The sequence below is a fragment of the Acinonyx jubatus genome, chromosome F2 (assembly GCF_027475565.1).
Source record: "Acinonyx jubatus isolate Ajub_Pintada_27869175 chromosome F2, VMU_Ajub_asm_v1.0, whole genome shotgun sequence".
NCBI lineage: Eukaryota > Metazoa > Chordata > Mammalia > Carnivora > Felidae > Acinonyx > Acinonyx jubatus.
Genome location: NC_069394.1, coordinates 12695664 through 12767752, shown reverse-complemented (window position 1 = coordinate 12767752; position 72089 = coordinate 12695664). Strand labels below are relative to the sequence as shown.

The following is a 72089-nucleotide window of genomic DNA, read 5'->3' as shown; positions in this document are numbered from 1 at the left end:
AAAAAATAGCCAGAACACTGGTATCTGCTTTTTGCATGAAAAGAAATGTTACCGTCAATAATCTTTACAGCAGATACGATGTTATAAGCAGGAAATCTTACTCATCTGGACTGCTAAAATGAACAATATTGCCTCTGCTTGGTTGAATTGTGGGTTAATATCTCTTTTGATTTTGCAAGTATTTTCATGGAATAGGTATTGATTTTCTAATCCCTCACTAAACATGTAATAAAATAGGAACTAGTTAAGAAAGAAGATGTTATTAGAGGGGAAGAGGCAATTGGGTAGGTGAGAAATTGAGAATTTAGAGATGGGCACGTAGAACTCGTCAGTAATCTGTGTGATTATTGATAAATTGCTTCTGGGATCTGCCTTCACTTCTGAATTTTTGCCTTGTTGTGCATTTTGAAGTCAGACATTTAAGTTAGTGTTCTGTTTGTCGGCTGTGTAAACTAGGGGAAAATCCTCCATACTTTTGAATTATAGTTACTTTATCGCAAAAAGAAAAACTAGATCCTTACATTAGATGGGTTCTGCTCAGTACATGTTCATTTACAGCAATAGTACTGGTAGTTAAATACCAGGTCCCAGCAAACCTTCCACCTATGCACGGATTCGACCCTCTTCACTAAATGCTTAAAATGCATTTATACCCATTATTTTCATTATGAGAGTGATAACATAACAATCGATTGGAAAACAGTTAAAAAGAAAAAAGCCTTTTAATCCCACAATTCTAGCATAATCACTGATGGATGCTTCGTATAATGAAGGTCAGCAAGGTTAGAGAAAAACTTCAAGTTTCAGGTTGGAGGTAGGATAGGAAGGCTCTTAATTTTTCTTCAGCTCTGAATTCCTTAATTCCAAGGACCTAGAAAACTCAACATGGAGATACCCTATTTCTCATGTATTTTTGAGGTTTAAGTGTGAAAAAAATAATGAAATACTACTTAAGACATTGAACCTTAGCATTGATTTTTATGAGAAACCATTGGAGATAGAGCAACTTGATTCATTCCACAATTGAACAAATATGTAATGACTCACATTCATTTGGAACTAAGTACTGGGGGATACAGTGGTGCACAACAACAAAACACAGTCTCTGCCCTGGTGGACATTACAAGCCGATTCAGGAGACAGAGTCTAAACAAGCCATCACATACATAAACACAGAATTTGAAACTATCATAAGGATTCGTGGACACGAGTAGAAAGTTCTAAGGGAGGGTGTAACTGGGAGCCTAACTTAATCGGGGAGTCAGAGAGCATCTTTTGAGTGATATTTGTGATGCAGGTGGGGTAGAAATTGATCGGCTTAAGGGATGGGCTTGGCGGGGCTTGAGGTGTATGAGAATAAAGGTTTTGAAGTGAGAAATAACTTGGGTTTATTTGAGAATGTGAAAGAGCAGTACTGTAGTTAGAGCACAGGGAAGGAGAGGGAGCATGGTGAAAGATGATGCTGGGCAAGTCAGCTGGGCCACACATGGAGGGATTTGTTGCATACGGCAAACTATTTGGATTATCTGAAGTGCAAAAGGGGACACTGGGGGGTTTGGAGCAGGCAAGTGGCCTAATCTCTCCCTGCTGTGTGAAAATCGTATTAAGGATTGGCAAATGGAGAAGCAGGGAGGGCAGCCAGAAGCCCCTGGGATGGTCTAGAAAAAAAGATGATGTCTTGACTTAGGATAGAGTCAACGAAGAGTTGAAAAGTAGGTGATTTGAGTATTTTCAAAGTCGACTTCATAGGAACTGGTGAAAAATTGCTCGTGAGGGTTAGGGAGAAGGCGAGTCAGGAACAGCTCTCACATTTCTGGCCAGGGAAACTCGACAGATGGCAGTCCTTATCCCGGAGAGACAGGGAGCAAAGGGAATACTGGGGGTCAGACTTTAGGTTTGAAACAGGTTGATTTTGAGATTCAGTGAGACTCAAGTGAAGATGCTAAGCAGGCACATGAATATACAGATTTGGCAATTGCATATAGCTTGTTTCTTTTGGTGATTCTAAGAACCAAAGAGCTTCTCTACTGCTTTAGTTTTCAGTTATTGTACATCTATGAGGCATCTATGAGGCAATACGAGGCCATTTCCATGTATTATCTTACTTAGCCCCGTTACTCAGTGAATTGTTCTTCTGTTCTCTCTAGCCATCTCTGTCATCATATTTATTACCTTCTATCATCTGCCTATGTAATTCATTTTCTGCCATCCACCCATCCATCCATCCATCCATCCATTTCCCTAGAAAGAGACATCTGCCCACGATAAGAAGGACACTTAAAAGATCATTATTCACTGTATAGATGAGAAAACTGAGGTCCAGCGGAGAGAAACCTCTAGTCTAAAAGTACTTGGTGCTGGTTAAAATTCCATTTCTGCTGGTTGCATCTACCCTCTTTCCTTAACCAGTAGTTTCCATCGCTGTGGCCCCTTGGGGAATGGCTCTGCCAGAAGCTGAGAGAGAACACTGCCAGGCTTCACTCGGTAGAACGTGCACCTCTTTCCAGCATTTCTCCCCCATGGTGTTTCAATGTGCGGGGCTCCCCTTTGAAGTCCTGCAGCGTGAAAGCACCAGCAGGCGGCCTCTTCCAAGGAATCTGCAGTCCGTCTGCTAACAGGCAGCTTGTCTCCCCTGCTGCTGGGGCAAGACAGAGAACGGGTGTATAACAGGGGACAAGATAATGATCAAAGGAAAACTTAGAGTGATGGCTTCAGAAAATCTTGTCTGATTGATTTAGAGGTGGAGACGGAGGGGGCTGCTGGCCTCTCAAGGCTGCAGTTTTGGAACTTGCCAGGAGTTAACTCTTTGGGAGCTGCTGTGCCTCAGACCCTCAGCCCAGAAGGAACGAAGCTTCAACAGGGAGGGTATCAAAGGCTACCTCCCTTTAACCAGCTCCGCCCCTCCCTGACTCATCTCTACTTCGAATTCACCCCAACCTTCAGTGACATGGCATGAAATAAAAATGAAGGCAAGGAAAAGAAGAGAAATCCACTGCGTATTTCTATGCCGACTACGTTAACCCAGCGGTCAGATTGATACTCATCAGCTCAATGGTTACGTTTCTTGGCTGATGACTCTAGTACGTATTCATCAAGTGCCTGCCAAGTGCGAGGCATCACCGGGACACTAGGGGCTCACAGTGAAGAAGACAGGTTTCTCTGGGTTGTGGCTCTGGGCTCTGCATCTAGTCCCCTGCTCCCTCCATTCTCCCCGTCATGAGACCACAGGCTAGTCTCCCCCTGGCCCCGCTCCCTCTGACCACAGGCCATGGCACGTGCTCTCGCCACAGCTGACAGGGTCCTGCTTGCCCCTGGTCTGCCCTTGGAACATCTCTTTACCCTTCAAGTTTCATCTCAAGGGATCCGTACCCAGGCTTCAGGGTATGACTGGCTGTCTACCGACCGGGCGTGAAGCCTGGCACCGTGGAAGCCACCTGGAGACATCCCCTCGGAAAGGTGACAAGAGCGGTCCAGCATTAAACACTGTTGCTAGGGTGATATAATCAGGTTCTAAAGCAAAGAGCGCTCAGTGGATGCCCCTCTCTGCACAGCCTCTGTCAGTTTGGCTTCTCTGAAAAGCGGCTACCAAGACAGGAGTCAACGGGCAAGAGGCTTGTTGGGGGAAATGCCGGTGCGGAACCAAAAGGAGACTGAGTCGGGGAGGTGGAGAGAGGCTTGTAGGGTGATGTGGGCCTGGCCCCTGCAAAGCAGAGGGGAGGGAGGAGGACGCAAGAAGAGCCTCAGGTCACACTCCCCCTCTGATGCAGTCTCAGCCAACAGGAGAAGCCCGAGCGGAACTGTCGCCTAGAGGCATCCAGCCCTGGGGCATGAAATGGCCTGGTACTCAGTCTCCCTGCTGTTCTCAGGGAGAGCCCTGACAACAACGCCCCGGTCCTTGGTGTGAGCACCTGCCATATCCTCACCACATGGTGCTCCAGGTTCCCTGAGCTCCTTCCAGCAGGTTCTCTGCAGAGGGACCCCTGGGCGGCAGACCACCACAGCTGCCGCACAGCCCTCTCTCTTCCTCCCTTGTCTGTGCAACGGGGCTGAAAATGTCTATCGCTTATTGTAGTGGCCTGCCCGGACTGCCGTTGGCAAACACCACAGATTCAGCGGCTCAAACAACCCAGAGATGGACTTTCTCACGGCGCTGGAGGCTCTCTCCCTCTGTCCCTCTTTCTCTCCCTCCCTCTCTCAGTCTTCAAATTAAGAGCCTGTCGTATTCCACCCAGTGTGCCAGGGACGGTGGGTGAAGGACGCAGTCCCCTCCCTCAAGGAGATGGCCATCTGTTGGGAAGGAGCTAGTTGGGACCGCCGGGTGCTACGGTGACAGGAACCCCGCAGGTTGGAAAGACACAAAGGAGAGATCCCTGATCCAACCTAGGCTTGCTGGGGGTAGTCAAAGAATGCTTCCTGGAGGAGGTGGCATCCAAATGAGTGTTCAAGAATGGGTAGAATTTAGCCAGGCGAAGGAGTATGTGCAAATGCACGGGCTCGTGAGAGATCACAGCTTGTTCGGCCAAGCACTGTTAGCCCGGCATGCCCGGGGCAAAGGGTAAGTGCTGGGGAAGTGTGCCAGCCACGAACAGAGAGGCGGTGCGGGTGCTGGCGATGGGGGAGCACGGGCCACACAAGTTCTGATACCCCGCTCGGAGTATCCCGAAGGCTGTGACAGCATCTCTCTTCCCTCCTTCCTTCCTTCCGGTGGTCAAAGGTATTAACAGGCCAGCTCCCCAACATTTCGGCGTGCCTCGACTTGATGTGAGGCTCACGACTCTTCTTCTTCTGTCTTCACGAAAGCACAGTTGCAAACGATGTTCACGCGGAAAGGGCGCCCTGTTCCCCCCTCCCGTGCCTTCCTTCCCCCACCCGCCCACGCCGAAGCCGAACCTGCAGAGATGCAGCCGTCCCCGTGCTAGGAGCGGTGACACCTGCCACCCCCACCCCCCTGTTACCAGCGTAGCTGCTGAGCACATCAAGGAAAACGTCTTCCGCTCAGGCGCGGCATGTGACATGGCCCAGAAACGTCATATTAAGACCTGAAAGACGAAATTTACATCTTCTGGGGCTGTGGAGATACCACCACCACGGCGATGACCTGTGTTGAGCCAGTGCAGTGCCGCGGGGTGCCCCGTAACTGGGGATCCCGGACTGTGGGCTGTAGATGGGGGTGAAGGCCTGGTGAAAGGGGCTTGCACGGCTGGGCTGGGCTTGGGTGTGGCAGGTGGATGCCACAGGTTCTTGGGATTCTTCATCTCAGAGGCAGAAGGGGAAGAGCAAGCCCCGGGTCCAGAGAACCTGTCACTGCTGCTGAAGAAGGTCAGGCTCAGGAGGTTTGGTGTAAGGCCACGGTCGCCCAGCAGGTGAGCGGCAGAGTCAGAACAAGCATTAGGGACACCTCATCCCACTCGCTTGCTCATGAAGCGTATTCTCACTGCTTAGAAGGTTCCAGCCTCCGTCTGAGGTAACTGGGACACACAGGGAATAAGAAAAAGGAATCTCCCACCTAGGATTTTACAGTCTATGTTCTAGAAGCATCCTGGTATTTAAAAAAAAAAAAATAGCAGAGCCTGGTCCCAGCCCCGGACATTTTGACTTCCTGGGACACTGGAGGGGCCCAGTGTTTTCTCAGGCTCCTCGCGATGTAGCACTGTTGGTCCAAAGTCATGCCGTCCAACATGTGGCTACTGAACACACGCAATGTGCTATGAGACCTGGTCTGAGCGAAAGAATCAAAAATATCTCAGGAATAACTTTTTACGTTGCTTCTATGTTGAAATGATAATACTTTGGGTCTGTTGGGTTAAATAAAATATACCGTTAAAACTAGCCTCACCTCTTTCTTTCTACTGTTTAAAAATGTGGCTGCCAGAGGGGCACCTGGGTGGCTCAGTCGGTTAAGCATCCGAATTCAGCTCAGTTCAACGATCTTACGGTACGTGAGTTCGAGCCCCACATGAGGCTGCTGTCAGTGTGGAGCCCGCTTTAGAGCCTCTGTCCCTTCCCCACTCATTCTCTCTCTCTAAATAAATGACCTTTAAAAAATGTGGCTGCTTAAAAGTTGAAAATATAAATGTGCCTCATAGTATAATTCCATCGGCCAGCGCCGGTCTAGAGACATTTTTCCTCAGTGACCATACAGTCCCTCTTTGGTTCATACACACAAGGACACGAAATGGTAGACAGAGCATGGCCCCTCATCCTATTTGGGCAGAAGTAGAAAGAAACTACCCTCAAGTCATGCTGCGTGGGTTCTAATCTCAGCTTCAATGATTATTTGTTGGATGACTTTGAGTAAGTCAACTCCCTGTGCCTCTGTTTCTCCATCTGTAAAATGAGAAGAATGAGGCTGTTTAAGTTTTCATTAAGGTAGTTTTAGCTATTATTATTATTCTCCCCTCTCTGGGTCTTTTCTGTCGAGATTTGGTTCTCAAACCTGCTTCTGGGACCACCTGCCACTGAGCGCAAACCTTGTCTTAGTCACTTACGGAATGCATGATTATGCCTAGCTAATTGCAACCCACAAGCATCAATTTAATTTCATTTCATGACCCATTGTCATAACTCACGAAATGTAGCCCCTTCCCCCTCCGACTGCCTTTTTGTAAACTTCCAAGGAAAAGAGAAGTTCGATGAAAAATATGATGGAATCACTGCCCCTGGCTTTCTCCTCCTGGGTTCTCCACCAGCTTCAAGTGACACTTTGAGCTGGGGAGAGCTCATCAGTGGCAGCCAAGCCAAAATATTCAGGCAGATTTCTCCCTGAATAAGTTTCATTGACACTGAGGAGTTCATCTTTGGCGGCAGGGATGTCTGGATGAGGACTAAGCACTGGGTGGAATAGATAGATATTTGTCCAACCTGTGGGGGCATTTCTTCCGTCTTCAGGCTTTTGGGCTCACAGGAGAGATAGGCCAGTCCTTTAAGAGCCTTCACTGTCTGCTTTGCTCCACACTAACAGAAGTCTTGACACAGCCCCGTCCTCTGAATATTGCCAGTTCCTGTAGAAGACTGAAGCATTGCAAACATTTTCGGATTTGGGGGAAAGTGGGGTGCAGTAGGAATGAAAAGGAGTTATTATTTCCCCAGAATCTTCAGAAGCTTTGGCCTGGGACTCATCCTGGGAGGAAGGGGACAGACGGCTACATACTTGGGGAATGAGCTTGGAAAGAAGAATTCTCTTGAGTGATTTGACCAGAAGAGAGCACACTTTGTATCGTGGCTATTGTTGGCATCTTCAGAGCTAGCTAGTGTTTGACACCTCAAAATAAGCAATCCACCTTTGAGGATCAGTGGAACCACTGAGGAAAGTCTTGTGACCACCTATCGACTGGGCAACAGCTGGAGGAATTGAGAAGAGACACATCTGAGACTTGAGTCTCGCACTAAATATGTGCACGCGGGAAAACTGTTTGCTTCTCTTAGTCTCCTTTCCTTATCTGTAAAATGAGAGTAATCATCTCAATTTACAGGGTTGTTATAAAGGTAAGATGAGAGGATGAGCATAAAAATGTCTAATGAAAAGACTGAAATAAGGGCTGCAAAGACCAAAGGGTGCTGGTAGTTCTGGGTAAGCAGAGGGTAATATGAGGGGGTGTCACCAGAGATTCCGGCAGAGGAGCCGTGCCAGACCCAATGGATTTGTTGGGTTTTTGATGATTTACAATTTTTGGTCTTACTCCAATAGCAAAGAATCTGGGGGGAAAGCATAAAAAATTCACATAATTTCTGACTAATAATACTTGTTAGTATTTATGGGAAATCTTCAACACATATAACTTAGTCTGGTGAAAGAACAGAGAAACACCATTCTAGCCATTTAATATGATTTGAACACAGAGGCATGGCTTGAGCAAGGAGGACGTCTGGGTCAGGGTGGGGAAAGGTAGTGGAAGGTAAGGCTGGGGACAAACCAGACGGATTTTGTGCTGAGGCACCAATAATCTTCCCATCGTATTTTCTTCTTTGAAGGAAAGTCATACAACCTTAACTTTCTCTGCTTCCTCTTCCTGTTCCCGTACCTTCTGATTTTCATCCGTTCCTTCAAACACGTTGACCTGTTTTGCCATGGGAAATGCATACTCTTGCCTAACCAAGAGAATAGAGGGCAGGAGAGAAAAATTGTGTGTGTGTGTGTGTGTGTGTGTGTGAAAGAGAGAGAGAGAGAGAGAGGAAACTGAGCAGAGAAGTATGAAGGATAAAGAAAAGAAGATGGAGAGAGAAACAGGACATCAAAGGTGTGATGAACAACAGACAGGGAAGAAGGCAGAAGAGAGAGAGAAGGAGGAAGGGAGACAGAAATACACGCTTGAATGACAGAGACAGAGTGAGTGCAGGGGAGACAGAGACAGTCATTACCACTTAATGATTAATACAGGATTTAAATGAAATATTCATGAAAGGAAATTGGAGCTTTAGACAAATCCAAAGGCCCCTTCCCCGATCCCGCCTCCCCCTTCCTATGCGTGCTCTCTACTGGAGATATGCGCTCTCTGCTGTCATAACACGGAAACAACTGATGGCCGTAACCGGGAAGGGTAGCTTTTTCCTTTGATGGTATTTGCCTCCATTAAAAACTTGTCCGCTGATCTGTCTGAGTGGATCCTGAGCTTCTCTGCAAGGGTGAGACCCTTTAGAGAAGGCTCCTGGCACCCTGCAGGTGATCCACACAGCTTCCCTTTCTTCTGAACTCCATCTGTGGTCAGGCTCCAAGAGTTCCCTGAGTCAAGGCCTTCCTCTCCTGCAGGAGATAGCTGGAAACATCCTCGAGGATGGTGACTGCCCTGCATACAGCCCTGCAGAGCCCTGTGCTGGTAAGTAACAGAAACTCAATAAATCCACATACACTGCCATTGGCCATCTCCCCAGCCCAATGCAAGTAAGAAAATTGCCTCATCACTCTGAGCCACCGTGTTCTCATCTCTGGGTGTAGACGAATACCTGTCCTGCTGGTAGTGTTACCCATGGACGCTGTCAGGAAGGAGGTGAGGGCGCTCTCCAAGGGCTTGGCATAGGATGGATGATTTGATTTCCCCATTCACTGCCTCCCTCCCTCCCTATCAGCAGGGAATGAAACTCAGACCCCTACTACATCTTGCTCCCTGAGGAGTGATACTAAAGCCCGTTATTGGTAATTGGGTTCCTTTACTGTTCGCGCCCCACAGTCGGGGATGCACTAGGGAGGTTTGGCCTGGGGAGGTTGGGTGGGTTTGCTGATTCTCACACTCCTCCCCCCACATCAACCTGCCTGGGGAATGTACTGTTTCTACGCTAAGTTATGTACAGGTGAAATTTCTTCTTTTGCCTGTTTTTTTTCCCCTTTCTTTCTTTCTTTTTTTTTTTTAAGAATTTTTAAAATTTTAATACAGTTCCAATTAGTGTGCCGGGTTCATTTCAGCTCCTTTACTGCCAAACCTGGGGGCAGGGACCGCTTCAGTTTCTCTGCCTTCTCTTTGTCTGTGATGACTGAAGTGGAAAGGTATCTGCTGCATCGGACTGTAAGCTTCGCATTATCCTTATTTTTCCTTGGTCTTGATGGACTTGGCATCCTTTCGCCTGGTCGTGAGCAGAAAGTCCTTGATTTCTTCAATTTTTTGTGAGGCATGGTTACGAGGGGCGCAGGCAAGCGTGTGATAGGCACCACCCAAGAGACACTCACCTGCCTGGTTTCTGAAGTGCCATATTGCCTCAGCTCGAGAGGAGCTGGGAGGTCAGTCCTTTTATTATAAAAATACCTTGAGCTGTCAATTTCCCATTATAATGGTCTTAGGTGGTCTCCTTCCCTTCTGACTTTCCTTATTTAGTCTCGGATGTCAGTTTCTTCATTTAAGGTGGAGATGATGATATTTATTTCCATGGGGCCAAATGAGGCTCAACGGAGGGCTTTCTGAAGGGTTCAACCTGTTCAGCCGTTGAATATGGTTGTGACAGTGTGTGTGCCATCTTGCTTTCGTCTGAAAGCTCCGGGAAGCTAGGCGACACCTCTGTCTTTTCATTTTGCCCTTGCAAAATGCCAGGTGGACAGAAGGTGCTCAGTTAGTGTTTTCCGAACAAATGCCTGACCTCGGGTCTTCAGAGGTTAATCTTCATTGTCTCATACCTATTCTCGTCACTATTTAAATATCTCTTACTAGAGCTCAGGGCTGCTGACATCCCCACTCCATCCCTTCACCCCACCATTCCCAGCCCCCGTCTTGCATTCTGGGGGAGAGTTGATGGGTAGCTCTGCAGTTCAGAGCATACTCTGGGCCAGCCGACACTGGACCACAGGGACTGCAAGAGGCAAATACAACACGACTGGACCACTGCAGGCTGATTCAGCACAGATGAAATACCTGTGTTGCCCTCAGAAATAGGAGGCTTCTGTCCGGCTTCAGAGGAAAAAATAAGAGGTGATCCCCAAAGAACACAGTAGTCTAAAAGGGGCAACTGTATCTACAGGGACATGGAAGAGGGACAGGCCAAGGATTGCTGGACAGTTCCACCTTTCTGGGCACAACCTCAGGTGACTCAAACAATATTGGGCCCGTGTTACAAATAGGAGGTGTACATATTTCCCATATCGTCTTATTTCACCTAACGCAGAGATATATTTCTGTTTACGAGACCGGGACAGGCCTGACCGTCTACGGGTGATCAGTAGAGTTGACTGATGATAACATGATGGCATGCAGGAGATATCTTGCAACATCTTTTCTCTGTGGTCCTTAACACTCTCTGACACGCCCCCCATGTCCCTTATTTATCTTGCTTATTGTGTGTTTCTCTCCAACTTTGTATGCTTCGTGAGAACAGAGATGTGTATCTTTCTGTTTGTTTTTTAGTTTTGTTTTCTCCCCCAGCTATACGCCCAGGCTCAGAGCACCGCCTGGCACATATTAAGCATGTCCTAATTATTATTTGTTTATTCAGTCAAACAACTAATTTCCTACCTAAGCAGTGCTTATTCCTTTACATAACGCAAAACCAAACAAGGATATTTAAATGTATCTTTTTTTTTTCTGATGGAAATGCCTTAGAATATATTACTCAATCCCCTGACTTCCTAAAAAGAGCTTAAACAATCGTAGGTGATGCTTTTGGTACGTTCACTTCGTAACAAGTGCTTTATTTGATTGATTCATTTAATCCTCGTGGTGAGCTTTTTCTGTGGATGAGGGAAATGAAGCACAGAGAGGGTAAGTGATTTGCCCCAAATCACACAGTATTTAAATTCAGACCCAGCATTCGAACCCAGGCAGTATGGTCTGAGAGCCTGAGGGCTTAACCACCAGACTAGACTACGTCTGAATATGAGTTAGGGTGTTTGAAAAGAGTCAGCGTGTCCACGCCCCCTCTGAAAGCCAAATCTCCTATCACAGCGACTCCCCGAAGGGATCCTGAGATGGGAGTGCCTTCTTGCCACACAGACCGTAGAGTAGTGTAATTTTCTGATGTTCCTTCTCCTTCATCGTTAGCTGTTACTGGGTGATGTCGTCAGGACTTTTCTAAGAAGTCCAGCTGTGATGATGCTTCTGTTTTGCTAAATCTGAGAGGAAACCAGATGGCGAGGAGCCTGTTTTATGCCCCAAGGGGTTTAACCTACGAATGTCTTCTCTGCAGCCTTTGAGGACAGGGGTGTCCTGTGTCTGGAGGCTAGTAACCCCATTGAGCGCTGATGTCTGTGTTGCTCACGGCCCTTTATCCTGCAGCTGTGATTGTGTCGATGTGTACTTGGTTCACATTCACTGTGGGTGTGTGGGTGTGTGGGTGTGTGGGTGTGTGGGTGTGTGTGTCTTTGTGTCTTAACCGGCATTGCTTTTCTATTCTCATCGTGTTCCAAAAGGGAAGTGATAGCTCAAGGCAAATCAATGTGACGCCTGCCTCTTATTTATGAGGCACAAAGCCCTCCCCTTCGCCCTTGGTGACCTAGAGGAACTTTTCATCTTGGAACCTTGTCATGTCCTAGGAATGCTGTAGGTAGGACTTGTTCTGTACTGAAGCTGTAATACAGGCCCTGAAGTGCTCACGGAGTTTGTTGGCACGAATTAAAGAGCAACGCGCCTGAGCTCTGTGACAGCCAAAGAGTGTTTGCCCTTGCCCCTGAGTTTATGGCTGGGGGTGGAAGAAGCTTGTCATCTACATAGGCTACGCACGTTTCTATGGACCAGCTCACTGCCTCGACCTTATAAAGGCCATTTGCCAACCCAGGAGGAAAGCACTTACGACAGTATTTGTTAAGCTCTAGGTCACAACAGATAGAAGGCCACTCACTCCTTTCCTAAGCTTATTTTTTTTTCTTCTGAAATAAACATTGACAAGTATGGCAAAAAATTCAGTGATCATCGATGTCTTTGTTAGTCAGAATCAGAGATCGGTCCTACAGGTAACACGTTAACCACATTTCACACTGGGTACAGTACTAAGTGCTTTATTGGGTGAACTTCTTTAACCCTTACAGTATAAACGCAAAGCGCGGATACAAAGGATGTGGAAAGCGTTTAAGACCAACTTCTTCCTTACTCGTTATCAGGGAGGCCAGCCTCGGGGAAATCTGTAAGTATTCTGGCTGAGGAGGAGTCTCACTCCCGATTCCCACTTTCAAACGTCTAGTTCATCCAATACTCCCTCCTCCATGAAGTCGTTCTGACTTCCCCTAAAACATGGGATTTTTCTCTCCCTCCTCATTTACATCCCTCATTGACAACCTGGCTGTACTTTTGTCTGGCTCTGATCCTTTTCTGCCAGGCACCGTGTTTCTCTGAGGGTGTGGGATGGGCTCTAAGCAAGGGATTTGGAGTCAAAAGACATCTGTTTGACTTTTCCCAGGCTCCCTGGGTGAGTGCTACTAATCGTGGCATTATCTTCCCTCGGGGAACTTCTGAGACCTAGTGAAATAACACATAGATAGTGCTTTGCTAACTGGAAGCCTAGGTTACAGCCTGTGTTACTATGACCAGTGCGTAAATACACCGACAGGAATGCTGGCCTGAGCCATCTCTGTGTGTTCTCTGACACCCTGAGCACTGCCTGGGAGCCAGCAGACTTGCCTGATGTCTTATCAAAGGGATATTTTTAGGAGACAACCAAACGCCTTCTTTGCAGCCAGTCACACGAAATATCTCAAGAGCACCTTCCCCCAGACCCAGAAGCGGGCTGAACAGACCCTTAGCTGGGGCTGGATTCTTTAAGGCCAACGAGGCACCATGCATCCGCTCGCTAGCCGAGAGGAGGAAAGACTCCTGGAGGCTCTTTGTCAGTAAAGGGGAAACTACCCTTTAACCGTATCACGCTAATGCGGCCAAATCCTTCATCGTGAGGTCAGAAGACAAAGTGAGAGATGCGAGAGGTGTGCCCTGCGTGGGGCAGAACGATAGCCTTCAAGTTTGATCCCCGAATGCAGACGTGCTAGGCCGTTCTGCACTTCTGGAAGGGAGGCTGTATTTGTGAAGTGATGGAACAATTTCCATGGCAACAGACTGTCTGGTGTCAGAAGAACCGACATGAAAGCTCCACGTGCCAAGTCTGTATTTATGTGATGCTTATCTCCCTGCCTCCTACAACGCGGAGAGGGCTTGATCTCTCAGCAGACGTCCTTTTCCATCCAAACGATGCCCATGTAAAAATCATGCCATTTCTCTCAGACTTCCACATCGAAAGGTTGAGTGTACTATTTTTGTCTTGTAAAATTTTTGGTAGCCTGAATGGAGCTGTCAGGGTCTTTGTAAACAGATCTGGCTGGACCCTCAGGAGGTGACCCTGGGGTGATGGTGGGGGGGGGCAGCTAGGACCAGAGTCTTGGTCTCCTAGAGAATGTGGCATTGCTCTCTGCCCAGCACCTTGCTGCAGGATGTTGGGAGTGGAGGAGTGTAGTCAGAGGACCAGGATGGACCCTGAATCCAGAAGCCTGGCCAGGCAGGGTGGGACTGAGCCGGGAGGCTGCTCCCTGCTGCTGTAGGCATCTTCCTGTAATTGACAACCCCCTTGGAGAAACTCTGCTTTTATACCTGGGTCCTAATCTCTGATGCTTCCCAACCCGTTCTCACCTAATCTGTGCACTGGAGACCTCAAACCAGAGACTTCACTCTTGGCTCCTTTCCTGACCTCAGGCTTCTCCACAAACCACAAAGCCCTATATTGTTGCTCCTTAGGACTTAACCTTTCCTCACCCATATCCATCTTCCCAAACAGTAGGCCACATACATCAGGAGGAGCCCAACTACCCCTGTCTTGCTCTGTACCCCAAAGACTGGGTGTCAAGCAGTGTCCAAAAGGGAGGTACCTTCTATCATTGCTGGTCAGCAAGATGCCCGCGGGGAGCGGGTAGATAAACATTTTTAAGTGCTTAGTACTGATTAGAATGTTCTCAGCTGGCCTGTGGTAATGGTCGCACATATCTAGGAATATGCTAAAAGCCATTCAGTTGTGCACCTTCGATGGGCGAATTGTATGGCACATGAATCGCATTCCCATAAAGCCATTTTAAAAAGTGAATTGGTAGGAAAGAATACAGTCTCATAAAACTAGCGAGGTCAAAGCTTAAAAAGAAACGTATTTAGATTAAAGCTGATTTAGAGAACCAATATGGTATACATCGTAGAACAGGTGGTATGTAGGTATGGTAATGAAAGTTTTGGGAAAAGTCTCCCCTCTGGTAAATCTTTCGTATAGTCCTGGTTAGAGTGTGTGTCATATCCAAGTGTTCTGTGTACATTGTGGACCCACCCTTCCAAAGTCAAGTATCATATCCTGACCCTGAAAATATCCTCTGGGGGCAAAATCACTCCCATTTGAGAGCCACTGCTCTAAGTCAATAATCATTGAACACTTGATAGATATTTATGGTCACCTTTGATGAGCCAGGCACTATCCTAGGCGGTGGGGACAGAGCAGTGACCAAGATGGCCAAAGTTCCTGCTCGAAAGAAGTTTATATTCTAACGAGGGGGATAGAAACCAAGTGAGCAAACTCATAAGCATGCCTATTCAGATAAACACTAAGAAAAAAGTCAGACAAGGTGGTGGAATTGAGAGTGGTTGGTGGTCAAAGACAGCCTTTCCGAGGAGGTAACATGCAAGAGAGATGTGAGAGTCAAGGATGGGCCATTCATAAGAAAGGAAAGGGGCAGCCTTGTAAAGCAGAGAGGCTGCTGGAAGGAGAGTCCCAAAAGAGGGAATGAAGTTGGTGAGTTTGGGGAGCAGAAAGGAGGTCAGTGTGACAGAACCTAGGGAAAGAGGACATGTTAGGCTTTCAGAGTCCAGGGCAAGATGCTTAGGTTATGTTCTGAGGGAGATGGGAAGCTGCTGGGGGGCTTTAAGTTGACGTGGAGTAATTTACGCTTTTACAAGTTCATTCATTCAGGCTGCTGGATGCAAATGGTCTATAGGGGTGCACAGAAGGAAGAGTAAAATCAGTGAGGGGACAGCAGCTGTCATCCAGGGAAGACTGAGGAGGTGCCGAACTAGGACAGCGGTAGTGGAAACGAGAGCAGTAAAGACAGATGGTAGTGACTGAGGGAGGGTAATCCTAGTTGTCATAGAAAAGATGAGTGAATGCCCGGAGAGGGCATGAGAGCCAGAAAAAGAGAGACGTTGGGTTTCTCCCTGAAATTAGGAGTCCATGGTCTGAACTTGGCCAGGGTTTATTGAGAGGAGAAACATGACTGGCTAATCAAATTAACTCCATTCTCTTAAGATTTTCCAGCCTGTGGTTCAAGTTGGGTTTCTTTCATGGAAAGACCATTGTTTTTTTCCTATAAAGAGGGTTAATAGACTGTAACACCCGCTTAATTATAACCTGCTTCCTTGACCACTTTCTTTGGTTTAATATTTACTCAGCTTAGCATTTATCATGGATCTCAGCATAGGGTGAGGTCACTGAAAAAACTCCTTGAATGCAAACCTTCAGTAGTTCGAAAACTGCATTAAAAATAGTCCAGTCTTTCATAACATATCTTGAGGGGGAAAAAGCAAAACAGAACAAAAGCAGAGTCTTGAAGCCTTCTTGGGTCTCTGATTATTGCTTCCCTTCAAGTTTTGTGAAATAGATAGTATTAATAACAGCAGCGTAATAACCACAACTACCATTTATTGAGCACCTACTAAGCACCAGGCTGTCTGAATCATGTTAGGTTTAATCCCCATTACACCCCTACAGGTAGGTGTTACTGTCCTTACCTAACAGATGAGGCGAAAATGGCTCAGGAAGGTGACATAATCGTGTCAAGACCACACAGCTGGTGTGTTAGCTTCCTAGGGCTTCCGTGACAAATTACGACAATCTGTATTTCCGTTCTGGATGCCAGAAGTCTGAAATCAGGGCTTGCCTCAAAGGCTCTACGGAAGGACCCTTCCGTGGTGCCTCCAGATTCTGGGGGCTCCGGGTGCTCACTGGCTGTGGCCTGCTTAATTCTAGCCCCTGCCTCTGTTTTCATATGCCTTCTCCTCTTCCCCCTGTGTCTGCCCAATGGATGTCTCTTATAGGGACACATGTCGTTGACTATAAGGCCCATCCAGATAGTCCAGGATGATCTCAACTTGTGATATTTAAGACCCCTTTTTCCAGAGAAAGTCACATTCATACATTCCAGGGGTTAAGACATGGGCACTTCTTTTGGGGAGGTACCATTCAACCCACTACAGCTGGTTACTTGTAAGTAGCAGAGCCTCGAATACACTTAAATTTGCATCATCAAAGAATGTGGGGCGCCCAGGCTTTTCTTCTTTCGTCTTCATTGCCTCCTACGTTCTTTGTTTCCAGTGACCATGACCAAAGAGCCAAAGGATTTTTTTTCATCTAAAATAAACTTAGCAGCATAATACAGTAAAAGTTGTAATTATAGGTTTCCCATCCAAAATGGTGGCAGGTTTTCAAAGAACACCCTCATGTTAAAAGATGCCGGTCTTGCTAACTCTAATTACAAAGGAGGGTAAATAATGTCAAAATACATCTTGGGAGTTTTTGGTGCAGTAAAAAGTAAGTGTTCACAGCTAAATGGCAACTGACATCTGGATGGATTGATGATACAGCTTTTTTTCTTTCCTTTTTCCCCTCTGCTGTTAATTAAAAGTTAGTTGTATCAATAGAAATTAAGGCCAGATTTTTTAACCCCTAACAGCCACTCAACCTTTCCCCTCATTCACATTAAATCTTAAGTCTAAAGAAAACCCACAGCAACTGGGCCTGAGCATCACAGAGGGAGGCAGAGAGCAAATGATAAAAATGTAACATGAGGGGTGCCTGGGTGGCTCAGTGTCCGACTTCGGCTCAGGTCATGATCTCACGGTCTGTGAGTTCGAGCCCTGTGTCGGGCTCTGTGCTGACAGCTCAGAGCCTGGAGCCTGTTTCAGATTCTGTGTCTCCCTCTCTCTCTGCCCCGCCTACCCCCCGCCTGATGTTCTGTCTCTCTCTCTCTCTCTCTGTCAAAAATAAATAAACATTAAAAAAATTTTTTTAAATGTAACATGATAGTATGTGGAACATTTGGAATCATCACACGCTGCTGGTGGGAATGTAAAACAGTATAGTCATTTTGGGACAAAGCTTTGCAAGTGTTCAAATGGTGACACAGAGAGTTACCATGTGACCCAATAATTTCACTTCCAGACATACACCCAAGAGAAATGAAAGCATATGTCCACAGAAAAGCTTATACAGGAATGTTGATAACAGCATTGTTCATGATAGCCAAAAGAGTGGGAACAACCCAAATGTTTGTCAAATGAAGTCTATGGGTTAATAAGCTATATCTACACAATGGAATATTATTCAGCAATAAAAAAAGAAATGGGGGATCCATGCTAAAACTGGGATGGACCTCGAAAACATAATGCTAAGTAAAAAAGCCACATACAAAAGGTCACATATTGCATTATTCCACTTTTATGAAATGTTCAAAGTGGGTAAATCCATAGAAATAGAAAAAAAAATGAGTGTTTCCTGGGCCTTAGGGATTAGGAAAAATGGGAATTGTCTGCTGGTGAGTAAGGTAAGGCATTTTGGGGGGAGGGTTTGTATAGGTTCTAAAAACTGGTTGTGGTGAGCTTGTACAATTCTGCGAGTATACTAAAATCGTGGAATTTGACACCTTAAAGCGTGACTTGTATTGCATGTGAACTTTATCTCAGCAAAGCTGTTACAATGATTTTAAAAAAATAAAATAAAAATGTAACATGATAAGCCTCTTTTTAAAAATGTTGCGGTAAATCCTCAGATGCATCATTTAAATCGCTCTCCACTATGCTGCAGAGGAGATCTACCACAATTTCACCTCCCTCAGCAAAATATGTTGGTAATTTGGATTGTTTGCTCTTTTGATTAATGCCAACAAGAACATCTTCATGCCTAAAGCCTTGAAAAAACCTCTCTCTATCTCTCTCTCTATCTATCTACCTACTTATCTAATCTTCCATCCATCCATTTCTTATCTACTTCTCTTATCTATCTGTCTATCTATCTATCTATCTATCTGTCTGTCTACCTATCTATCTATCATCATCATCATCATCTATCATCTTTTTTATCTATCATTTATCTACCTACCTATCTAAACTTCTAACCACCCATCCATCCACCCATCTCCTTCTCTCTCTCTCTCTCTCTCTCTCTCTCTTCCTCTCATCTATATCATCTAGCTATCATCTTTGTATCTCCTCCCCCCAGTTGATTCCCAGGTCAAAAGGGACAAACTGACCTTACAGGACCAACTGGATAGAACTAGAGTCTCCATTCCCCTCTCACACCCCCTTCTTCTCTTCCTCTTTTCTTCCTTCTCTCCTTCTTTCCCTTATTCCTTCCTTTTTTCTCACTTTCTAAACTTACCGAGACCGTCTCTCCCTAGTCATTCTGGAGTTTTGACTGCTATGAACAGTCTAAGAGAGGAGTATGAAAGGCATGAGAACTATTTTTCTCTCTGGATTGACATCCAAGAATTTACACAGACAAGGAATTCAAAGAGTCTTAGGGGTGGATCTAGCAAGATCTTTGCTCATGTTGCCTGTGCAGAGCCCAGCACATTTCCTCTCCGGAGCTCTCCTCCTTTTCTTTAGCTCCTCAGTTCCCATGTGATTTTAGGACCCGCTAAGTCATGTTCTTGTCGTCAGGGCTTGCCTGTTCTTGCCCACTCCCAGCCAGTCAGATTCATTTGTTCAGCAGATGATGTGGGGCACCCCCTGTGGGCCAGACACTGTGGTTGGTTCAAGGCTCAGCGGGGGGGCGAGGCAGGCCCGGTTCCTGCCATGTAGACCTTGCGTCTTTCTGGACTCCTGTGATGGGCACGGCCTGCTCCGTGCTCGGGAGGTGCCCTCTGCTTCGGGTTGTGCTTGCTGCAGCAGTGAGTGCAGGAGGAATATAGGATGTGCTCACCACCTCACAGGGGGTAGGGTCTTCTTTGGAGGAAATAGGACATCACACTTGGACGAACACTTGGAACAATACCAAAGTCAAGCCGGGGCCAGAGATACTAGCAATTGCACGGACGGTGTCATCCACAGAAGCTTGGCTTCAATTTTCTCACTAAAGCTCCGGATGACCCTGGTATCAGGCTGCAGAGGCAAGAAGGGAGGCTCCGAGGGCCCTGGCAGCATGTATTCACGGGAGCTCTCTCCGGTTCTAAAAGGAGGACCCTTCTTTCTTCATCCATGTCATTTAATCTAGAGTCTTTTTTCAAGTCTGTTTGTTTGTTTGTTTGTTTCATTTTCTTGGTCTGTTTTAGGTTTTTGGAGGAACTAGCATACGTACACGTGCCAAGGAGTGTGCTGACACCTGCGAATACAGAGATGAACGAAAAAAAATGTGCCCGATGTCATGCAACTTACGTTCTAAGAGGGAAGACAGACAATAAACAGATGGACAAATAAATGTATAATTTTACAAGGAAAACTAAAGCAAGTAGGTGCCGGAGAGCAAGGAACAGGGAGAGAAGGACTCCTTTAATGCAAGTGACGTCATGCAGGAGCATCCGGAGACGATGCTGGTCAAGGGAGGTGTGCTGGGTGTTCTCAGATCCTGAGATCCACGGATGAGTAAAATTGTGGAAACAATGGACGGGCAGACATAGGGATGCACCACTTTAGTTTAGCGATTAGAGAATATATAACAACATTAAAAAAAAAAAAAACCCGAGCAACTGCTATATCTTATCATCGCGAATTCATAAAGGGCACCTTGACGCCAGATTCTGTTGCAGATTGGTGAGTTGCTCGATCACGGACTGGCATTTGACAGCCATGAGTTTTGCCAGTAGGTGTTCTGTGTTCAGAGGAAAGACTGGACCTGCGTCCTAGCAGTCTGATGACAGTGGTATTAGTAATAGCTAATACTTTATGAGTTCTTTCAACGTGCAAGGCGTCATGCTGAAAGCCCTTCATGTGTTATTGACTCGAATCCTCACAGTGGCCCTGGACGCTAGGTAGACAGGTGGTACCAGACTTTTTTTTTTGTTATTATTGGTGGAGAAACTGGGACTTTAAGAGGTGTAGTAAATTTCCAAAGACACATAGCTAATGAATGGGAGAACACAATTTGAACCAAATCAAGCCAGAACCAACCCTACTCAAGAAAGGAAAGATCGACTTCGGGCTTTGCTGAGCCTGGTGAGGGGTTGGAAATCTGGGCATTATGTGGGCACCATAGCTTCTCGTAGATTGGGGATTTGCACTGTGCTGCAACCACACATCCCTTGTTTCGCCTCTCCAAGTCCAGTCCCCCTCTTTCTAGCGATAGCACCCTTATTCTTCTTTGGGGGCTACCTCATCCCGCTGACTACAGTTTTGGTGGGGCTACCCTCATAGTGGCCCTCTCTTCTGGCCAAGGAGCAGACAGGGGTTGTGAGTGAGGCTGGAGGCTTGGCATGGAATTTGATTCTGGAGCAGAGCAACACGAATGCTGAAAACAGATGCCTCTTGGTCCCAGAGCCCTCCCCAAAGAAAAGGCTGTTTGTTAGTTTTTCCTTCCTGGGCTCGAAAGAGCTGCTTTGATCCCTGCCTGCTCCTTTTTAGTTCTCTGTGATTTTTTTCCCCTTACACTCATCTTCAATCCTTCTTTTATATATATATATATATATATATATATATATATATATTTTTTTTTTTTTTTTTTTTTTTTTTTTTTTTTTTTGCTTAGGTGAGCTGGAGTTTGTCCGTTGCTTGCAACCGGGTAGCAGAGCCTGGAGATTAAAACTCAGGTTTTAAATCAGATGAACCTCTGTTCTTATCCCAAGTGTACTGTTTACTAAGTATGTGACATTGGACAAATCGCTTAATCTCTCTAATTATGTTTTCTTACCTATGAAATGGGGATAATAGGGTGTTGAAAAAGTGAGCCACTGCATGTAATTTGCTTAGCAGAGAGCCTGGACTTAATCATGCAATTTGCTTAGCAGAATGTTCTTTCTTATCAACTCCTTAATAAATATTAGTTGCTCTGATCTGCCTTGGCAAATCAAAGAGAAGTATGTTCTTCCCCACCTCAAACCAGGACCAGATAGTTTACACAACACAAAATATAGATAGATATGGGGGTGGGGGGAATCACAGGAATGGAATTTTACAAAATTGGAGCCAAAGATAAACTGGAAAACACCAAAGCAGAAAAATCTGGAGGATTAATTGGACCAGAGATTTTAGACTTCAGAGCGTAAAGAACTCACAAAATTGTATGATTCGGTATCTTGATTTCAAGTCTTTAAAAGATTCTTATTCCCATTTACAGTTGAGGTAAGTGCTGATTTTTCAGTCAACAAATATATATTCCATGCTTACTGGGGAGTATGGCAAGAGGCTGAATCTTGGGATACAGAGGAGGAAGATACAACCAGGGTATCAGTATGGGTATTCCTAGTTAGGGGTGGGTGTTTTCCACTTGATGATTCAGTGACACAGGCTTTTTGTGTCTTGTGGAATCACCATCCTCAAGGGCCTCGGAATCCTCTGTCTCCAGTCAGAAAATGGGGGAAGGGAGACTGGAGAAGGCACAGCTGCTTCTTAATCCAAGATGGTGGAGGCGACGCTCAGGGCTTGTCCTCTCTGTTGATCGATGTGATCACATAGCCTCACCTGGATGCACCAAGAATGTGCAGCCCCTTGCAGCAATGGCTCTGTAGTACAAAGAGGAGCAGAAACCACTGCTGAAGTCCAGTGTCTTCCACTCTGAAGACAGAGCTCTTTGGGCCTCAGTTCTCTATTATTAAAAGGGATGGCTTTGTTTGTTCTATGGTTCTATAGTCTCTGAAAATGGAGAGGTATGAGATTTTTATTCAACTCACCAAATAGAAGGTTCCATTTATCCATCAGCTTAGACACACACACACACACACACACACAGCATTGAAAACAGAGAGAGTATTGAGTCATCATATCATATTCTATTACTTTGGTTTTTCTTTGTAGTCTTTATCTAGAGCATGTCTATATACCCAGTTCAATATTACACACACCCAACCTTGAAAGAAGCATATTTTATGTTTACACATATTTGCTTCTGTCGGAGGATGTGTGGTTTGTTGTACTTAAGGAGATTTTGGCCTTCTTAGTCTTGAGGGAAGGACAAAAGATTCAGATGTGTTGGCTATCATTAAAACTGTAAGCTTTAATTCTGAGGTTAATCTTTCTCTCTCTTTTTCCCCTTCCCTTTCTCTCCTATTCTTCTCCTTTTTCGTTGTCTTCAGTAGCTGAAGAGATAAATAAATCAGCTGACCTGGTGAAGATCAGTTCACACAACGTACATCAGGAAATGTGAATTTCAAGCATGGGTCTTTGTGTATGCAAATCGGACTGGGCTTCCTATAACTCAACTGTCTATCAAGGAAATTAAAGGGAAATTAGACACTACTTTCAAAATCTTACTCCCAACATTTCCTTATATTTGTCCTTTTGTGCACTGGAACTGCACATTTTTGTTTTTACTGGTGTTTTCTGTGCTCTGTGGACTTGACCTCTGTATCCTGCCAGTATTTTCAACCACAGTTTGTATAAACATTGCATTGTCCCGTGTGTCAGTCCAAATCAAACTTGAACACAGAATTGTGATGGTGAGTAGTCATTTTCTCTCAACCAGTTCCCTCAATTATTGACCCAAAGGTTGGAGATAGAGCTGAAAATACTGCCTCTGGGTCCCTAGATCTCAATCCCTATCTCTGCCTTTATCTATCTCTGCTTATCTCTCTCTCTCTGTCTCTCTCCACATTTGGCTAGGATTGCTTTAAACAATATATAATAAAACAATGAGCCATGAGCTATCAAAAAATCTACAAAACGAATTTCCTCTTCCTTTCACGGCCATGCCTCCTATGCACGAGTCTGCTGTAGGCACTAGGCAACTAAACAGCAACCCCTCCACCTTTCTGTAGGGGAGCCAGAGAGGCAAAACAGATGTACCAGGAAGTTCAGTAACATCCAAGATCGCGTTACCAGAAGTCACAAAGCCGGGATGTCAGAGTCTGAGTTACTAATGACTACGTTGACATCGGTGTTGAAATAGAAATGATAACGAGGCACATACCATCGACAGGCAGAGGGACAGTGAGTGCGAGTTCCTGAGGTGGTGCTGTTCTGTTCGAATCACGGAGCACAAACACCTAATGCTAGGAGGGCATCTGGATCTACCGCATCCCCTGCGCTTAGTTACTAGGTTGGGTGAGTGAGGGGTGTCAAGGGGCAGGTCATCCAGATGGACACTAGAATTCTGGTTTCCCGGCCCACAAAGCAGCGCACACTTCCTCTATTATTCCAGAATCAACCAAAGCCATCGGAGGTAAGAAGCTCTTCCGTGTTCTAGGTTTTATTTGGTCTCAAACTATTTTTTATCCCTGCTCAGTTCTTGGCTTACTCCCTGGGGTAGAGCCATTTGTTCATTCAGGTTTCACTGAACACCCGTGGGCCTTGTACCCTGAGCCTGGGGCAGGCGATGGGTCTCTAGCATGCAGGTACCAGAGCTGACTCTATTACTTGCTAGATATCTGGTTATGGGAGAATCATTTCGTGTGGCTTCCCCCACCCCCCGCCTTTTGTTTCTCCTGCCTTTAAAATGGGTCTGAGATGACTTACTTCACGGGGTTGTTGCAATCGTTGAGTTCTGTATGGAAAGAGAGTTATCCTTATTTGAGGTGGGCTGCTCCTTTAGAAGCAGAGTGCGGGGTGGGGAGGGGGGCAGGAGTTGGATGAGCCAGGAGAAACACATGGAGGTCAGATCACATGGGGCCCGTGCGTCATGCTAAGGAGTTCAGACTTGTCTCTCAAGCCAAGTCAAATTGTTTGCCAAATCACTCAAAACAACTGTTCTGTGATGGGAGCATGGGAAAGAGACTCAATAGTCAGTGAATGCTGGCTATGCCCTAAGTGCTTTATCTCAATTCTCTGACTTAATCCTCATGACAGCCCCGCATAGGAAGCATTATACACTGAGGCTCAGAAAGATCAACTTCCGGGAGGTTACATAATTGGTGGCAGAGCTGTGATTTGTATTATTCTGTCAGACTGTGAAACTTTCTTCTGTCATGCATAATACATTAATTCCCCCCTCCCCCCAAAAAAACCCATATGAAAGCTGAATGCCTAGAACTGAAGAAACCCAAAACTTTGCATGTGATATGGAGGAGTCATATTCCATGGAATCCCAAAAAAAAAATGACGAAAATTCTTGATGATGCAATGATTATTTAAAACATTAAAATTGGCTTCAACATTAAATGCAAATAGTTCTACTCTTATGTAATTTCCTGCCTCAAAACCCTGATTTTTTTTTTCAGATTATTTTAAGTGACATTCAGTAAGGAGAAAAAAATTCGCTTTAAAATGTAGGGAAATGACTGGCTTAGTGGTAATTTTGCAAGAGACTGGGTAGGAAACTCAGTGTGAGGCTTTGAGGATGGCTTTCATAGGATTTTACAAGATTTCTTTAAATATTTGTGATATGAGACTTGACTATAGAACTATTTCTCCTCTTGACAAGGGAGCACAAAGCATACCCATCCCTGAGAAGTTCTCTCCAGTTCCATGAACTTCCCTGCCTTTGGAATTCTGGAATGGTTTTTGGTGCCAATTTTTATCACTTCCATGCTTTTTAAGACTCTCTCCACATCCTTCAGTAAGGCTCATCTTGCGAGTAGTCTTATGATCTATTTCCAGAGTTCCCTGTATGTTATTTAATTCGGTACCTGTTCCTCACGACTGAACAGCTTGAATCCATCAGGCATTCCGACACAACCAGGGATTCCCTGCATTTAGCACAGCAAGTGGTTTTTATCTGGGTTCCAGCGGTTTAACTGCTAGTGTCAGTGGCTTTCATTTTTCCATTTCTCACTCATCTTTATAAAACATTAGAGAACATTTCGGTAAAACATGAAACGATTGCACAAACATGGTTGCAAAAGCTGCTGATGCTGTTTAATCTGAATTCTGATTATGAGCTTGGTGTAAGGGTGTCCATGTGAAAAGCAAATATGTGGAGATCGAGACTTGCTTTGATGAATTTATTCAACAAATGCGCTATCTTTGGGAAGCTTATCTACAGGAAGATTCTAACACAAGGGTTTGTATGAAAATGACTGGGAAAACTTTCAGGGGATTGAGGAGGTGAGACAGGAAATGAAAGGAAGTCAGCCAATCATCATTACAATGCATCAACCATGGGCCCAATGAAGAAAATAAGCAAGAAAGGTCCCACAGAGGAAAATTTTGCTCACTTCTGCAGGTCAGCACTGTAGACAGTGTAAATCATACCTCAGAGTTGTCCTGATCAGAGGAAAGGGAGCTGGAGTATTCATACCCACCATCCCACTCCTTGGTCATTGGCCAAGGCTATACAAATTCCCAGTCTTTAGTTCTCTGCGTTTTGGTGCAGACAACTCCAGCTGGACTTCAGCAGCCTGGGGGGCAGCTCTCCCCAAAGAGCAGCACGTACTGGCTGCTTTGAGTATGAGCACTTTGGGCAGAAGTGTGGACAAAAATGGCGACGGAATCCACAGGAATGTGAGTAAGACTCTGCCGGCCACCCTCCTAGGATGCAATGGAGAAGAGGACGAATATTGTCCCCACCCACTCTCATGGAGCTTCCATTTGGGTGTCAGGGAACTAGGCATTAACAAACTAGTTGCAGATTCATATACATGCAATGAAAAAAAAATAGGCAGGAGGCTGATACAGAAAATAAGAAATCTGTATTTAGATAGGCAGTAAAGAGTTCTCTCTGGAGATGACTTTGGAGCCGAGGCCTGAATGATGCAAAGGAGTGAATTATTTGCCAAGTCAGGAGCAGGGAGCTTTCCCAGCGTAGGGTACACATAGTCAAAGTCCTTTAGATGGAAGAGAGAGTGGCATGTTCCATGAACTGAGCAAACACCAGGGGGGCTGGAGCCCAAGCCTGGATGGTGAAGAGGTGTCTTCGTTATCTGTTGCTGCCTCAAAAATCACCCCCAAATTCAGATCTTACAAAACAAGCCTTGCAGCTTTGCTCATACTGGCGGCTGGAGTGGGGATGGATGGTCAGGGCTGACCTCGTTCTGGCAGTTGCTACTGGGTCTTGGCTTGATCATGTTTCTTATAGGCTCATCTGTGCTTCTCCAATGGGAGATGGTATTTGAGGGAGTGAAGGCAGGGAGCTGCAAGCCCCTTGAGGCTGTGTTTCAGGAGGCACACAATATCACTTCCACCAAATTCTACTGCGCAAAGCGAGTTACAAGGCAGATTCAAGGGATCGGGAAAATGACTTCATCTCTCGATAGGAGGCACTGCAATGCATTGGTGGCCATGTTCTAATCTACCAAAGGAAAAGGCTATGATTTGAGACGCACCAGTAGTCAGACTAAGCCTGGCATGGTGGGCCACATTAAGGTGTTTGGATGTTGAGATCTGAGTGTCCAATAACCAGTATCCAGTGTCATCCTTGATCAAGATCTGAACCAATACAGAAACAAAATGAAGGTTTAAGATGCACGGACATCAAGTTGTTCTTTTATCTTTTAGGATGCAGTTTATATTTGGGGACAGGTGGAGTATTTAATGGAGAACCAAAGAAGCAAGAAGAATTACCCACCCAGTCATTGACCAAGCTCTTCAGTTATTAGATGCATGGTCTTGAGCATTATAACTAAACTTCCTTGATTTACTGAGAATAAAATGAAACAATGTTTGCCAAGTGTTTAGCCCATGGCAGGGAATGAGTGCTCCCTGAAGTTTGCAATTGTTATTAATAAGGGCAAGTAGCTCTGGGTGACTGATTTGCATAAAGTTCATAGAGGATGTCTGGTTTTTCTTCCCTTATTTCCATTTGTAAAGACCCTATTCACCCTTTTATCAAAACTTTTCCTTCCCTTTCCTCCAACCTGCTTGGGTGTTGCCCCACATAGATCCTTCAGGCTAAGAAGGAAAGGAATCTGCAGATCTTGACAAGGAGACCTTCAGGGTTTATTATCTTAGGGAAGTTGCAGGTGAATTTTAATAACAATAACCAACAAATCTCTTTTATTCCATTATGAAGATAAAACCGATGAGAAGTGGTGCTTGGTGTCATCTGGTGTGACCGTTTCTAAGGAGATAGACAATGAAATATTTCCTTTCTAGAAGGTTCCATTAAAGCACACATATACATATGAGGGCAGGCTCTCACACTCACACATCCAAACAACCAATTGTTTCTGTCTTTGACACTTTGCATAGAATTGCAGGCAACTCACAAATTCCATAATTTATTGAATGTCACTGCTCATTCAGAAAGGATGGTCATTATCTCAGACATATTTATGGACCTGGTTAATGCCGAGTATTAAAAACGTTATTGGGGATTTAAATCCAGGCAAGTGACTTCCCTCCAGCGCCGAGAGAGCCACAATTTGCCGGCTCCCCTTCTGGAGGGAGCTTGCCAGATATGGAAATATTATTACATGGTTGAATGAAAAGGAAACTGAATTGCAGAAAGAGCCTCCATCCCTAAAGAGCAATGACCTATGAAACAGCTAAAGGGAATAAGGAAATGAATTTTCTCAATTAAAAGAAAAGAAGGAGAAAGAGAGCACACAAAGAGAGGTAGGTGGCAGACCTAGGCACCGGGAGACTGGAAGTCCATCAAGAAACTATAGCACTCTTGGAATTCAGCTTCCAGTGGATCCCTGTTGCATTTGTGTCTCTTGCCTAATTTCCTCTACTTGCTTCCTGTGCGAATGATAGCTTCTTTTAGAACATCCTTTTATACCATACATAACACTTTTATATTATTTGATTGGATTTTCACAGTCTTGGGAGTTTTACTTATTTCCAGCTCCAGCTTGCACCTGGGGATACCGACTAGGTGAGCAACTTGCCTCTGCTCGGGGACTGGTCACGGACCAAGCTAGGAACTGCTTTCAGGGTAGCCAGCTTGGGACTTGGCATGCTTCTTACTGTGCCAAAGTGTCTCCGACATCAGTTCCTCCCCTCCAACCGTAGATCAGATGATCCTTGGCAGAAAAATTATGTTTTATACTTTCACTGGTATTCTCTAAAGAATCTTTTACCTTATGAGCCCACGGATGGAACTCAGTATGTGTTGATTAATGGAAAGTTGTGTCGCCTTTGCTTTCCTGCGCCTAGCCCCCCAGTTTTTGTTACCCACATCTTAATTTTAGAAAGTTTCTTCTTAACAAAAAGATGTGTTTACAGCTGATGGCGCAGGCGGGCTGGGCACAAAGCCCATGCTCTCACCACGCCGTTCATGCTCTGTGCCCTTGTTCAGTGGTGAAACCTCTCTGAGCCCCCAGGATTTGTCATCTTTCACTTGGGGCTACTTTGCTTACCTCAGAGAGCTGTTGGAAGCTTGGAATCCAGTTATAATCTAGCCCCTTAGTAAAGTTCCCAGAATTTAGTGGGTACCAGCTACATGCTAGGTACTCTTATTATCATTGGCATTGTTTGCCCCTTGCTTTCAACTTCCTCAGAAGCCATCTCGCTTGGGAATTTCGCAAAATAATGTCTTACGGCTTCCGTCTTGGACTCCATCTTTCATCTGTCTTGTTCATCGGTCCACTTATTCATGATCCTGTCAGCCATGCTTTCACCATCTTTCCCCACTTCTCGTCCCGGGTTACCCTCACATTTTTGGGCTGGCCAGACAACACCGAGGGTTGGTTCAGCCACACATTTTGTCATGTCACTCTGGAGATTCCGGATGTTAGGGCCATCTGGGGCAATCCAGCTCATGTCATCAACCTACCCGCAATCCCTTGCAGGACTTGGAACTCATAGATTTGCTCCTTTATATTTCCATACTGATTCCTTGTGGGAAGCACACTGCCTGTCAACCTGAAGGATGCCTTTCAGGAAAAAAAAAAAAAAAACACTACAAAATCAATAAAAAAATAAAATATATAAACAAAACAAGATACAATGCACAAAACAGAATTCCTAGCTATTTCCTCTGGGAAATCTTATGTCACTAACTCCTTTGAGCCTTTCTACACAAAGTTTGTTGTCTTTTATATCCAGGGTGGGAGGCAGTGCTATAGCCTTACCGGTCACTCACACGTTGCAATATGTTTATGCTGTTTGGTCAATGGCTGCTGGTTTGAGCATCCCACCTGCCCACCACCGGCACCCTGACTGCTCTTGGATCTCTCACTACCCAGCGGCGGAAGAACTGATATCTAGCCCAACACAATGACCAGGATCCATCATAACTGGTTGATACGCATGCTAGGGAACCCCTCAAAACCTGGTTTCACAAGCATTGCCATGGGCTTTCCTGTGTTCTTGGGAGAATCAGTCTTACCCCAGAGTTTCTCTATAGGCCTAGGAGCCCCATACAGGCAACACCAGGAGGGAAATCCTGTTGCCCATTTCCCTCCAGCCTGTCAAGCAGCGGGCAGGGGCTCTTATGCACCATCCTTCATGCAGTGTGCTCCTTGTCCAAAGGATGCCCAGATATCAGCAGAGAAAACTATCCCTGCTCTATCCCTGTTACTCTGGTAGGAAAATGCACCCCATCCCTCAGTCTTGGTTTCGCTATTAACCTGTCATAGAATCTTATACCGGTCTTGTCACATCCCTTGGATTTCACTTTCTCCAGTATCTGGCTTAGCTCATAGGGTTGCTTTGAAAGTTATAAAACAAAACCGGTATTAGAGTGGTTTGCAAGTGGCTACTTGTCGTGTGCATACAAGATATTAACGTTGTCATTGTAATTATCACTACTCAGCATCACCCATGACCTACAGATTTGTTTTCAGGTAGTGCCTCTACGCCAATGTGCATCTCATACTGCTTAGAATACCAGAGCCGTAGAACAAATTGGAGATCATCCAGCCCAAAGATGGAGAACCGTCACATATTTAGACTAAGCCTGGTATTTTTTTTTAACTACCCAGAGGTGTTTTTCTTTATTAACATTCCTTTATCAGCATTTAAAATTCAAGATTTTTGTTTTCACATCAGAATACAGATTTTTGGCATCTTTTACAAAAAATGACCTATGTTCCAAATAAATTGTGCAGGGCAAACGTCAGCGGGAGCTGACAAGGGGCTGCATTTTTTTGTGAGGTACACAGGTGTTGCAGCACCCTACCTCCTGGCCGCCCCGTTTCCTGACACCAGGCGGCTTCTCGGGACAAGTGCATTATACGCACTTGAGCTCAGCCTGGCTTCTGCCTCGTCTCCTCCCGCCAAGTTTGACCTTTCTTACATAGATGAGGAAACGGAGGCCCCCAGTCTACCCTTCCTTTTGTTTTTTATTTACGACATTGCTTCTTACTAGCTTTCTGAGCCCAAATCCTTCTTCTCAACCACATAAGAAAGACCATGGCTTCTATTTTAGGTTAGTGTAGGTTATTTTACTTCAATTAATTGTAACTTATTTTGTTTTAATCAGCTGCAGAGTTGATTATAGAGTGGCCCGGAAAAAAATATACTGACAACACTTTCTACCTTTACATTTGTCTTAACCTGTCTTCCAGAAAAATGCTTTCAATCTGTCTTGAAAAGAGGCTACCACCAGTTCTGTGTAAAAATAGTATTAGTCTTAGGAACAGGACAGTTGATTCTTTTATATTGCTGAAATTGGTAATTATCAGCGCACTCATTTACTCATGGACTCATTTGTTCTGCAAAGGCCCTGTAAGATCAGGAGAACAGATAACAGCACTAAAGAGGGTCCTCAAATTCTCAAGCTTCATGTCAGTATTCTACATTTTAGCCCAATTTATAAGAGTAGAAGTTTAGGGAGGAGAACAAAAGAGATGAGCCAAATTTAAGGCCCGAGTTGGGACCCGACCGGTCTCCTGTTTTTGTCTAGAGTCCCGGAAATACAGACAGAGCCAGAAAGAGCCTTGGGAGGCTGATTCCAAATTCTTCGTTTGACACAGGCAGAAACTAAAGCCCTGAGGAGGGAAAGTTACTGCCTCAGCTTTTTGTCACCGTTGGAAAAAAATAGGCTTATCACATGGGATTTCTAGAACTTCGCCAAGAGCACTTTCCTGATTCTCAAACCGATTTCTAAAAAATCATGGTGAGATTTCTCCATAAGAAAATATAAGAGTGGGTGCCTGGGTGGCTCGGTTGGTTAAGTGTCTGAATTCAGTTCTGGTCATGATCTCACATTTTGTGATTTTGAGCCCTAGATCAGGCTCACTGCTATCAGCGTAGAGCCCCCTTCAGATCGTCTGTCACCCTCTCTCTGCCCCTCCCCAACTTGCTCATGTGCACTCTCTCTCTCTCTTAAAAATAAATTTTAAAACACTTTAGTAGAGAAAATATAAGAGAATAAAAGCAGCTAAAAGTATTAAGTGTTCAAAAGGCTAAGGCCATCATTCTGTCTCAACGTATGTCAATGTTGCATTGATTAATGCACAGCAATTTTTCTCTGTTACTGAAATATGATTTTTTTTAAAAAAATGAATCAATAAACATTTGTGTATTCTGACTTTCCACCTTCTTATGTCCTTCCTTTGTGCCCTAAACCTCCTCCTTTCTCTTTATTCAGGTATTTTCTCAGATCTCCTGCCCAATTTCCTCTCCCGAGTGAGGTGTGGTAAAAAGTATACAGACCCAGAGGGAGTTGGATTTACACACTTCACTGGATTCCTACTGGGTGTGGCAAGTTGGACGGATCAGTCGTCTTTGACACGCTGGTTTTTCCAGAAGTACTACTCTTAGTAATGGCCATCCCCATTTTTGGTGGTGGGTTGATATATACTCCCTGACCCGTTCTCCATCCACTGTTTTTGAATCTTTGCCAGTTTCAGTTTGTAGGATGTGACTACCTCAGCAGGTCACCTCCAAGGTCTAGGGAAGACAGAACTGGAATTGTTTTGCAATTTACCTGCTGTACAAAATAAAATGCTTTTTTAACCTCAATGAGCCTCGTTCATTCACTTCTTCACTGAGCACCTCTGATGTGGCAGGCAGTATTCTAGGTAGAGGAGACACAGTTGTCAAGCAAAGGAGACAGCAAATCTCTTGAAGGTTACATTCTTCAATGGGGGAAGATAGATAACAAATAAGTAAATCGGGAAAATATCAGATTGCCATGAGCAAGATGCAAATGTAATGGAGTATGTCTTCCTTACAGGCTCCCACGGGGATTTGTATATCTTTTTTCCAGTTTTCCTTAGTGCCCTGTAATTGTTTGTCTGCGTATGTATCTCCTTCATTAGACTCTGCGTCTATGAAGAGATGAGACCTTGTAATTTTACATCTAAATCCCCTATTCCTACATAGTATTAGCTACAGTGGATGTGCTCAACGAAAGCTTGTTCCTGTTTGAATGCTAACTTCATCCTTGGCTCATCTTATCTTTCTCTACTCTTATTCTCTCTATTCTCATTTGCTCTCTCCCTGATTTCTTAACCTATATTTTTTAGAAGTATGCATTTTACAATAGTAAACCACTGTAAATCTTTCCGGAACAAGATGAGTTTGCGTAAGTCAGTAGTAAACAAACAAATAAATGTATACATAAAATACCTAAGAGGCATTTCATGAGTAAAGTAGTAAGTGTGTAAGCCCGCGTTAGACAAAGAATTTTCTCTTTTGTTCAACTGACACTAATGTAGGACTTCCAGCAGGAAGCAGTAAGATAGTTACAAGTGAGAGTCTGTCAGACAGACTTGAGTTCGAATACAAGCTTTCCAACTTGTAATAGTTCTGTGACCTCGGGAAAATAGCCTATCTTTGCTGATCTCAGTGTTTTCACTGAAAATTTTGCTTAGTGATATCTGCCCCATCAGGCTCCTGAAAGAGTAGATGGCATTATGTGTACACACACACACACACACACACAATTCTGCATATCGTAGGAATAGCTCACCTCTTTGAGTGCTACTGTGTACGAGTGCTTTATATTCAGCAAAGACTCAGGCACAGAGTGGTTGATCAAGCTATACTAGATTGTTATGGGCAGCCCAATGTTCTTAATCGTAAACATTTAGGACCACAAAATAGGCACTCAATAAAAGGTGGTCACTGCATGTATTAAGCTGATCACCTTTTGTGATATCATTGCTTTGGCAATGAGAAACCCACAGAAAAACACTTTATGAGACACCAAAGCAAAGACCAACACTCATAAGGCATTATGATCTCAAACTAGGATGAACACGTGCTCTTTTTTTTGCCAGCCACCATCCCTGTTTGTTCTAATTGTCCTAGACCCCTTTTACAAAAATTTCTTACACCCCTTTTACAAAAAATGTCCTGATTTATATAGTCACCCTATTCTAACAGATTCACGTCCAAAGCCAAGCGTGCATAGGAGGCAAAAAGAGGAGAGAGGAAGAAAGAAACACAAAGCAGTTTCATTCTGTCGACATGCCTTCGCCCCACAAACATATCCTCAAAAGGGGTTCTGATTTATGTGTCCTGATTCATGGCAATTGGAGGCGTAGAAGATTTGTCACTTCAGATTTTGAGGGTCTAATTATTTATACTCTAAAACTATGTCTTCACCTCCAAGGAATGATAGAGAGATGGTATGTGAAGTATCATGTTAATGGGAGGGCTACAAAAATCAATGGCGGGATCGGGGATGGGAGCCATTTAATCTCATTGCTGCAGCTAGAGATGCCTACACATTCGTCTTTCTCAAGAGTATGCACACAGCTCTATTAGGTGCTGGGCGTGCCATAATTCTACTGTAATTGCAATGGCATTATAAATTATCGTCATAACACCCTCCAGTGGGTACACCAGTGCTCTGGTTCACAGCTCTGTGTTTTCCCTCTGTGCAACCATTCATTTTTGGAGATGGTACAAGGAGCTATGAACATAAATATGCCCACATCCTCACGTCACATGATTAGTCTGTTGTCTGCTCTTCTGATCAGTTTTGGAAGGTCCTGAAATGAACTGAGAGAAAAGAGCTCTGTGTTCCACACTGGGCATTACTACTAACTAGCGATGTGACCTTGCGGAAGTCATATTTCCTCCTTCACTTTCATGGTGTGTGAAATAAATGCATTGCATTCAGTCACAGATTTCCAAATTTCAACCATTTCCTTATCTCATCTTTGGGCCCTGTTTGCATATTGCACGTACAACTTTTATTTTTTATTTGAGTGTAGTTGACACTGAATGTCACATTAGCTTCAGGTGTATAGTATCCTGACTCAACAATTCTATACCTTATGCTGTGCTCACCACAGGGTAGCTACCACCTATCACCATGCCATGTTCTGGACTATATTCCCTGTGCTGTACCTTTTATTCCTGTGACTTATTCATGTACTATTAACTTAAAAAAAATGCTTGCTTACGTACAATGCAAAATCATAGGAGGATTTGAGTTTGAGGATTTGGGTGATAGGTAGAGACAGAAAACACAAACGCCTCTCTTTTTATTAGATGCAATTAAGTGTTTTGGGGTTTCCAAAACTTCTGTTCCAGTTCACTGTCCCTGTTGTGAGATGTGGCCCCATGCCGCAGCAGACACACAGCTGATGCCAAGAAATCGCCTCTGATACTTTCCTCTCTTTGTGTCCAGCTCCACACACTCTGTGCTTTGGTGGCCCCTGGGGTGACCCCAACAACACCATTAACCCCCAGTCTCTTTCACCTTTCACAGCTAACTCTTGAGATGGCAGGCGTTCTTGGGATTCAAAAGTCATGCCTTCTACAATGAGTTTGGAGGCAAAGTGCCCTTCATGGGGTTACCCACGATCACCTGTCTCCCCAACCCTTGATTCTTTTCTGGTAGTGCTATGAAAATTCTAGAAGTGTGTAGTTAGCCAGATAACACATGGGAAAATGAAAGCATCTTCTTGAAAGCACCCCCAAATTGTGTGCACAGTGATTTTAAAGCCTTCCTCCCTTGGCTCTGAGGAATAGTAGCCTATCTTTGCTTCAAAATCATACGCTTCTCAGACAACCTCTTTTGAGCCCAGCCTCACCTTGCATATTGACAATGCAGGCATGGAAGGGAGTGGAGGACATTGTTGTTGGAGGGGCCAATTCTCTAAACTTCTAGCTGTGCCTAAACTTTTGAGAACGTGGCCCAACATTTATGATCATCTTAATGGGACATGTTTAGCTTTTTTGGTCCTTGGTTTAAGTAGTTGCTAAGTTAGCACAACACCCAGTGTGATGCTCTAAAGTCACCTAGAAATCAGGTCGTATCACTTCTTTGCTTGAAATTCTTCAAATTTCCTATCTCTAAGAGAAAAAGCTAAATCCTCAAACTAATATCCCAAGCCCTGTGTATGCTGCACCCTTCCCCGCCCCCCCCCCCCCCATTACCTCCCTGTGTTTCTTCCCCTTCACCTCTGTCTTCCTGCACTCTGGCCATTCTGAACTTGAGATACTTTTTTTTTTCAATGTTTATTTATTTTTGACCAAAGAGAGAGAGAGAGAGAGAAAGAGAGAGAGATAGAGCATGAGCGGGGGAGGGGCAGAGAGAGAGGGAGACACAGAATCTGAAACAGGCTCCAGGTTCTGAGCTGTCAGCACAGAACCCGACGTGGGGCTCGAACTCACAGACTGGGAGATCATAACCTGAGCCAAAGTCAGAAGCTCAACCGACTGAGCCACCCAGGTGCCCCTCGAGATACTTTCTAAATAGCCAAGACACTTCTGCCACAGGGCATTTTCTGCTTTCCATTCCTTATTCCTTGAGTGGTTGAATGTCTTCCTCCCTTATCTGCAAGGCCTTTCCTAACTACTGCGTCCAGGATAACAATTCCTCTTTCCCCTGGCATGCTCTCTCTCCCTCACTGTGTTTTATTCTTCTCCATTTATATTACCTTTTGAGAAACAATACCTTTTTGTCTATTGTCCATTTCTCCTCTTTAGAATGAAAGCTCATAAGGGCAGAGATTTCTGTTTCTGTCTGCTTTTTTTTTACTGTTGGATACTCAGTACTGAGAACAGTGCCTGATCTATAATGGCATTCAGTAAGTATTTGCTGAATACATCTGCATACGTAAATGGCTGGATCAAGCATGTTACTTTTCCTTCCTTCCCATCATATTTCTATCTTGTTCCTTTTTTTCTACTTAAAAAGATTTATGTGTAATAATTCATGTTATCCAAAAATTGAAAAAATATATAGAATGTTATACAATGCAAAGCCTCCCTTTAAACCTTGTGACTCTTATCAAATTTTCTTTACGCATATTATGTATATGTGTATGTGTATGTGTATTCTCTCTCTGTGTGTGTCTCTCTCTCCTTTGTCTACTTTTTACTGCTATGGGTTTTTCCACTCTTCTTAAATTTTTCCTTTCTTTTCCTCCCTCCTGTTTTCCTTCCTACCCCCTCCCTTCCTCCCCCCTCCCTTCCTTCCTTCCTTCCTTCCCTCCTTCCTTCCTTCCTTCCTTCCCTCCCTCCTTCCTTCCTTCCTTCCTTCCTTCCTTCCTTCCTTCTGACATCTCATTGTAAATGTTGCTTCTCTTTTCCAGATGTTTCAAGAGCTATCTTTGAATGAATTTCTTGTTCCTGTGTAATTATTCATCTTTTAATGAAATGGGTGTTTTGAGACCAGCTATCTTCAGCAGATTCCTGTGGGTAGGAGAATAGCTTCAAAGGCTTTGACCCCGGAGGCCCTCTGCTTGTCCATTGTTAGCATGATCCCTGCAAATACTGCTGATCTGGGTACTTTTGTGTCAGTGGAACTTTCTCTGCCTCTCCACCAAGCCTGCTCACTCAGTTCTCTTACCTGTTGTGAAGAAGGGTGACAGCTTTTGCACTTTATGGCATGAACCTCACCTCTAAGAAATGTATCTTCTGTTGATGTTTCTGAGCTTCGACGGTGTCAGACCCTCTTGTCACTCACTGTGCTTCCCCTCCCTTCCTCCCAGTTGCCTTCTCTCCCTCTCAGTTTGGGGCAGCCTTTTATGTGTATTTTGGATTTCATAGACCCTGTGTGTCAGAATGTCATGTCTGCATTCGTTGAAAATGCAGATTGCCGGGTTTAAAACATTTTAAAAAATTCTTTATAGTGTTTTTAAAACATGACTTCTTGGGAGAGAAGTGAAAAAATGCTGACTGTCCCATTATGTTCATATGGGAAATGCTTGTTCCTTGTTTCTGAATATTTGGATTCTCATTAGAATTCCCTAGAGAACAGACTGGGTAAATTCCCTGATTTTTTACGCTCTGAGCTTTCTGAAGTAAGGTATTTGGGGCTTTCACCGCAGGATTGGGATGGATGTGGCCCCGTCAATCACCTTCCCTCACCCAGCCTCCTATGAAAGAGTTGCCTGGGGATAGAAGTATGAAGACTCTGAAAATAAAATTTACATCCAAAAGGAATTCATTTTGCTATCAGGAGAAGTACTGGGTTTTACTAATCCTCTTGCTTTATAGAAGGTAATGTTTATTTATGGTCACATAACATTACATCAGAGCTGGAAAGCACCATAGAGGCATCTTGCCTAATACATCACTTGAAAGATGAAAAAACTGAGTTCAGAGTCTGGAATTGACTTGTTCCATGGCTTCAAGGTCAGAGTGTGGACCCACAAGGTCATATGCAAGTGTAAATCAGAGAGCATATTGAAAACAAGATTCTGAGTCATTACCCAGAATACGCATACCAGTGGGCAAGAGCATGCATACCAGTGGGCAAGATAACTCTACTATAAGGTTGCCTATAGAGCCACGATCCTTTGTCTGTGTCTTACATTTGTTCAAGGCTAAAACAGTCACATGAGTGGGGTAATAATTCTACATAGGAGGAGATCCACGTGATACTTTGTACTCTTCTCCAATGCATGCTCTAGTGCGTTAATCCCTTAAGTCTCATTTTACATGGGGCCACCCAGACAACACAGATTTGTGTCTGGGCTTGAAGGGCAAATAAAACTCCTTAGGCTTTTGTGTACTATGTGTTCCAAGCCACGTCTCCGGCCCATCTTCCCAAAGAATCTATCACTGGAGTCTTAGGTGAAAGCCCACCTAATTATAATAAAGTGGCACTTGATTTCTGATTTGCCATTTTCTCCTGTTCATATATTTCTCCCAGGATTTCATAACAAGAAGGGCGATGGAGACTTGGCAGGGTATACATATTCATGGGTCTTTCAAAGACCATCTGTAGTATCCTCGAACTCACCATAATCCCAAACAGAAATAGTACATCCCAGCTCTTGGTCCTATCCTTTGACTCACTTAGCAAAGCTCATTGAGAAGGCGCTCCCTTATTGCCTGCCCAGCAGGGCGCTGGGGGAAATGATCTTCCACATTAACTACAGCCACGTAACTACTTACACAGAATCATATGTTTATCATTTCCCAATATTTGTAGAGTATTGGTTCAATCTGTGCTGCAGATTCTTTCTAAGATGTACTGTAAGCTGGCCAGGCTGACTTTGGGAATGCTTAGATTGTGACTATGTTAGCAGTGTGAGCAAACCAGCGACAGCGGGGATGTGAAAAGCAGCAGCACTGATGAGTTCATAATGATCCCCTCTTGGTGAGCAAATTGACACCTGTTCCTCTTTCAGCATCACTCAAGCAGAGTCCATTTCTCTTCCTCTGCATAGCACAAGACTGGGTTTTTTCGCTTTAAGTTAAAAAAATGTATTTTAATCTAACCTTTTGAGGACAAGAAAGGAGAGGAAGTTCTAGGCAGGGGGGAGGTCAAGACAGAGAGTGCAAATAAATGGAAGGAAGTTTTTAGGATTATCAGTTCTGAAGTTTGGAAGTTCAGAGAAGGAACAGGAAATAGGGGCAGAGAAGGGAGGGACAGGAGAAGATACCAGAGGGAGAAAAGCCAGTGCTTGATTTTGAAAGGTCTTCTACTTTAGGGATCATGAACAGTATTCCGTGAACAAGGGAGAAACACTGAGTGATTTTATGCATGGGAGCGATAGTATCAGGTGTATATTTCAGAAAATTCACTCTGGCTGCAGCTTTGAGAATGAACTGAAAGGAAGCGAGACTGGATGTGGTTAATTTTGAAGCTATGGAGGTAGACAAAGATGACAGCGATGATGGGGGTGGCACAGCGCACACGGGACCAGTCATCGTCATACATTATGTGACGTTCTTGTTGCCGCTCTGAGTAGAGACTATAATTCTCCTTGCTCCGTGGGTGAGGACTGAGAGGTCACGCCGAGAGCAAGAGGCAGCCTGGGATTCTACCTGGAGCTCTAACTCTGAAGGTTGAAGCTCTTCTGAAGCTACAACATGGAAATCCTGACACAGCGAGCTCTGTCGGTCACTGATCGCTAGATCAGGAAAGCACCTCTGCATTGGGTGATCCCATTTTACTTCTTGACGCTTCCCCACCTATTATGGAAGAGTATTCTTTTTTTTTTCCTTACAAAGATAATGTGGAGATAAACGAGATAACTTACCTGATTCTAAAACTTGTCTCTTCCATCTCTGGGAGGCTTCCTCCAGAGCTATCAAGAAGAAGGCGAAAATTTAATCTAGTATTTGTAGAAATTTTCAAATGAAAGGAGTTCTTCCTTATATTTAGGAAGAATTATAGAAAGTATTGGCCCCAAGTGCTCTGAAATCCTTGAAGGCAAATGTAAGTCAAGTAAATTACACTTAATAGTAGGGCTGATAGTCCACGAACAAATGAAATTTGGTCTTCATTTCCATCAAAAACATTAGTGCCCTGTGCTAGATCTATTAGCTAAAAATAAGTCTCCTACATGTTAGGTTCAGACAGAGTCACATTTTCGATGACAAAATTGGAATACCATTTAGGCCTCCAATTTTCATAGAAAATGAATTTTTTTCACCTTTTAATAATTCTGTGTTTTTTTTTTCCTTCAGATGAAAATAAGGAATGGCTTAATTTCCTAAAACACCTTAAAATAAACTGGGTAGCTCTTTTCCTTCTTTCTCTCCCTCCTTCCATTTTCTTCCTCCCCTCTTTTTCCCCCCCTCCCTCCCATCCAAGTTCCTTCCTGTTCTCCCTCTCTCCCTTTCTTTTTAATTAAGCACTAACCGAAAGCCAGGGAAATCCATTTGAAGGAAACATGAGCTCTTCTCCCTTTCTCCTTATGCTGTAAAATCTGCACATCGCTGACAGAATGTTGATTTAGAATTATACTAATTGACAGTGAAAGACTTCATATAATCCTGTTTATATGACCTCCAATAATGTTGAAAGATCAAATAAAAAACCGACCCTGGCAATTTTCAAAAGCCGTCATAGACTATAACAGACATGATTTAGATGAATGAACTTCCAATTTCCACAAAATGTGAATTTGCATTTTACACAAAACCTACTTCATCAGTCACCAGGCAGGCATGCTCCGAAACGGTGACTTCCGCGGGGGACCAAGTGCCTGCTTTTCTTTATAGGCACGTGCAAGAAACCCTTATTCATTGTTCTTAATAAACTGCAAATACTGATAACTTCTCCAGAAGAATTATCATCTGGTTTTCTGTCCTTATTCAGGAGGAACACTGGTGTTTAAAGTCAGGGCCAGGATTCATCAATAACATAATTGGCAATAGCTCTCATTTCAGCAAGGGTCATCATAACCTTTTCCCATGTAGATAGTAAAAGAAGGGGTAAAATCTCTAAAGAATAGCCTAAAAAGGCACATAACACAATTTGAGGACACACTCGTTCATACATTCCGAAAGACACATCTTTTTCTCATTTTGTGAAAAAATAGTGTTTCATACTATTGCTTATGTAACCTCCAAGGGCTGTATGTTTTATATGACCTCCAGCTTTTTCCCCTCCTACTCATAAAAAAAACTAATTTTGAAGGACGATGAGAACTTCATGTGGCATCAGTTAAGGAGCCCCCTTTCTCCCCGGGGCTCGGCTCTGGTCTGCCAAGGGGGACTAGTGCTGAGAACAGATAGCAAACTAGGTGCCCATGAGGCAGAAAAAAAAATAAATGGAGGTCGGTGATGTGCGTGGCGGAGGAATAGTGTTGTGGATAGTGTTCCAGGGACTTAAACAAAGTGAAGGTGAAAGCCATGCATCTGTCTCTTCTTGGCAGGGAGCATGGTGTGTGGAAGGTAGCTGGGGTGGGGATGGGCATGGGTGGAACCCTGCCATCTTCTAGGGCTGCTGTGAGGACAGCACAGACAACACACGCGATGGTACCTCCAGCAATGGCTAGAGCTTAGGAACCGCTTCACTGATTGCTTACAAACATTGAGAACTCCCTCGGTTGCCGAGTTTTGACAAAATACTGAAGGTTTCAGAATCCGATGGTGTCTCTCAACAGAGCTGATGTTGGGCCATCCACCCCTGAAAAGAAGTCTGATTACAGAAATCTGTAACTTATGGAGACTCTGAATGAAGCAAAATAACGCTATCTATAATAAATTAACAAGAGTTTGCAATATTCAAGGAAAAGACAGTACCGGTATAACAACCCCTTAAAATATGGTTTAACGTGAAAGCCTTTTCTTCTCATTCACAGGGTTCAGAGTGAATGCTATTGGTCAGGTGACTCTCCTCCACATGGTGACTCCAGGGTCCAGCATCTGGCCATTTCATGACCCTGCCGTCTTCAAGGGCAGTCACTGCGGAAAGAGGATAAAAATAAAATGGGGGCACACGGCCACTTCCGTCTACATTCCATTGACCAGAACCAGTCCGTGGCCCCACCCAGGTGCAAAGGTGCTGTCACCATCGTTGTCCTCAACACCCAGAAGAAAGTGAAATATTGGGTGAACACATGGGCAACAACTTCCGTGCATGGACTTTATAGTAATTACCTCATTTATATCTAGGAGGCGGGTGCTATTATTACCATTTTTTTTTCCAGTGAAGATCCCGCAGAAGGTCACAGATGTGGGGTGCCACGCAGAGATTCCATCTCAGGTCTGTATGATGATAAGATGTCCCTAGCCATCACCTTAGAGTGCCTCCTGGGCCACTGACAAAGTATACTATCAGAAAGAGGCTGGGCTGAGTGGCAGTTGGTTACTTGACATCTTTTTGCTGTGCCTTTCAACAGCTTGGCAAATCGGAGAGGTCACCCCACGACCTTGCGTGGCAACTTCCTCACGGGAAATGGAGCTACCTGATTATCAATCCTCCCATCGAGTTCAGCAATTCACTTACTTTTTTTGCGTTTACATTTTTAGAAGTATGACATTGGACAATTACTTTCATGTCCCTATAAGGGTCCTTACAGGGGCTACAGGGCACGGGTGGGGGGGTGGGGAGGATGTGCTCTGCTTGGAACCCTATGCGTTCGGAATACTCAGTACTCAGTACCCAGTTCTCTCTACCTCTGCTCCCCCTGAAGGATTTCCCATCTGTTAGCAGACCCCACTGTCAAAGAGCAGCTGATTCCTGTTGGTTTAGGAAAGCGTCCAGCATGGCTTGCGTTCAACAGCCCCTGGTCTCCTTTCTGGAGCACCCTGGGACTGGAACCTGCCAAAATGCTTTCACCATAAACTCAGCATGAAATGTGCCTGTCCAGGCTTCAGAGCAGCTTAGCTAATAAAGCAGGAGATTGCTGAGGAAAAGCGGATACTTGTGCGGCTCAGGAACTCCGAGAGCCAGGACCCCACCCCTTCTGGCTCCCCGGGGGACGCTGAGGTTCTCCAGGTTTGAAGTCAAGACTACAAGCATGGCCTGCAGCCAGCTTCCTGAGAAGGGGATGAAAGTCCGCGTCAGAACTCCTGCCCCCTCTCTTCACCTTCTTTTTTCCGGTTAGAGCAGAACCTGATTTTTTTTTTTTTTTTTTTTTTTGCCAGAAAATAGGAGGCCGTTTCCTGTTCACAGGCATTAAGAACGGTGCTAAGAGGTAATGTCAAACATGATAAAATGTTACCAGGACAAGATGGTGATTTTTTGCAAGCCTGTGACGTGGGAAATCTAGGTCTATTACAAATGAGGAATTTCCAGAATGTGCTTTTAAAAGTTTTTCAGACTAAGTCAAGTGCTGGGGGTGCTCTGGGTGACAGGGAGACATCATCACAGCCAGCTGGGAAAGCATTGGCCAGCCACAATTTTTCTGTGAGCCTGAGGGTAATCTAACCCATTCATTCATTCATTCATTCATTCTCTTGAGCTTCTCTACCATGGCAGACACTGTGGTTGATAATGGAAGAATAGACTTCACCCGGCCTCCCCATTTCTACCCTTGTTCCCTCCAATCCTCAATCTGTTTTCTTCCCATGTAAAAGTCAGAATCACCCTTTACTTTTTTTCTGAAAAATGTTTAGTGTTTATTTACTTTTGAGAGACAGAGACAGAGCACAAGCAGGGGAGGGGCAGAGAGAGAGGGAGACACAGAATCCGAAGCAGGCTCCAGGCTCTGAACTATGAGCACAGAGCCCGACGCAGGATTCAAACTCCCGAATGGTGAGATCATGACTTGAAGATCATGAAGTCGGATGCTTCACCTGCAGAGCCACCCAGGTGAAGAATCGCCCTTTAAAAAAACAAATCAAATAAGTTCACTTGCCCACGAAACAACGTGTAGTAGCTTCTGTTGCATTTTAGAATAGCCAACAGTCTGGTGGCCTGCGAGATGCAGCCTGACCCGGCCTGACCTCCCACGGACCCTGTCCTTACCTGGTCTCTTTCCAGTCTCACTGGTTCTTACCAGCTTCCATTGCACGGGGCCTCCTAGCGCCTTACGCAGACCACGCTCTTGCCGCGACAGGACTTTTACACTTGCTGGGCCTCCCAAGGAACTGTACTTGGCCCAGTTCATCAGGGCCTGGATCTTTCTTTTCCTTTCTGTCTCAGCTTAAATTGTACCTCCTTTGGGAGCCCTTTTCTGATCACCCATTTGAAGGTTCTTGACATCCCCCTTGATTCTGTACTATATCCCCCATTTTTTAATTGCTGCCCAGAAGTTATCCCAATCTGAAATAGTTTGCTTGTTTATTTGTTTGTTTTCTTATTCATTGACTATCTCCCCGATTGGAATGTAAGCTGTTTTTTCTTTTTCACCAGGAAACAGGGCAACAAAGAATATGTAGATAAAGCCCTGTCTGTAAGACGGTCAGTTTAGTGAGAGAGAAAAATGTTCCGAGACACGACCCAAATACAGGGTGATAATGACGGTGTCAGAGGGAAACAGGACACAATGGAAGTCCTTGAGCCTCCCGGACTTGGTGGTCAGGGAGGGCTTTATCAATAAGGTGAATTCCGAGCTGGACCTTGAACTTGAGCTTGAAGTGATTTGTGGATGGCAGATGCAGTAAAGAGCTTTTCAGCATTTTGAATAATCAAGAAATCTTTTTGTGTGGTTGAAGTACGTTGTGTATAAGATGAAGGGGGGGGGGCGATGTGAATCGTGGGCAGCTGTGGCCAGATATGAGACACTGTGGGATGATGGAAGCTGGGGAGAGTATCAACCACCCCAAATACCTCGAATCTAGTGAAAACGTGTATCCCTTGCGCTGCTGGCACTCGGCAAGAGAGTGACGCGTCTGTGGAGAAGCATCTTTTCAGTGTGCTTTTGCGGGGGAGGTATCCATTTAGCTACAGTTAATTTCTTGCCCTCAGTATTGTCCCCAATTACATCCTTCACATGACTTCAAGCCTATCTGTGTTTGGCTTGGATACCTTCGAGCTACTTGGAAGAAAAAAGATGAGAAAAACATCACATTATGATAGTCCTCATTAATGTCATTCAAACACAGCTTTTGATGAAGACTCACACTACCGCTACTGTTTGATTAAGGGCTGTTTAAAGTGACAGGATGGTGGCATCCGCCGGTAGAAAAGAAGGACCCTGTGGGCTTCCAGAAAGCTGGCTTGGACGTGCTGCGTTATAGAGGCTTGCGTGAACTACAGTGGGAGTGCAGAGCTGGTCCTGAGGTGTGTGTGTGTGTGTGTGTGTGTGTTCCCAGGTGTGTTTTCACCTGGGAAGACCAAACATGGTACAACAGAATGGGTCTGTACCCAAATAAGACACTGGAAGGACAAAAAGGCGTGCACATGATTTTATTTGGTATTGTCTCCTATTAGCACTAATGGGTGTCATTCTGCTTTTTTATTAAAGCCATTTGGTCAAACTGGTTTGTTTTCTGCCGTTGCAAGTAAAGAAGCTAGTTAGGGAGAGAAAGAGTGTAGCACAATGGTGTGGGGGTGAATTTGGGTCAGACAGACCTGGCTTTGCTTCTTGCTTCTGTCCCACTTCCAAATTATATAATTTTGGTCGTATTACATAACCTCCCTGAGCTCTGGTCTCTCCTCTATAAAACTGGAATAATAATTCCTATCACAGAGGATTATTTAAAACATTGAAGAGACGGTACATACAAGATGCTGCCTATTGTGTCTAGAACGTAACACACATCAATATAGGCTAAGGCATTATTTATTGTTATTATTGTTATTTGTCTCTGCTCCTATCACTACTGATTTCTGTGTGCTTCCTGGGCTACAAACTGTAGGCAGGAAGTACTCATGTCTAATTCCTTTTTATCTACCATCACAGCACAATGACTAGCACATAAATAGCCCTTGATAGATATTCACAAAGTTATTTTTAATTACTAATACATGATTTTGATGGATTCATAGTTTCTTCATAGTGTTAATTATCATGAAATCATTTGTCCAAGAAGCATTTGACTAAATTCTGTTCTCCTTTTTTAAAAAAATATTTATTTATTTTTGAGAGAGAGAGGAGAGAGAGAGAGGCAGTGCATGAGCGGGGGAGGGACAGAAAGAGAGGGAGACCCAGAATCCGAAGCAGGCACCAGGCTCCGAGCTGTCAGCACAGAGCCCGACTCAGGGCTTGAACTCAGGAACCGTGAGATCATGACCTGAGCTGAAGTCAGATGCTTAACTGACTGAGCCACCCAGGTGCCCCCTTTTTTCCTCTTGTACTCTGTCTTCAGTGGGTTTCAGCCAACCCCTTAAGGGAAGAAGGAAGACACAGGGAAACAGTATTTTGACGGGGCTCTGGGACCAGGCAGAGCTGGATCGGAACAACTGTAACGGCTCCGTAGACTCACGTTTTTCATCTGTAGAATGAGGCTAGTATTTACAGTGATAGTAACTATGACAATGAATATCTCACAGGTTTGTGGTGCTAAGCGTTTAATTGGTATCCTTCAACTGGTTCTCACAAGCACCTTGGGAGGGAGGTGTTAGAATCACGTGTTAAACTGTCTACTGTGGAGGAAATGGGGACTGACCCAGATTAGATGAGTGAAGCTCCCTGGCTCATGGGACAGGCCCAAAGACAATTTGTTCCCCCTTCTCCCTTCCTCTGTCCCATTGGGCACTGACGTGCACGCAGGTCTCGGCCACACAGCTGCCAAGGGCTTGGTGGCGGGGTGTGTGGTGCTGGGGCCGGGGGCGGGGGGGAGGTGGGGTCCAAGTTCATCCAGCTGGTTCTCAAGCCCAGGTCCTTTCTGCTGGGCCCCAGCGCTTCCATCAGGGGTGCGGGGAAGATGCCTCTGCATTTATGTGAACTCTTCCCTCCCGCTCAGTTCAAAGCCATCTTCACAACTATGTTGGGACCGTGAAGAATGAGTCAGCCAGTCACATGCCTGCTCCCAGGGCCACCTTCCAGGTGACAGAGACAAATATCGCAGTCGAACAGGACCTAGAGACCGGCCCGGACCAGCAGGGCTTCTGCTCACGCCTTGTGAAAGCCCTCTGCCGTGCGGTTCGTTAAAAAGCCAGCACTGTCTGCCCAGCTGCTTCCCCGTGGGCAGTGGCTTGCTGGGGAACCAGTCTGAGGTCTCCCGAAAGCTGCCTTGTCTCTTTTTTAACAGCCGATGGTGGAGCACTGCTGAGGCCAGAGCTGAGTCACCTACAGCGCAAGCTCCTTTTGTGTCCGCGGCCAATTGCCAGAGAGGCCTCGTCTGCTTTTCTGATGCAAGGAACAGAAAGCTCCCATCTCTGCCCCAGGGTCACCCTGCCGGCTGGCTCTGTCCACACAGTGCAACCAAACAATGTAGCTTGGAGAGGGAGAGGGAGAGAGAGAGAGAGAGAGGAGAGAGGTGGGGAGCAGGGGAGGGAAGGGAAAGGCCAGGCGAGAGACCAGAGACGGATGAAACCCAAGTTCTCCAGATCACAGGTCACGCGGTGGGCACAAGGCAGAGGGAAGCAGTCGCGTTTGGAATCAGTCTCCCTTGCCTCCGCTCCTGCTGCTCCTTGCTTTCAGGGAGGTAGATATTTATGTACCTTAGATATTTATATAAGGGAAACTTGCCTTAAGGAAAAGGTTTGCCTCCCTCCCCTAAGCCTTTGTTTCTGCCTCTGTAAACTGATGACGAATAGGGCCTGAGCCAGAGGGTCGGTGGGGGACTGACTTATCCAATATCAAAGACAAACTGCCCCCGCCCCTGACTGCGCCCTCCGATGGTGCGCGTTCTCCTGCTGGACACGGTTCCGGGCCACTAGACTCGGCCTCCTTAGAGGATTCTAACCGCGTGATTCGTTGTGCCTGTTGTTTCCTCCCTGTCATCCTTACCAGGACAGGCGAGCTGCTCGTGATGGGACAACGTCAGTCCGTTTTGGCTGTCTAGCTGAGTGCCCAGTAGCACGGAGAGTCGCTATGTTGATACTTGTTGAGTGATGGAACCGGACATTGTTCCAACACATGGGTTTCCCCCAGGGCCTCGAATTCTGCTCTGCCCTCTCCCAACCTTACTGTCCAGAGGCGACGGAGAAATCTTTTTAAAGGGCAAATCCACCTTCCCCACCTTTCCTTAAGTCTTACTTTTCCCTTTGCACACAGGGAAGGCCCCAACAGCGGTCCTCGGTTTCTGGTCTTTCCAATTTATGGTTCAGCCTCTCTCTCCCCAGCGTTCGGAGGTGGCCCCAGGACCGGGTACGCTGATAGCATTACGTTCCTTTCACAGGAGACTTTTTCTACCTGCAGTGTCCTCTCCTGCTTGGAACTCTTCTCGAGCGTTCTTTCCGGGGAACCTCCGTACGCTGGCCTACCTCTGTGAAGCTTTTGACCCATGCCTCCGGGTAGGACCGACTTCCACTTTGTTTCCTCAGCTACGTTCTGCGAGTTGCACATTTGTCTTCCCCCGAGGAGACAACAAATTTGGGCGCAGGTGGGCGTGGGTGAGGATGGAATGTCGTGGGGGCCGGGAGGGTGGGGCGCAGAAGCGTCAAGAACTGCGCTCTGAGCAAGAGGGCTGAGAAAAGAAGGCTCCAAGGACAAACTCGCACCAGAGTAGTGGCGCCTCCACCCAGGACAGAGGCAGCGCGTGCCGCACCTGCCGGGGCACCCGCGGCAGCGGCCGCTGAGGCTGTGTCCTGAAATAGACTGCACACCAGGTGTGTGCGTGTGCACCAGCCTTCCGGCGCCCAGGCCTGGCACGCCGCCCAGAGTCAGGCACAGATCCAAATTAGGCTCCAGTTCCCTCTGTAAGCAAACAGCAGGACAGGGAACAGAGGCGCCTGCTAATTTTGAGTGGATCAACGCCTTCTCTGCTGGACATGGCCTGAAGCACTCAGGGATCAAGCCAGGCCCCTTTGCTGAGCCGGCCGGGCCTCGGTGGTGCTGGGGGGATGTGATTGGGGTTTTGCCTCCGATTGCGAGAGCTGATTATCTGGCCTGGGCTATCTATCTGGATCCTAGACATTTTGAAATAGAAAACAGCGATGAAGGGCATGATAGAAAGAACCTCGGCTTTGCAGTCAGACCGGTCTAGGGTTTTTCCCACTGAGAGACCATGGGTATCACTTAACTCTCTGAGACTTAGTTTACCCTTCCATAAAATGGTGGTGTTATACTATGTGATGTATGCCCTACTGAGGGTTATATGCGATACTCCGCTGTATCCTGGCATCTAGTGCTTGCCCCAGAGCAGTGGTTCTCAACGAGGGGCACCTTTGTCCTCCGGGGCACACCTGGCAGTGTGCGGAGACATTTTTGATAGTCACAACCGAGGGGTGTGCAACTGGCATGTAGCAGGGAGAGGCCGGAGATGTTGTTAAATGTTCGCTACTGCACAGGACAGCCCCCCCTCCCTCCCCAACAGTGCTGAGGTTGAGAAAATCTGCCGTAGAGTAAGTTCATCCATCTGGAGCCTGTAACAATGGTACCTATTAAAATATAATTATTATCTCTTTCCACTTATATTTACTGAATGTATATATATATATATATTCAGGAAATCTGGAAGAAGCTGTTGTCCACTAAGAATGGCTGTAACTTCTTCAGCTCTCCTCCCTTTGAGAGGCGGGGGTCTCTGTCGCCTCTCCCTGAACCTTGGCAGGCTCTGTATCTGCTTTGAACAACAAAAATGTGGTGTAGGTGCTGATATGCTCATTTACGAAACTAGCACCTTCTGCTTCCTGCCTCTTGGATCATCCTCTTTGGGAACCCTCAAACACCACGTGAGAGGTCTCACTTCCCGCAATTCCCATGCCGCGGAGGTCAAAGCAGGTAACCTGGTTGATAGTCCTGGTGAAGTCCAGCTTTCCAGCCACCCCCACCAACTACCATTCATGTTTTCGGACTCTCCAGAACCGCCGTCCAGAGACGAATACCACTGCCGAAGTGACGTAGTCAGCATCCTGTGAGGAATGGCCCATTTGGAGCCCGTCTGAATCCCTGTTCCACAAAACTGTGAGATAGAAGAAAAGGGTTATTGTTTTAAGCTATGATGTGTAACTGGGATAATTTGGTTTGGACCAAAGTGTGGCCAAACGGAAGGATCAAATGTCCTTGAGCAATTTATAATACCATACGTTTGCAAGTGTGTTCACGAAATGGGAACCACTACAGGGACTTTGAAGATCCCAGGCTATCGGTCTCAAAGATCAAAAGTCTTACTATCCTGAATGACGTTGGGCCAGTTTCTTTCTTTTTTTCGTTTTTCTTTTTAAGTTTATTTATTTATTTATTAATTTATCCATTTATTTAAAGATAGGAAGAGCATGTGGGATGGGCAGAGAGAGTGGGAGACAGAGAGAGAACCCCTAGCAGGCTCTGCACTGTCAGCACAGAGCCTGATGCAGGACTCAAACTCACGAACCGGGAGATCCTGATCTGAACTGAAATCAAGGGTCAGATGCTTAACCTACTGAGCCACCCAGGCGCCCCGGTTTCTTGACCTCTTGGAGCCTGAGGGTGTTTAACTCTGTGTGTGGATAACTGTACCCAGTGCACAGGGTTATTCTGAGCAGGGAGGAATATACGAAAGTGCCTAATGCAGTTATTGGTACAAAACAAATACTTGTTAATGTTTGTTGAATTTTTATACTTTTAGAGGGGAGGAGGGAAAGAACTAGTAAGAACTTGTGTTAACGGGAGTAATTCATGAGAGCCATGAACCTTGAGGAAAATCAGAAGTTGCTATAATTTCAAACTGCTTCCTGAAATAACACAGCCACCATGCTGATTTGCCATTGTTGTTTCAGAGTAGGGTGAGGGTGAAATTTCTAGTTGTCTGGTGAGTGGCTTCAGGGGATCATTCCAAGAATCCATTTGGGTGTGGGCTGGAAGTACTCTGAGAAGGAACTCCGTTAACACACATACTGGGACTTCAGTCACAGAGAGAGGGTAAAGAGGGTGGCTGGGAGAGGCAATAGAGGCCACATTTCAAAGATGAGTTGCCAGTGTCCTGGGAAAAAGTCTCTTATGCATAAGCAGCAAAGTGTTGTGTGATGGATTTAGCAACTCCACCCAAGGGTTGGAGGGCAGTGGGTTTTGGTGCCGGCTTGAGCGCCGTGAGTATAATGGGCAAACACCTGAGAAGAAAATGGCGGCAGACCAATCACGCTCAGCATCTGAGCAGAGCTCCTGTGGGGTCCCTCTTTGAAACGTGGAACACAGAACGGGAGGCATTTCCTTACCGAGAGAAGAAAAGTGAACCAGTTGCCTGGAGTCAAGGGTGAGCAACATAGTCTGACAAGACCAGTCGGGGAGTGAGCCCATGTGGTGGGGGCCGGGCAGGAGCGCTGGGAATGGCCTCCCCAGAAATATTGGCAGGGCCACGGCAGCATGGAAGTCCATCTTAGGGGCTCACAAGGAGACAGCAGGCTAAGCAGAAGGACCTTTGAAGGCAGTGATAATGTCATGAACTTAGAAAGGTGGAGACAACTGAGCCAGGAAGTTTAAGTTCAAATTTGAGACCATAGGCTGATGGAGCCTGGAGACATTTGGTTTACAATAACATAATAAGAAAATAATCCTGAACTGTGAGCCTCTTCATGTTGCAGGACTGACATTGGCATAGTCAAAAATCTGCCAAGAGTAGTTTCCAAGAGACTCCTTTCAGAGAACGGAAGCTTTGTCCACCCTCCCTATAACTCCAGCTGTACATTTTGTGTACTTTGTTTCCCTAAGGCTCATAACTGGTCTGTGAAACCGGGCAGATGATGGCTCCATGATTCTCTGGAAAGTTGGATCATCGTTCACGAAACTGGCACAGAACAAGGTACGATCACTATGGGGAGAAAGATAGAACACACTGGTCAAGCCATGGCAAGTGGGCTTCACGGCTGGCTGGAGGTACATCATGACTCACACATTCCTCCATAGGGGGGCAGTAGGCTGGGCTGAGCTCCGTTATACTCCTTCCCCTGCCAGGTCTATGATTTGGATTCAGCCTCCAACTCTCCACCCTGGCATGTAGCCCTCACCGGCATGTTACCACGAACTTTCTCCTGGATGCTTGTATCATGTTTATTCTCCCAGTGAAGCAAGGAGCAGTGTGATTTGGGGAGAAAACCAAGGATTTGTAATAAACAAATGTTCTTAGTGCTTGGATTTAACAACTTTGTGACTCAAAATGTCTGAACTTGCTTCTTTCATCGGCGAAATAAGAACCAGAAACAAGCTTTTCCCACAGGTGTGTTGAGGAGATGGATGAGAACATGCTGCACAATATCAATTGGAACCTCTTCAGGTGATTGCTTCATTAGCTCCCCGTTAATCCAAGCTGGACTGGTCTTATTTACAAGTCAACAAGATCCTAGAAGTTAGACTGCCAATGGCGCTTGAACTCATACCCTTCCAAAGAGTTGTGTTAGGTCATCTTACGGCTGAGAAACCCCAGGATATTAAAGAACATAAACAAGAAAGATGAGCCATGGTGTCTGGACTTGTGTGGTCTTTCTCCACACCTACCAGGGCCTGCCAAAGGAGAGAGACAAGAAGAGGACAGGAAGCTGTTTATTTCTTTCCAAAGAGTGTTCACAATTGGTATCTGATTTGGGCCTTAAATTGACTCTGCGAAATAGGAAGAACAGAGATTATTACTGTCGTCTTCAGTGTACAGGTGAAGGCACTGGGAAGTTCTCTGTTACATGCCTGCTTAGTACACAAATCTGGGAGCATGAGAACACTTGCTAGAATGTGGTCCATCTGTCATTTTTCTTCTTCTTCTTCTTTTTTTTTTTTTTTGCACAAGCATAAGGTTGGAGGAAGGGCTTAATATCTTCTAAAGTGATAAATATATTCCATGGAACAGTATTTCCATTTAATCTTTACAACAACCCTTCAAAGAAGCAAGAACCATCTCCATTTTATTGGTGATAAAAGTGAGGCTGAGTAACTATACCCAGTTATGCAGCAAGTATGTGGCAAAGCCAGGATTTGAACTTAACTCTTCTGATTCAAAAATCAATGTACTCCTTTCTCCCAATGGGTCTACTCTATGTTCAGCATTTCATGGCAACAGAGCACTACTGCATATCTAAAATGACCTTTCAGAAAGAATTCACTCTACTAAAATGACAAGGCTACTCCTCAGCAGAAAGAGATTTTACTTAATGTCAAGTTACACATCCACTGGTATTCCTCTTTGCTCTGTTAACTTAGTTCTTGCAAGAAACAAGAAAGAAAGAAAGAAAGAAAGAAAGAAAGAAAGAAAGAAAGAAAGAAAAGAAAAAGATTACAATCAGCAATTTTGCCACAAGAGTGGAACAGACACCTTCATCCAGCTGTGACCAGATGATCCATTATTCATGTAGCACACTGGCTCCAACATCCTTCACCACCTCACTTGCCTGTGACGGACTCTTATTTCCACTGATCCCTTTGGAATATTTTCTGATGGTGACCCAGAGAGCAAGTCCATCAAGCCCAATACTCGCATTAGATTTAGTGAAAAGAAAATCTGGTCTCTTTCCATTTCACGTAAAGGATCTTTTTTGTTGTTGTTATCAACTGAAGATGGTTTTCACTGTAATCCAAAATTGGGGTATTCCGCAGTGTAGTTTTAAGCAATATGTAAGCAAGTAACAGTTAAAAAAAACCCTAGCAAGGAAACAAGTGGACTGGTTTTATTTTTTTAAGTTTATTTATTTATTTTTGAGAGAGAGAGAGAGAGACAGCACACCAGTGGGGGAGGGGCAGAGAGAGAGGGAGAGAGAGAAACTCTCAAGCAGGCTCTGCACTGTCAGCATGGAGCCCAATGTGGGTCTCAAACCCCCAACCATGAGATCATGACCTAAGCTGAGGTCAAGAGTCAGACGCTTAACGGACTGAGCCACCCAGGGGACCAGCAAGTGGACTGTTTTAAATTCCAGCATTGTGACTGATGTGACTTCATTGTGGCACACTTGTAGGGACCACAGAGAGAAGGTCTTCCCAGAAAAGGAGGAGAATACTCCAGGTAACAGCAAACATGGATGTTCTTTTCTACCTAAAGCCATGAAGATTTACAATATCCCATTTTGTAGGCTCAAGTCAAATATCAGACCGTTTACTGAGCATTTAATGTCTGTAAGATTCTGAGTTTGAGCCTTCCATACACGTTATCCTCTTTAAACCCTCAGAAATCTCTGTCTGAAGCAGAGTTTACTGTTGATTAGATAAATGAAGTAATTTGATGGGGGTCCCACAGCTAATAAATGGAGGAGCCTGGAATCTGTACTAAAATATTCAGCTCTCTTTTCTCTACACCTATCGTGTTCATGGACACTTAGAAACCTTGCAGTAGGCATTGTGCAGAAAGCATTATCAGAGCCTGTTGGCATTGGAGGACGATATCCTGGGCACTCAGAGTTGTGCAGGTCAGTGCTATTCGTAACTAAAAATAATAACTGTGATAATAAAATTAATAAGAACCATTTAGTTCAAGGCAAAAAACCTTCAAGCTTAATGACCGAAGGGTGAATGATTGCAGTCAGGCGGCCTCTCTGTAATAAGCTGTTATGGAAGGAAGTGATCCCATATAGGTGGATATGGGCTGAGACTGGTATGGATGGGGAAAAGCAATCTGGAGAGGAGACAGAACCAGGCAACAGCAGAAGGGGATCCAGAAGAGGGGTTAAAAGAAAACGACCTCAATAACTGCTGGCTGAAGACTTTAGCAATGCCAAATGAGGAGGATTGGGAGAGATATTTCTAAAATCAGACTTCATTTATATATTTAATGACTATTTCTTTAGCATTTAATTTATTCCAGACTCTACGGAACATCAAACAAACAAAACCAAGAGTCCTTGTCTTTATTTCATGCAAAATCTACGTATGTGATTGAATGCATCTAAATGCTTGGGTTTCAGTTTATATATAACTGTATATAATTATATATAAATGTATATATGGGTGTATTTATACAAACAATTTGTATGTATAGGTACACAGTATATAATTAACCATGTGTCTGTCTGTTGTCTGCAAGAGGTGGGGGAGGGTGGTGATTTTTCTCAACCAGTCTTTCTGTTATGCTTTTTAAGCTCTGAGTTAGAGAATCCATTATACTGAGGGGAGGAACCTGAATCAGATGGATTCAACCGTCACACCAATTCACCTTCTTGGTGGCTAGAGTGGATCAATAGTAGTCTCTCCCCACAGACAATGCTTATTTGGATATGTCATGCCCTACATGGTCATTCAAGATAGGGCCATCAGCCCACTGAGGCTGCTTGGTTCAGCTGGTTAAAGGTTAATGTTGAGGCCAGATTGGAGATTTCAGGACCCAGGTGGGTCGGCAGCCATATCACTTGTTTGATAAGAACAGCAGAGTTCAGGGTAAAGGAATGTGAGTGGATCCCCAAAACAATTGATTTTTTTTCTCTTGAAAGACAACATAGCAAAGCAGCACAGAATGTTCCAAAGTTCTGGAATCAGATAATTGTGGGTTCAAGCTGGGTTCAGCTACCTCTTTGTTTAGCAATCTTTAGTAAATTAATCTTTCTAAGCCCACTATTTCAATCAATGACAAATGAATAACAATATTCTCTTTTAGCATGGTAGTGGAGAGTAAATTAACTTATATGTATGAAGCTTATAGTACAGTATCTCACCCATAGGAGAAAACTAATTATGTCTATGTTTATCTATCATCCATCCATCCATCCATCCATCCACCAATGCATCTATCTAGCCCACAGCTATATGTGGTTGGTCAAGTTTCAATCTGCTGCATTTTTCAGATGACCTCAAAGCAGTATATGAAGAAGTCTCTAGTTGACACATTAATGCTATGATTATTGTTATTAATTAATTAATTAATTTTTAATTTACATTCAAGTTAGTTAACATATAGTGCAACAATGATTTCAGGAGATTCCTTAATGCCCCTTGCCCATTTAGCCCATTCCCTGCCCACAATCCCTCCAGCAACCCTCTGTTTTCTGTATTTAAGAGTCTTTTATGTTTTGTCCCCTCCCTGTTTTTATATTATTTTTGCTTCCCTTCCCTTATGTTCATCTGTTTTGTATCTTAAAGTCCTCATATGAGTGAAGTCATGATATTTGTCTTTTTCTGACTAATTTTGTTTAGCATAATATCCTCCAGTTCCATCCGCATAGTTGCAAATGGCAAGATTTCATTCTTTTTGATTGCCAAGTAATACAACATTGTACACACACACACACACACACACACACACATCTTTATCCATTCATCTGTTGATGGACATTTGGGCTCTTGCCATGCTTTGGCTATTGTTGATAGCACTGCTATAAACATTGGGGTGCATCTGCCCCTTTGAAACAGCACACCTGTAACCCTTGGATAAATACTAGTAGTGCAATTTCTGGGTCATAGGGTAGTTCTATTTTTAATTTTTTGAGGAACCTCCATACTGAGCGGCTGCACCAGTTTGCATTCCCACCAGCAGTGCAAAAGAAATCCTCTTTCTCTGCATACTCACTGATATCTGTTGTTGCCTGAATTGTTAATGTTAGCCATTCTGACAGGTGTGAGGTAGTATCTCATTGTGGTTTTGATTTGTATTTCCATGATGATGAGTGATTTTGAGCACGTGTCTGTTAGCCATCTGGATGTCTTCTTTGGAGAAGTGTCTATTCATGTCTTTTGCCCATTTCTTCACTGGGTTATTTGTTTTTTGGGTGGTGAGTTTGATAAGTTCTTTATAGATTTTGGATATTAATCCTTTATCTGATGTGTCAATTGCAAAGACCTTCTCCCATTCCATAGGTTGCCTTTTAGTTTTGTTTATTGTTTCCTTCACTGTGCAGAAGCTTTTTATTTTGATGAGGTCCCAATAGTTCATTTTCGCTTTTCTTTCCCTTTGCTTCTGGAGACATGTTGAGTAAGAGGTTGCTGGGGCCAAGGTCAAAGAGGTTTTTGCATGCTTTCTCCTCGAGGATTTTGATGACTTCCTATCTTATGTTTAGGTATTTTGTCCATTTTGAGTTTATTTTTGTGTATGGTGTAAGAAAGTTCATTTTTCTGCATGTCTATGTCCAGTTTTCCCAGCACCATTTGCTGGAGAGACTGTCTTTATTCCATTGGATATTCTTTCCTGCTTTGTCAAAGATTAGTTGGCCATACATTGTGGGTCCATTTCTGGGTTCTCTGTTCCATTGATCTGAGTGTCTGTTTTTGTGCCGGCACCATACTGTCTTAATGATTATAGCTTTTAATACATCTTGAAGTCTGGGATTGTGATGCCTCCATCTTTGGTTTTCTTTTTCAAGATTGCTTTGGCTATTTGGGGTCTTTTCTGGTTCTATACAAATTTTAAGATTGTTTGTTCTAGCTCTATGAAGAATGCTGGTGTTATTTTGATAGGGATTGCATTGAATATGTAGATTGCTTTGGGTAGTACCAACATTTTAACAATATTTGTTCTTCCAATCCAGGAGCATGGAATGTTTTTCCTTTTGTGTCTGTGTGTCTTCTTCAATTTCTTTCATAGGCTTTCTATAGTTTTCAGTGTATAGATTTTTCACCTGTTTGGTTAGGTTTATTCCTAGGTATTTCATGGTTTTTGGTGCAATTATAAATGGGATCGATTCCTTGATTTCTCTTTCTGTTGCTTCATTATTGGTGTATAGGAATGCAACTGATTTCTGTGCATTGATTTTATATCCTGCAACTTTGCTGAATTGATGGATCTGTTCCAGCAGTTTTTTGGTGGACTTTTGGGTTTTCCATATAGAGTATCATGTGATTTGTGAAGAGTGAAGGTTTGACTTCTTCCTGGCTGATTTAGATGCCTTTTATTCCTTTGTGTTGTCTGATTGCTGAGGCTGAGAATTCCAATACTATGTTGAATAACAGTGGTGAGAGTGGACAATTCATTGCGTTCCTGACCTTAGGGGGGAAAGCTCTCAGTTTTTCTGCAATGAGGATGATATTAGCTGTGGGTTTTTTGTATATGGCTTTTATGATCCTGAGTATGTTACTTATATTGTGCTCTTTTGCCTTAGTCTCCCTCTTTTTTCTGCTTCATTGTTCTCCCTAAGTTTGTCCTCTGTATTGCTGATTCGCTGCTCTGCTTCATCCATCCTTGCTGCCGTGGCATCCATTCAAGATTGAAGCTCAGTTATAGCATATTTGATCCTGACTTGCTTTTACTTCTCATTATCTCTGCAGAGATTCTAATCTATTTTCAACCCCAACTAGTATTCTTATTATCATGATTCTAAATTCTGGTTCAGACATCTTGCTTGTATCTGTGTTGATTAAGTCCCTGGCTGTCATTTCTCCCTGTTCTTCCTTTTGGGGTGAATTCCTTCATTTCGTCTTTTTGAAGGAAGAAAAGGAATTAATAAAGTAAAAAAAATTTTTTTTAATTAAAAACAACACAAAAAATTCAAATAAAGGATACTAGATCCTAGGTGTGTTTTGGTCTGGTTGTTGAAAGAAGCTTGACAGATTAGAGAAAAAAGGGAAAGATAAGAAAAGAAAAAAAAGGAAAATGTTTGAAATTTTGAAAAAGTGAATAGCGTAAAATAAAATGAAATGATGGAAGTAAAATAGAATTTAAAAAGTTTACAAAAAAGTTAAAAGTATGGCAGAAAAAAATTAAAGAAAAATCTTTTTTAATAAAAATGGAAAATAAAATGTTTTTCTTTCTATATTCAAGAATAAAAAAAGAAAAAGAAAAAAAAATCGAATAGATGGACCAGCGAACAGAATTAAATATGATTGAACCTACATCTGGTTTCCCCTAAAAGTCAAACTATGAAGCACTTTACAGTGCATAAACTAAGCAGGCAGAGAGATTTGCAATGTTTCTCAAGAGCGCGGTTGGCCCAATTAGGTGGGGCTTAGTGTAACAGCTCCATTCTCCACTAGATGGCGCTGCTTAGTTTACTGGTGTGGATTGTTGTGGCGCATGTAGGCATGTATGATCATGCATGGGAGGGGTGAAAATGGCGTCACCCAGCTAGGCAGTCTCTAGTATCAGAACTCTGTGCTCTCCCCAACTGGTAATCAAGCACCCCTCTTTTGTCTCCGGGTTCTGTCCACTCCCTACTACTACACTGTCCATGACAAAGCCGCCAGGCTGCCAGGCAACACCTCCTTCCTGAGTTTTATCTCAGATGGGGCTGTGTTTCCCAACCCATCACTTCTGAGGGACTGCAGCTTTGACCCATTCTGACCCTCTGGGGGAGGGTCTTGATGAACAATGGCCAGGTGCTGGCCCACCCCCAGGAAGGTCCCTTAACATCTTTGTTCCAACACCAGTGAATGTGGTTGTTCCCTGGGCTCCACTGCGACCTTTGTCTGTGGGGTGGCCATACAACCTCTACCAAATGTTCTCCCCACAGGGGAACCACTACTCCCAGTGTGGCCTATGGACCCCTCAGACCTTGCTCTCTGCTCCTGAGGATTCACCCTTCCCACCAGAGTACCCTCAGGTATCGAGCTACAGGGTTTCAGACTCTGTGCTCCCCCTGTTTATAGAGTCTTAATGGAATTTAAACCGTCTCCTTTCTCCTTTCTCCCTTTTTTGTTCAGTCCCTTGTGGCTGTTTCCACTCTTCCTCTTTCTCTCTAGCTAGAGAGAAAGCACCCTTTTGGGGGGGTGCTTTTCCTGTACTCTCCACCCATCTCTGTCCTCTCTCCATAAGCAAAAATAGCTCCCTGCCCTCTGTGGCTTCTCTCTCTCCAAGTTCACCTCTCTGTGCCATGTACCTGCCAAGTTCTGTGGTTCAGGTTGTGCAGATTATTGTGTTAATCTTCAAATCAGTTTCCTAGGTGTGCAAGATGGTTTCATGTTGATCTGGCTGCATTTCGGTGATGAGAGACACAAAAAAATTTCCATGCTCTTCCACCATCTTGCTCAACCATAATGCTATAATTATTGATCCATAAAGTTTGACAATGATAGGTGCAAGCAGATAGTGACTTGACAAAATTGTATTTATTTTTGAGGATTTATTTACTTAACATTTTAAAATTAAACAGAATTTCTATAATGTGTATTATTAAACACATCATATATTTTAAAATTATGGAATTCACAAAAGCATTTATAAGAATTGTGTGCACCCTCTAGATTCATTATATTTTTAAAAATCTGCTTATAATTTCCAAAATCTTGTTAACTTCTAAATGACTATTTACTGATCTCTCAAGACTTTGATCATTACTCTCATTAAATGTTGCCTTAGGAAAGAATAATACTGTTAATTGAGATCAAAATAAAATATATCAAAAGTATTGAAGATAGATTATATTATTATTAACAACTATTGAGGTTATTTGGAATGCAATCTACAAGTGGTTGTTACTGCTTTTCATTGACCAGGACTTCTTCTGGACTCCTGCTACATTTGTGATCTGTGTCCTATGGTATAATCATTGTTATATTCACACACATGCTCTTCTCTAATTATATCTTTTACTTTTCACAAAATACCTATTTTGTTTGTTGGTTCATGCATTCCATAATTCATTCATTCAACCTTTGTTGGGAGTTTAATATATTACAGGCATTAAATTAGGTTTTGGGGAACACAGTGTAAAACTAAGACATAATCTTCATCTTTTTAAAATTTTTTTAATGCTTATTTATTTTTGAGAAAGAGAGACAGAGACAGAGCATGAGCAGGGGAGAGCAGAGAGAGAGGGAGAATAAGGCTCTGAATAAGGCTCCAGGTTCCGAGTTGTCCACACACAGCCCAATGCACAGCTCAAACCCACAAACCATGAGATCATGTCTTTAGCCGAAGTTGGGCACTCAACTGACTGAAACACCCAGGTGCCCCCATAATCTTCATCTTAAATAAGCTTATGATACAATGTGAATGGTTGGGGAAGTTGTGTAAACATTCAGGCAATTGTAATATGGTGAGTGCAGGCAAGAAATGTGAGCCATGGATCATTTTGGAGAGTTGGTTAACCAAGAGTTAACCTAGAGTCTGGGAAGTCTTCCTGGAGGAAATGGCACTTAAATTGAAATTTTAAGGCAGAATAGACCATCACCAGATGAAACCAGAGGTTGGCACTTTAGGTAGAGGGAATAGCATACATGAATACCCAGAAGCAAAAAGCAGTAGAATTTTGAGACATTAAGGTAGTCCAGAGTGAGTATATTAGACATTAAAGTATAAAGATAAATAATACAATATTTTGTCTTGAGGGTTGTTTTATCTTCTCTAAAGGAGAGAAATGTATCACAGGATCAGAGGAGAATATGTTAAGCTACTATATTAATATGTACAAAGCCCTCAAGAATAAGAGAGTAAAAAAGAGAGTACCTTAGTGTGCCTATCAGGGAAGGCTTCACAGAAGAGATGACTTCTCTCCTCCACTTGATCATAGGTTCCTTGAAGGCAAGGGCCATGTCTTTTAAAAATATTGCATTATCTGTTTTGCCCAGCACAGTAACAGGTGTCCAGTAAGTTCTGGGTAAATCTCTGGTTTATTGATATTTGTTCCAATGACTCCTGGGAGGCTGAAGCAAAGGCCGGTAGCATAGAATGTGAGTGTAGTGATGACAGCTGCAGTTAACATGAGGACACTGCTATGATCCATGACTGTGGCTTCTGCCCTGGGGCTACATAGTTTCTATTAATTCACTTTTACATTCATTCATTGACCAACTAGGTGTTGGAAATTGGTTCAATGCTGGTAAATGTAAAGATTAATTGCTCATGGCCTCACCCTTGACTAAGTTGAACACAGCACTCAGAGATAGAGATGTACATGTATTATAAGATAAATGTGATATGAGAAATGCTCTGACATAGCAGACAGCGCTAAGAACCATGGAAGGAAAAGAAATAATCATTGGGGGTTGGGATGATGAAGTGTGAGTAGGACTTGTCCTTGGTTTCCTTCTCTTCTCTTTCTAGGCCTTTGCCCTTACTAGTCCATCTGGTGTCATATCTTCCACTAACTTTGATGCAGCTGACTCCCAAATCTATTTCCCCAGCATGGCCTCTTTCCAAAGCTTCATCCATTTATATCTAATTCTTGTGTGACACCTCCACCTAATGTCCTGCTGACACCTCTAACTCAATTTGTTCAATGCTGAGCTCATCGTTTTCCTACAAAACCTGTTCATCACCCTGCCCCCTGTTTTGATAATAGCTCCCCATTAGACCCAGTGATGTGGGCTCTAATGCTCAGGGCTAACCCTTTCCTTTCTCTACCTGTGAATCCACCTCTTTGTGGTTGATTCTTCCTCCATGGTATCACTCACAACATCTTCTCTCATTCCTAACATGGTTACCATAATTCAGGCCTGATTTCTTCTCTCGTGCAAGTAACAGACTTTCAGCCATGGGAAAAACAACATGCATATCTATAAAGCAAAAGCAGCCCTCCAAGGTTTATTTCTTGGTGGACACTTTCCAGGCAAGAAGGGAGATTCTGGACTTGTGGTTCCCAGCTTGATTACTATCAGGATTACTAGGAAATCATTAGAAAACACTGATGCCTAGGTTCTACTCTCAGAGGCTGTAATTTAATTTTTCTGAGGTATGGTCTGGGGCTTTAAAGACCTCTCCCAGTGAGATTCTGATGTGGAATTAAGGTTGAAAACCACTAGACCAAAAGAACTCAGTTCTCTACTTTTTGAGTGGGATTCCATTGCCATCACTAACTGGAAGAGTGGGCAAAACTTGTGCACACAATGCAAGATGGAAATTTCCAAAGACTCTGAAAAAGATTAAACAAAAGGAGAATAAACACAAAATACATCAAGTACAAAAACATCATTCTGATGCAATGATAGTCAACTTTCTTCAGTCTGATAGATGAACATATCAATGCAGCACAATATCCATAGCAGCTGTATAAAAAGAAATATATAAACATAAAGGCATGAGAGCATCTTTCTCTCATACTTGTTTGCTTCTAATTTTATTCACTTCACTCATTCTCAAGGATTACTGCCAAATTAATTTTCCTGTAAAACAGTTTTGAACATATCAATCCCTTTCTCAAAATATAATACCTCCTCATTACTTACAGGGAAAAAAAAATCAAAAGTTCATTCCCAATGTATCCTACAATCCACTGTTCCAATTTTGTTTACTATAATTCTCTTTCATGCACTCTTGCCTTCAGGGCTTTGCTTATGCTGTTCTGTATCATTGATTCCTTCCAATTCCACATATTAAAGTGCTGTCATCCTTAAAGATTCTATTCACATACTACCTCCTCCACAAAGCTTTTCATGATCATTTTGGCAGAAAGCAATTTTTCCATCCTTTGAAATAGCATAGTCCTTTTGTAGTCTATAAAACTAATTTATTAATAATGAAAAACTTTTCACATTAAAATTTGTTAGTTCATAAAATTAATTATTTCAAACCATTCAACATTCATTGAGGACCTGCTGTATGGGCTTTGTGTTTAGGATATACATAGACCATGGCAGACATGGTCCCTGCCTACAATGAGAGTCTGAGCAGGGTACAAGGATTTTAATTAGGCAAGTGACATTATTATTTGTGATTATGTCTGGGAATTTGAGAGGAAAAAGCAAATGGGTGTCAGACTATAAACTTTAACACTCTGATAAGAAAGTGAATCATCTTTCTAACTAAAACAAATAGGTGGGCCAATGATGATTAGACTATTAATTTTAAAAAGTTCATCTTAGAAGTACATGAGTGAATGAAAAATAAGCCCCTGATTTTCATGAAACTGTCTTGGGGGAGGTGGCCTAGTGAGTATCAGCCTATTGTTTCTGGTAGCTGGAGGTTTGGGGAAGCAGGTGAATCTGAGAAAGCTTAGCCTTGATCATAGCCAGACCTTCTGCAGTGTTCATCCAACTGATTGGATGATATGATATCTGGGGTCTTGCTAAGCATAAGCCGTTGGTGGGTACCCACCAACAGTCAGGTTTTGGACTTAGTGGGATCAGTAACATTGCCTCTGTCACCAGCTGCATCCACCATGTAAGAAAATCTCAGGACAATGAAGGGGGCCCTGGCAGTGACCAGGGTGGGAGGTTGGGGTAGGGAAGAAGTACTACTGCTTCCTGCTTTGTCCACTAAATGAAATAATAAATTATCCTATTTGAGCTTTAAGAGCTTAGTATTAAGCCCTCATTGTAATGGCCCCTTGTAGGGGAGTTTGGGAGAATTGATATCCTTTTAATTTCTCTAGCTGATTTTAAGGAGTAAAAAAACCTTTCACAAAGTATTTACCACTTTCCACTTTAGTTAGTCATTTAAATGATGTTTTTATCACCCCTACCAGGCCATAAGTCTTGAAATGCCTACTGCCATTTTTAGTATAGACTAAGTGTTTGAAAGCCAGTGTCAACAAATCTATGGACAATGAGGGTATTAGTTTTCTTTTTTTTTAAGTTTATTTATTTATTTATTTATTTGAGAGAGAGAGAGAGAGAGAGAGAGAGAGAGAGAGAGAGAGAAGAGAGAATCTGTCAGATCACAGACCCATGCAGGACTTAATCTCATGAACTGTGAGATCATGACCTGAACCAAAACCAAGAGCCAATGCTTAACCGACTGAGCCACCCAGGCACCCCAAGGGTATTAGTTTTCTAAATCTATTGTAACTAAGCAACACAAAACTAAGAAGCTTAAACAAAAGAAATCTATTGTCTTTTAGTTCTTGAGAACTAAAAGGCAGTGTTGTTTTTTTCTGAGTATCTTTTCAGACCTCTCTTTGGCTTGTAGAGGGCCATCTTCTCTCCATGGCCCTTCATATCATCATTCTTTTATGCATGTCTTTGTGTACAAATTTCCCCTTTTGATAAGGATACCAGTCATATTGGGTTAGCCCATCCTAATGCCTACCCTTTAACTTAATTATCTCTGTAAAGACCCATCAGCAAAAAAGACCACATTCTGAGGACTGAGGATTACAAATTCAGCATATGAATTTTTGGGGGCACACACTTCAACCCATAGCAATGAATAAATTCTCTAAAACTCCATATACTCTTATTTTTTCTACTTTCTCCATTTATCAGAAATATTTTAGAGCAGCAGTGGCCAACAGAACTTTCTATGAGGAAGAAAACGTTTTCTATGTGTGCTCTTCAATATGGTAGCTGCTAGCCACATGTAACTATGGAGCACTTGAAATGTAGTTACTGTGGCCGAAAAGTTAAGTTTTGAATTGCATTTGATCTAACTTAATTTAAATTAATTTAAAGTTAAATAGTCACATTTGACTAGTAGCTACCACAGAGGAGAGCACAGTTTTAGAGATTGGGAGGTTGGACTAATTACTCATCAAAAGTAAAAAAAAATTATATTTCCGTGATTTGAGATCCATAGATCCCATGTGAATTTATATTTGCATTGTGTTTAATATCAGAGATAAATTAGGAATATGTACTCCTCATAGGGATAAGAATGAAGCAAGACAGAAAATGGTCCAAAACCAGAGCTATGAGCCTGTAAGGGCCAGGTATTAACAGGCAGGTGTAATGGCTTCAGTGGAACCAGAATGCAGGCTTTGCCAAATGGCAGCTATCAGACTTCAGTCAGCCACATGTTGGCATGAGGGAAGGTAGTTCCAGTATTCCTGAATCTTCTGATTTTCCACAAAAGGCTAGAAATCTAGGTTTTTGTGTGGAATCTTCTGGTTTTTGAATGTTGGTAACTGATTCTCCAGGAGAATGGTAACATTCTCCAGGCAATCTCAATCTAGTTAAAGTAACCACCAACAAACCATCTGTTGGCTGGATATAACACCGAGTCTCCCAAATTGTGACCTCTGTTTTGAAATAAAAGGTTCAGAGATTTTCTTAGAAGGATTTTCCTTGATTTTATTAGCTGAAAATAATGGGACTCTTAGAAAACATCAAGTGTTACATAATACTCCTGAACAATGAGTTCTTTTTACACATTCCAATTTAGAGAGAATCAAAATGATGGACGATTAAAATAAATGTATGATGAATTTCAGGATTGGCTAGCTTCCAGAAGCTTCCAAAACTTGCACTGCGCTATGATATTCCCAGGACTAGCAGATGTGCTCCTGTCTCTAATGTGTTCCCATGAGTTCAATTCAGAGAACAAAAAGGAGGACCAACAGAAGGGAGATTGGCAATTCACAGCTTTGCAGATGCTTAGATCTCTTCTTGACATATAGGAACTCTTTAAAAAGTCATAGGGTAATAAGGGTAGTAAATTTTTTGTCTCCTATAAAAACACTTGTTTTTACCAGAGAGAGACAGAGAGAGAGAAACCAAGAAACATACTCTTAACTATAGAGAACAAACTGATGGTTACCAGAGGTGAAGTGGGTGGGGGATGGGTGAAATAGTCAATGGGGATTAAGGAGGGCACTTGTCGTGATGAGCACTGGGTGATGTATGGAATTGTTGAATCACTATGCTGGTACACCTGAAGTTAATATAACCCCGTGTGTTAACTACACTGCACTTAGAATGAAATGAAATGAAATGAAATGAAATGAAATGAAATGAAATGAAATGAAATAAATAAAAATAGAAAAAAACCACTTGTTTTTACTTAAAAATGTCTTTTGTTCATAAAATTAGTTTTTCAACAATTTAGCATTCCCTGAGCACCTGCTTCCTGCCAGGTCACGGGCCACATGCTCGGGATGGTGCACAGGCCAGGCCAGACATGGCCCCTGCCCATAGCAAGATTCAGAGTTGAGGAGGGTGGTTGGACTTTGGCATATATATTCTTCAAGGCATGGATGCCAATGATAAGAAGTACTGTGAAATCGAAGCGCGAGTGCTAGGAGGTCCTGCAACGTGGAGTCCTAACGGTCTCTGGGGGGAGTGAGTGGGAGCATAAGCGTTAGCTCAGAAAAGGGGGAGGGAGAAGCAGGGCAGGCATGTGAAGTCCGAGGGATGGAGATGAGGTTGGCAGTGTCCAGGAACTGAAAGCACACCCTGTGGCTGGCAGGTAGGTGAAAGTAAGCAGGAGGGGGGGTCAGGATGAGGCTGGTCAGGTTGCATGGAGCTTTGATCTTTCATGAGCAAAGACAATGGTCTAAGATGCACTCTACGGCAAAAGCAATAGGTCCAATGAAGGCATCCTATAGAGGCTGTGAGAGAACTGGGCCCTCTGAGCTAAGCAAGGTATGAGACATGGCTAGTCCTCTGTGAAGTTTAACCTCAGTGCAAAATCCCAGTATAAAACTCTCTTTTTTGAGCAGTTTAAATCCCATTGTGCTCATTTTGCCCCACCCCAGGAATATTTGGCAATGCCTGTAGACATATTTTCTTGTCATGATTTAGAGGGGAGGTGCTACTAGCCTTCTAGTGGGAAGAGGTCAGGGATGCTGCTAAACATCCTATAATGTACAGGGAAGCCCTCACGGCAAAGGATTATAGGTCCAAAACATCATTAACACTAAGGTTGATATACCCCAGGTTAAAGTGAACATCGAAGGAATTAATGGGGCTGGGAGCAGGTAGGGGTGTCACGAAGAGGGAGCAGGGACAATACCAGCAGTTATATGGCTGAGTTTGCAAATATGAAGCTGTATTAAGATACAAAAATTATGTGTTAGTTATTTGCTTCTTTCTTCTGCCAATGGCGTCTCTCAAAATATCCAGTCTAGGCCAATCAGCCTTATTTACCATAATAACCCTGGCTCTAATTCTGCCTGCTTTACATCAAAATAAGTGTTAAAATATTGACTGAATAAATAAATGGACATCGACGTATTCCCAGAAAATGAAATTTTGCATAATTACAGTAACTATTGAGCTACTAATTTGTGCAAGTCACATTCTAAACTTCGATCGGATTCTTACAAAAGCCTGACAAGGGAATTATTAACTATAATTTACAGAGGAAGAAACAGAGGCTCGGGGATGTTAAGACCCTTGCTGAAGGTCAAACAACAATTGAGTCTCTTTGATACCATTGCCTGTCCTCTTTCATTGCTCTGAAAGGGATTTGGCATTGAGAGTGGGACGTAAACCGAATTAGAGTTGCCTTATCCATCAGTGGGAATCAGGTATGGCTGCATATATGAAAAACCCCTAAGGGTAACCCACTATATAAGGATTTCATTTTAATGCACGTAAGTCAAGTCCAAGGTAGGTAGAGTGACTCCAAAGATATCAGAGGTACAGACTCTTTCCATCCTTACTATCCTTCCTTAGCACCTAGTCTCCATTCTCAAGGCTGTATCATGGTCCATCACATCCGCGGGGGCTCCAGCCATCCTGCTGGTCAGAAAAAAGGAAGAATGGGGTAAAAGAAGAAGGGGTGCTACCTCTTGCTTGATTCAATTCATTTCTAAGTAGCGCCGCTGGAATTTCCATCTAAATGCTTTAGCTTACGTGTCATTGGACACTCCCAGGAAACGTAATTGACTTTTTTGGCTGAGAGTGTTGCGGTCATCAGGGAAGAAGGAGGGATGCGTCCTTAGGAGGTAAGCAGCCATCCCTGCCAGACCATAGCAGTGGCGAGCACATTTGAAACAAAGTTTAGAGGTTTCTCATGTGGTTGAAAAATCCCAGGAGAAAAAGCAGTGTGACAATTTAGTTACTCTGAGTTGTGTTTGGACCTGAAGCCCAGTAAGACTCCACTCTGCTCTAATGAGGCACAACGGTTAAATGTTGAAAGTAGGAGGCTTTTGCTTCTCTCTGTTCTCTCTGTCTCCTCTCTCCCACATTTGGCCTGCCCTCCTTCCAGGCCTCTCCAGGTTGGGCTCATTTCCATTTCTTCTCTGTCCTCTATCTTTTGCTTCTGGACTTCTGCTTTGGTCTCTTCCCCACACATGGAGGTTCTGCAAAGCATAGCACAGGTAATGGTCATGCCACCAGCCTCAGGTCTTATCTTCTTTGTTGCCTGCTTTTGTCCTTCAGCTCTGCTACTTTGTGGAGACCTGACTTGTGTCCTTCTGAAAACTCTGCCTCCGGACATGTAGTTTCCATGCAGATGATTGCAGCTGTAATTCCAGACTTACTTGAAGGCTGCTGGAAGACAGTCTCTACACTGCCCCGTGAATCTGCCTCCCTTATTCTCATTCAGTTGGTCATTCTTTATTCATTTCCATGGCTCTTGAACAACTACTCTATGTCAGGCCCTTTGAAAGGCTGAGTGGGTCTTCCATCATTCCTTTCTTGTGGTGCTTTGTGTCTAGTGGAGAAGACACATGCAAATCATGGAGCCATCACTCATCCACAGTTACACATTTTGGTAAGAACTGTTAGGGAATGGAGTTATGAGCACGTAAAACAGGAGTCACCTTGGTTGGAAGAGCCAGGGAAGTTCCGCCCAAGGGAGCAAGAGGGATGAATGGCAGTTAGCCAGGCAAATGCGATGAAGCATGTTCTAGCAGAGGAAACTGCATATACAAGCAACAGATGGGAGAGAGGGGAGAGAGGTTTTCTACTCAGCACTGCTCACTATTCTTAGATCATGAAGACAGACAAAACTCTGCCTTCAAGGAACTTATATTTGAGTGAGGAGTATCCACAATGAATACAAACACATAAGATACTTCTGGTCCCGACCGACTGCCGAGGGAGAACGTCTTTGTTTGAACGATGCAGAGAGGGTCCGTGTTGTTAGAGGGCAGTGAACAAGTGAGGCATGGATGAGGGAGCATTCTGAGAGGCAGCTAGTGATCACCCAGGCCTTGTGAGTGATGGTAAGGTCTTCTGGAGACCCTAGGAAGCCTCTGGGATTTGTTAAGTAGGAAGATGACTCCATAAGATTCACACTTGAGAAAGATGACCGAGGTCTTGAGAGTAAGCTGTGTGTATCAATGGAACGGAAATCCATGGACTGGATGAGATCTCTGTGGAGCAGAGGCCAGGTGCTCAGCTATGAACTCGGAGAGGACGCCAGCTTTATGCTGTGACCTGGGCAAGTTACTTACACCTCATTTTCCTCACCATAAACTGGAGGTTATGGGAAGTGTTCCCACGTTCATGGTGACCATTTAACGAGATGATATTTTACTCAGCCTTGCACAAAACCTTGCGTATGGTTTACACATCAAACACCTCTTGTCCTTCCCCGTGCATGCTACTCGCCTCTGACAAATGACACAAGATCTTGGGGCGGGGGTGTGGCATGTTTTGATCACATGGTGCCAATTTTAAACGGGGACCCAATGGACTAGATGGCACATCTCACAAAGTCTTGAATCATCCTTCAGTTAAAAGTGAGGAATACGCTGGTGTTCCATCTGCACTTTGAACTTTCAAAATGTTTTGGAGACAACTCCATGCAGCTTTCCAGTGCTTCAAAACCCTCAGTCTCCCCCCACTGTCTCTGCAGGCATGTGAAACGAAGGGTTGCTAGAACTGGAAACAAACAAAGACTGGGAGGGTCACTGTGGTGGACGTGAATGAGATAAAGAATTTCTTCAGAGTCTTTGTAAAGTCAATTTCCCTTTATTTCTCTAACATCTTTCGGCAAAATCTGGTGGGTCAGCATGGGCTCCGGCTCTGGCCCAGCTCCCCATCTTTAGCCCCTGGATCCAGGCCCTATTATTTTGTCTTGCTCAGAATTCTCGTTCTAGCCTACAAGTCTCCTACCTTGAACACACCCAAGAAACCCAAAGAGTGACTGGCATGAGAGAAGCAAACCAGACTGCATGAAAGCTATAAACCCCCCACTCAGCTTACTCTCTATATGAAAGAATCAACTGGTTCTAGGGGATCAAAACTGGTTGTAACAACTGCTGGGATCTTGCTTCCACGAAGGGCATTCTGAATGATAATGAGGCAGTTCAATAAGGGATGGGCAATTAGAAGATTGTGGTAACATAAAACGTATCACCAAGGCAATTTTTCTCAATTGGAATGAGACTATCTTTGGGTTTTTGGATTCCTTTAGTGCTGGACAACCAAAGGACATTCCATAACCTGATGTTCCTGCATGAAATTATATTCTGTCCACGGGGCAGAAAGAAGGTAAAAAGTTGCAAGCGAGAGAGAAAGATGTTTCGATTAATAAAAAATAGAACTCAACTGGACTGCTAGAAAGACCCTTCCCTGTGATGGGTTGTGCGTAGTCAAACTGAGACACATTGGTGCGTAAAAAGAGGGACTTCTCCGGTCTAAAGCATTGCTCAGGGAACTGGGCGAGGCTGGCATAAATAGACGGGTGTGCCCTCAGCATAGGAAAGTAGAAGTTGTTTACCACACAGACCTTGGATCACATGAAGAATAAATGAGATAATGCAAGAATCAAAGTTAGATTAAGCTGTGATTGATGATAATTGAAGTGTAGTATAGGGAAAAATTACCAGCCTGTATCTAAGTGTTCACATTTCTATAAATCTTGCTCTAAATTGTGATGTATGATCTATACATGCTAGTAATGAACAGACACATAATTTATATTATTCCTTTCATACAGAGTTAGGTCTTGTAGGGAATAGTCAGAGATTTGCTTCCGTGCTGATTTAGGTTTGTTTCTCCTGCTCAGTCTTACCTTTGAGCTTGGGAAGTCCGACTAAAAACACCACAATTCACCTGCTGGCAGTTTGCCAACCTGTGTCTTGGGAAAATATAATCTGTTTCTTCTAGATAGATCATGTAAACCTAAAACCTATTAACTGTTATAGCCAGCCTGAGCAATAGAAGACAGTATGTTAGAGCGGGACTGCTCAAAGTCCCATCTATAGACTGATAAGAAAAGTACCGAAATTGAGAGCAAGGCTGGTAGGGATGTTTACAGTAATTTAATGTTGCCATGATACCTAAGCTCATCACACAAAATGAGACCAAGAATCACCTGCGATGATTTGAAAACTAAAACAAACAAAAATCACAAAATAAATACGCAACCAAAACAACCAGTCCTTCATCACAAAAGTATGAGAAGTACCAAGTTAAAGAAACCATCATGAGTCAATATGGTCCGCTTTGCACTTTGCTTCTAACACATGGACCTACCTGATGAGAACAGTCACCTACTTGCCTGAGTTGGAATCACTTGACCGCCACCTGGGAACCTGCTATAGGCTCTCGAAACAGTCCTTTCTCAAGAATGGGGAAAGGAATGGAAATTTAAGAAGGTCAAGCTCAACACTTACCATTCCAATGTATATATTTTAATGTTTATTTCTTTATTTTGAGAGAGGTAGAGCCTGAGTGGGGGAGCTGTCAGCACAGAGCCTGATGTGAGGCTTGAACCCATGAACTGTGAGACCATGATCTGAGCCAAAATCACGAGTTGGGCACTTAACTGCCTGAGCCACCCAGGTGCCCTGCCATTCGAATAGATTTTCATTGG

General features: G+C 43.9%; 1 long non-coding RNA gene and 1 pseudogene across 1 annotated transcript; one reads left to right on the top strand and one right to left on the bottom strand.

Annotated features, from left to right (window-relative positions):
• Nucleotides 1-9319: 9319 nt before the first annotated feature.
• On the bottom strand, nt 9320-11450 carry LOC113600700 (60S ribosomal protein L38-like; annotated as a pseudogene).
• Nucleotides 11451-23496: 12046 nt separating this feature from the next.
• Nucleotides 23497-46611, top strand: LOC113600459 (uncharacterized). Its single transcript, XR_008292631.1, has 3 exons — nt 23497-23727; nt 41780-42183; nt 43068-46611. It is a non-coding gene; the product is annotated as an uncharacterized LOC113600459 (long non-coding RNA).
• Nucleotides 46612-72089: the final 25478 nt, after the last annotated feature.